This window comes from Podarcis melisellensis (assembly GCF_964234715.1).
Source record: "Podarcis melisellensis genome assembly, chromosome: 9".
Classification (NCBI taxonomy): Eukaryota; Metazoa; Chordata; class Lepidosauria; order Squamata; family Lacertidae; genus Podarcis; species Podarcis melisellensis.
In genome coordinates, this window is record NC_138541.1 from 46,318,373 (window position 1) to 46,390,097 (window position 71,725).

At 41.9% G+C, this 71,725-nt stretch overlaps 2 protein-coding genes and 1 long non-coding RNA gene across 5 annotated transcripts; 1 reads left to right on the forward strand and 2 right to left on the reverse strand.

The window, feature by feature from the left end:
• Positions 1-7,592: 7,592 nt before the first annotated feature.
• Positions 7,593-8,567, reverse strand: LOC309378279. The gene is made up of 2 exons (XR_014171991.1): positions 8,077-8,567; positions 7,593-7,714 (listed from the first exon to the last, which is right to left on the reverse strand). It is a non-coding gene; the product is annotated as an uncharacterized lncRNA (long non-coding RNA).
• A 9,037-nt stretch (positions 8,568-17,604) lies between these two features.
• Positions 17,605-34,695, reverse strand: FBXO8 (F-box protein 8). 2 transcript variants are annotated; one of them, XM_081926466.1, is made up of 6 exons: positions 34,451-34,695; positions 26,919-27,255; positions 25,010-25,136; positions 23,027-23,145; positions 20,567-20,763; positions 17,605-19,778 (listed from the first exon to the last, which is right to left on the reverse strand). In XM_081926466.1, the coding sequence occupies exons 2-6, from the start codon at positions 27,245-27,247 to the stop codon at positions 19,591-19,593; spliced, it is 960 nt and encodes a 319-aa protein (XP_081782592.1). In that variant the 5' UTR covers positions 27,248-27,255; positions 34,451-34,695; the 3' UTR covers positions 17,605-19,590. The 2 variants fall into 2 exon arrangements, with proteins under 2 accessions (XP_081782592.1, XP_081782593.1); XM_081926467.1 differs by lacking the exon at positions 34,451-34,695 and adding an exon at positions 30,570-30,706.
• A 1,064-nt stretch (positions 34,696-35,759) lies between these two features.
• CEP44 (centrosomal protein 44) lies at positions 35,760-45,297 on the forward strand. Of its 2 annotated transcripts, none has more exons than XM_081924227.1 (10): positions 35,760-35,993; positions 36,747-36,894; positions 38,161-38,307; positions 38,901-39,053; positions 40,247-40,393; positions 41,109-41,321; positions 42,327-42,402; positions 43,974-44,098; positions 44,315-44,352; positions 45,095-45,297. In XM_081924227.1, exons 1-10 carry the CDS (start codon positions 35,968-35,970, stop codon positions 45,141-45,143), a joined length of 1,122 nt encoding a protein of 373 aa, XP_081780353.1. In that variant the 5' UTR covers positions 35,760-35,967; the 3' UTR covers positions 45,144-45,297. The 2 variants fall into 2 exon arrangements, with proteins under 2 accessions (XP_081780353.1, XP_081780352.1); XM_081924226.1 differs by having other exon boundaries at positions 35,761-35,983.
• Positions 45,298-71,725: the final 26,428 nt, after the last annotated feature.

The following is a 71,725-nucleotide window of genomic DNA, read 5'->3' on the forward strand; positions in this document are numbered from 1 at the left end:
TTTCCCAAAAGAGGACCCCTCCCCACAGATACCTCACTCAGCCATTGGGAAATCAATCCCGGGCATAACAGTACTGTCTGAACATACCCTCAAATGTCAAAATTTGGAAAAGCGTAAGTCAGCATCGGGATAATTATTCATGGTACCTCAGTCACTGACGGAAATGTTGTTGTGGGTTCTCTCATGACAGTGCTTCAATGTGTGAGGAAAAGCAGGGCTGGTTCCTTCCCTTTGAACAGGCCGAGTCCATCCCAGCTGGCCAAGCCAGCTTTCCAATGCGCCGCCCAGACATCCCATAGCTACACATGTGCCTACGGACCGCCAGTTGTCTCGTGTCATTGGGTTCTGTTTTTCCTCCGTCTGAAGCACTATTTATACAAACAGCTTTCTTCTTCCTTTCAATTAGGTACTGAAGATTTATTTACTTTTGTGGTTCTATCATCCACGCACAGCATTTTAAGCTGCAGCTCATGTCAGTCTGCGGTCATGTTTGTTATTTATTTTTATTTCTGATGAAGCAAGCTTTAAATCAAATGTCAGTGTCAGGACGCAGGGCCGCTCACCCTGCAGCCTAACCAGACAGTGCCAGAAGGGTGTCAGGCTGAACATGGGGGAACTTGGAGGTCCTCTGCAAAGGGGTGAGTCTTTCCTTTTGAACCAAGCAAGCCACCAATGGCTCTGCAGAAAAGTGATATCCTTATAATAGAGTGTCTGGGGAAACCCAGCCAGATGGGCGATGTATAAATAATAAATTATATTATTATTATTATTAGCCATGCTGTTGACTACTAGGGGTTTTTTTTATCAAATGCTTTCAAAGAGTATTACAAGTAAATATCTAAGCAGTCATTATACTGCAGTTGCCTAGCAAATATATAAAGATGTTTTGAAAGAACTCTCTAGATCTCTATACTGTCTATTAAGTATACCCTATTAAGTAAGTAAACCCTATTAAGAGTCACATCAAAATGGATGGTTACAATGGACAGTTCATCAGTGATCCCATTTACAATCTATGGTCCCCTAGCGTATCATAAGGTTTAAGTCTACATTCTACCTTACCTGAGAGTAAACCACAAGAAGCTCAGTGGGACTTTCTCATCATTAAACAGTATTAGATTGCACTATTCATCCAGGAACTGTGAGCAGGACAGTCCCAGGCTGAGTTTTTCTTTTACCGATGAACTTTTCAAGTGGCCTTTACACACTCCTTTCAGCCTCAGCCCCAACCTCCAGCCATCTGCAGCAGGAAAAGATTGATACTGGCCTACTGTACAAGACTGTTGTGTAAGGATCACAGAGAGAGATATATGTGGAGCACTTTCATAATCTGTAAAGGCACTACGCCAAGTATTACTATACTAGGCAACTAATTATGTTTATAATAATAAAATTCCCTGGGTCAGTCACAATACCTCATGAGTCTGTGAGTATAAAGAGGGGTTATCCCATGTTCACACACATGGGTAAAGAGTGAAATGATGATGGTAATACAATGTCAAAGCATGTCATTTGTAAGTATACTGTAGATCTTTAGAGGGAGGTGTTTTATCTTGTAACCCCAACCACTGGTTTTTGTTTTTTTAGAATGGACATCAGAAATTATTATTAATTTTTTTAATAAAAAAAATCAAGGATTCTTTCCAAGTACATATTGCTTACAGCCTCAGCTAGTATCTGTGGGTGATGTTCTGGTATCATTCAGTGGTTGAGTTATTTTTGACTTGAAATAGTACAACATATCTGCTGTTTCCAAAAGGTATTAGAAAGCTTTTCCTGATTCAAGGAATGTGAAGATTGTGGAGGAAGTGACCTGTTACCTAGACTGACCTATCCATTCAAAGGGGTCGCTTGGACTAAGAATCCACATATTGTCTGAAACTGGAAAAAATAATTACCTATCAACTGAAACCCTTGGCCATACAGAAAAGTACTCCATTGCTAAAGCATTTTAATGACCTGTATCTTTTGGGCACAGCCTCCTCCCTTTCAGAAATAGTATTAAATTAAATTAAAGCTCTACCAGTTTAAAATATGTGACCAATCAGCAACTGTATTCCTGATCAGTAACCATACGCTTGATTAGTAACCTTAGCCTAGCATGGAAAGTCTAAAATCTCAATCCTTTGGGCGCAATAGAAAAGCTTAAAAGCACCACTTGTTTTCTTTGTCTATTATGGCATAGAAAAGGGGGCATAACAGATTCAATTTAAGCTAAAGTTACTTGAATTTGTGACTAGATACTATTGAAACAGGCTAACAATCCGTTCTGTAGCCCGGTTCTAGCCTGATGCCTTGGAAAGCAAACGTGGCTTCCATCCTCATTTCCTTGCAGTGCAATCCGAAGGGTGCAAGTCCCATTGAGTTGGATGGGCTGCAATTCTATACCCAGTTAGAATTATTGAACTCAATGGGCTTTACTTCTCAACAGATGTGTATAAGACAGTGCTGTTGGTCACAACTAACTTGAACCAGGTCCTGGCTCGCTCTCTCCCCCCCCCCCCTTCTTTTGAGTGGGAAAAGTAATAACCTTAACTTGGTGCAGTCAAGAATCCTAGAATCTCTCGTTTAATCAGAATCAGTTCTACCCTCGATGAAATGGCTTGCTTGGCGCTTGTTAAAGAGCTGCTTTCGGGCCCATTATTGCCCACAGCTTCAGAGAGTTTTTGTTTTTTGTTTTGCAGGCGGTGGGGGCTTGTTCCGCTTGTCTTTTCCTTCTTTTGCCTGACATGTATATTGGGCTGATCCCTTGCGTGAGGTTGCCCTAATCCAAAGCAGCAAAGAGCCCTCTCTCCCCGCTGCAACACCAGCCTTCACATAAACCCAGCTTTAAGTGACTAACAAGGAAAGCATCCGGGTTCCGCAGCGTTGCAACTGGCATGATGTCATGGAGGCAGCCAGATCCAAACCTGACCGCCGCTTGTTGACGAGCTCGAGTTTTGATCTTCAGAAGGAGGAATGATTGCCAGACTCCGGAGTTGCTTGCGCTGCCGTGTTGATTTTGGCAACACATCCATACCCGCTCTCCCCATCGCTCAATAAAATAAAATAAAACTAAGGAGGGGGTGGTGGTCAGCGTTCTTCTTCCACCCCATCGTTTCCCACTACCAAGCCACAAAACCCCCAAGGTGGCCAGAAGGAAGGCGTAGAAGGAGGAGAGAAGGAGAAGAGAGGCAGTCAAGGAATGGGAGCTGGATTCCCCACCCCTGCAAACATCCTTTTGTTTGATCTTGGAGCTTTTGGCAAGTGGACAGGGAGGAAAGGAATCCATTCGTTCGCCCTGACGTTTACAAGCAGGGCTGTTTCTTGGTGCCACGAAGGAAGGCGAAGCTCTAGCCTTGTTAATATAACCACGAACAGCAACCTGTCCCTCTTGACTGCGCGGCAGGGTCTTGAAAGCCAAGAGAGCTTAGTAAGCCTAGACTCTCCGCGCGCTCCCCGCTGCGTCCTGGAGACCAGGGAAGGCCACGGTAGAAGCTGACACTCTCTTGACCTCCCGCCTCTCTTTTGCCAGCCAACGACCCGTTTGTTTGGATTAAGAACTCCAGGCCGGTCCATTTCCTTCCGCCCCCACCTGCGATGAGAGCTGGATGGCCACCGATTGGCGCAATGCCAGCCATTATAACTCCATCGAGGCGGTGCCTCTCCAGAGGCAACAGCGCAGCAACCGAGGCTTGGGCAGAGGCAGCCTGCAGCTGCGCTGCGCGCTGACAAGTCGCTTCCCAGTTAAAGGAGCTCTCAAAGCGGCTTACAAAAAAGAATCTAAGTATCGTGGTCTAGTGGTTAGAGTATTGGTCTTCGAGGAGAAGACCGCGGTTGGAATTCCTGCCCGGCAACAAAAATGCACGTGGTGACGACTTTCTTTGTAATTCCGGTCTCCCCGCCTAGACTACTGCTTTTGAGTTTTGGCCGTTGCAAAGAGAAAGATGTAGACCGCCCGGAGCGCTTTGGAAAGCGGGGCAGGATAAATGTGTGGGGGGGGGGGATTTGCTCAAGTCAAAAAAAGAACGCTATTGTCCTCGTAGAAAGGCACAGAAACGCTTTTGAGCAGCGATCCTTTCCGCTGAACATGGTGGCACTAAGGTTGCACTTCAGGCGTTTATAATTGGGATGGAGAAAGCGCAGTGCCCAAGGACGGTTTTTGACGTAAGGGGGTCGGTTTGGAGCCTGAGCGAGTGCTTAACTTGCGCACAAATGGTCCACTGGCATGGGCTGCTGAATACACCAAGCTTAGCTTTCTTCCTAAATGTCTCCATGGGATGGATGGATGGATGGATGAGTGTTTATTATTACGGCTAAACAACCAGCATGCAAAACCCAAAATTATTACATAAACATTAAAACGGCCCCTGTGGAATTTAACTATCAATACACCAATTAAATAGACTTAGGATATGTATTCAATGAAATATAAACGCAATTAAAAGTTTTTTTAAATGAAAGAATTTGACTGTGAGCTGTGTATGACTGCCCCCTCCCCCTACACCAATGATAAATTTAGCAGAGCAAAAGATTAGCGACAACCCAGTTAACTGCTGTTGTGAATGGTCACTGGCCATATCTCGTACACTTTTGAGCTGAAATATCACAGCCCTTTTTGCCCCCCTCGTTCCCGATTTTCCCGCTGAAGTTTTGAGTCCAAATTCATCCACCTGCCAACGAAGCTTTACAGCTCATAGAATGGTAGAGGTGGAAGGGATCGCCAGGGTCATCTAGTCCAACCCCTACAATGCGAAAATCATTTTGCCCAACGTGGTGGAGCTCGAACCACGACCCTGAGATTAAGAATCTCATGCTCAACCCACTGAGCAGCAGGCTCAGCTCTGCGGAGGCTGATGCCACAATTAACAGCCCGACCTCAGGAGTACTAACACGGAGCGCAACTCCGTGTCCGCATACTCAGAAGTCAGTCTTGCTGGGTTCAAAGGGAATCCACCCCCAGGGAAGGGTGGCAAACCTTCAATGTCAAATTCCGGTGCGTTCAATGGGATTTGCTCTCAGGTAATTTTGCATAGGTGGTTTACTAGGTAAAGCTTTTGCTACCTCCATCTAAAACAAGACGACCTTTTACTGTGTGCTTGCTGTCGCAGATTGACAGATTTAGCTCTCCAGCACGTACAGTGGTACCTCGGGTTACATACGCTTCGGGTTACAGACTCCGCTAACCCAGAAATATTACCTCGGGTTAAGAACTTTGCTTCAGGATGAGAACAGAAATCGTGCTCCGGGGGCACGGCAGCAGCAGGAGGCCCATTAGCTAAAGTGGTGCTTCAGATTAAGTACAGTTTCAGGTTAAGTACGGACCTCCGGAACGAATTAAGTACTTAACCCGAGGTACCACTGTACAAGGTTGTGAGACAAAAAAGAGCGAAGCTGTTGTTATGTCAGACAATATCGCCCGCGACAAATGGGGCCGTTTTTTTGTTTTCTAATGCTTAAAGGGCATCACTAACAGCGCAATGACATGCATGTCTACTCAGAAAAAAGCCTCACCGAGTTCAACAGAACCGACTCCCAAAAGATTGTAGCCTTACTTCTTTTATGAACTGAGGGACCCGCTAATACTCGAAAGAGCAGAATGAGCTTCTGTTCAATTTCCTAAGATTGGGGGTGGGTGAGAACTTGTCTGCAGGCCGGATTCTACGTATATTTACTCGAGAGTAAATTCAAATTTGTTTTGAGACGTTTACTTCTAAATAAGGAGCCTAAATTCCAAACACACGAATTATTAAAGAATGCCCCCTGCAGAAACAATACAACTGTAGCCTCCTGTTCAGAAATCAGCTCAGATGAAGATGGAATTAAACCTCGGAAGTTACGCCAGGATTTTTTTCGATAGCCTAACGTTACCTTTTCTCTAACTTGCACAACGTTATACCGCTTCTTTCTCAGCTCGGCCCATAAACCATTCATAAGAAATCTTGGAATTAACAGAATCGTGTCAGGGTTTCACTCTTGTCAATTTCCACTCGAATGCTTCACACGGGTGTCAATCACTGCGGGATTTTATCCCGGGAGTGGTAGATTATTCCAGTCACACGAACGACGAAGCACAGAATTTACCAAGCAAACCTAATTCACTCTTCCCTCTGCCTTTTCACCTAAGAGGTATCAAAACAGATGAAAACAAACAAAAACCCTGCGTTTTAACTTTTGGATATACGGGGGATTTATTTTTAGGGGAAGGGGGTTTGATACTGGAAGAGTTTGTTTGTTTGTTTGTTTGTTTGCAAAGCGAGGGTGTAATTTTATTTTGAGACTGCTAAAAGCTCGCACGCACTTTGCACTCTCACGCACAAACTGTCAATCGTTTTCCAGACTTCACATTTATGTGCCCAGACTATTGCCGTAACGTGACCTTTCTGTTTTCAAGGGTGTCTTCCTGTAATCGTTTATTTGTCTCAGAGAACAATGCAGAAAGAGAGGAAAAACTGGAGGGGGGGGGAGATTTCCCCATAGACCGTTTATCATTATTTTTAATCCACTATCCCCACCCCTAACTGGAACAAAAAGAGTATGTTCGCTTTCCAACAACAGTAGCTAGCTCTCCCTGTTACCAATCTCTCGTGCAAAGCAGTCCTTATTGTTTAAAAAATGCCTTTAGATTCGAACCGATTTAAAATCAAATTAAATCGCAGAACCCAGGCCCGTTTACAGCCCGATCCTAATGAAATCTGCAGGCCCAGTTATGTGCCTGTTAACTCCAATTGAACTCTATAGGACTTACTCCCGAGTAACCTGCGTAATCAAGCTGTTTGTTTTATCCGGAGTTTGGCTACGGAGTCAAGCTGTTTCACATATCTTTGAAGTCTGAGTGATGGACTGCAGGTTTTTGTGTGTAAGCAAGGAGCAAGTCTTAACGGGAATGGTGAAGAGTAGTTTACAGTAGGCATGTTTACTCGGAAGTAAGTCCCACTACCGTCTATATGGGTCTAACTCCCAGTCTTAGTAATGTGGGCATATGATTGTAGCCTGAGATACCAGTCCTATGCATGCTTACTTAGGAGTGAGACCCATTGAACCTAGTAGAGTCTGCTTCTGCGTAAAGATACAACAGGGTTGCCCTGCACGGGTAATGGATTTGCCGGACATCATCTGTTTAACCAAAATTGGCAACAAATTGTTCAGAAGACTTGCAGCTATCTTGTTTCTCTAAGACTGTAAATATGTTGCTACTTCCCTACCCTCGTGTGTCTTCAAAGATACCGATACATTTCAGAGAAAGAGAGAGAAAAGGTCTTGACTACGTATTTGAAATATGGCTAGCTGGAAATTAATAGAACCTCTCTCCCCTTCCCCCAACTGGATGTGTAAATATTTATATCCTTATAATCCAAAATAAGTCTTGAAATCCAAACCCATAGTCAACTTCAAAGCAGTTAAGAATGTAGAATTATTCCTGGACAGGATACCCCCTCTGAAATGAGCATTTAATCTTCTGGTGTTTTGTTTTGAAATACTGAAACAGATCCATTTACTCAAGAGGTTGAAATGCTATAAAAGCTAACATGTTCTGCACACATGAGCTGAACTTAAAATCAGAGACAACAGCCTTTGTTTCAGCCACAACAGAATCAGAACTTCCCTCCTAGTGATCATTCTCCATTATTTAATGGGGGTTAATAGGTACAAGAACAGATTCCAATCTACATTACAGTGTTGATTATATTGTGTGTAGGAGCAGAGAAGTATGGGGAGGGTTTTTGATTATTTGCTTTGGACTACCATGACTTAGGGGGATTCGGGTCGGGTCGATCCCCCTAGAACTTGCCGATCGCATGGTCGGCGGTTTGAATCCCTGCAGCGGGGTGCGCTCCCATCATTCGGTCCCAGCGCCTGCCAACCTAGCAGTTCGAAAGCACCCCCGGGTGCAAGTAGATAAATAGGGACTGCTTACCAGTGGGAAGGTAAACGGCGTTCCGTGTGCTGCACTGGCTCACCAGATGCAGCTTGTCACACTGGCCACATGACCCGGAAGTATCTGCGGACAGCGCTGGCCCCCGGCCTCTTAAGTGAGATGAGTGCACAACCCTAGAGTCTGTCAAGACTGGCCCGTACGGGCAGGGGTACCTTTACCTTTACCTTACCATGACTTCAAGTTGACTGCAATGCAACTTGAACACAATTACTTAGGGAGAAAGCACCAGTGAGCAAAATGGGATTTTTATCTGAGTTAATATGGAGGCATCTGTATGGTAAGAGTATGTGGCACAAACCACCTAACAGCACAATCCTATACATGACTTCTTCAGAAGTAAGTTTCATTGAGTTTAGTGAGCTTACTCCCAAACAAGGGTATAGGGCTAAAGCCTAAATTGCACATATAAACAGGGATGGATCAGGTAGGGGAGTGGAAAATATGTTTTTGACTGCTATGAGGACATCATTCTGACAAAACAAAATTCAGAAGGCTTGATAAAGATACGTATGGCATGGATAGAAGATCCACTCTGCCTTCCTCCTGAATTCAACATTAATCAAAGGATTTGATTGGCAGTAGGTTAGTGAAAACAAAAGAAAGTATTCTTCCCTCCCCAAATAAGACATAGAATTTGAACTGGATAGCCTGTTTTGTTGTTGTTGTTGTTTAGTCATTTCCTATTCTTCATGACCCCATGGACCAGAGCACACCAGGCACTCCTCTCTTCCACTGCCTCCCGCAGTTTGGGCAAACTCATGCTGGTAGCTTCGAGAACACTGTCCAACCATCTCATCCTCTGCCACCCCCTTCTCCTTGTGCCCTCCATCTTTCCCAACATCAAGGTCTTTTCCAGGGAGTCGTATCTTCTCATGAGGTGGCCAAAGTATTGGAGCCTCAGCTTCAGAATCTGTCCTTCCAGTGAGCATTCAGGGCTGATTTCCTTAAGAATGGATAGGTTTGATCTTCTTGCAGTCCATGGGACTCTCAAGAGTCTCCTCCAGCACCAGCCTGTTTTAGTAAGAACATAAGAAGAGCCTGATGGATCAAGCCGATGGCTCATCTGGTCCAGCATCCTGTTCTCACAGTGGCAAGTAGTCAGATGCCTATGGGAAAGGCAAGAGCACAATTCAAGCACAAAAGCCCTCTCCCCTCCTATGGTTTCTAGCAACAACTATTCTATAGACCAGAGCAGAAGAAGCAGGGGTGCTAATTTTGGTGTCACAGAGGGCGCTGCTTGAATTGGAGACCCCAAATTCTGCCACTGGAGACAGGGAGGGCCATGGAGAAGATCTTGCCACAAAATGTCATTCTGGGGCATAAAAGAGCTACAACGTAAGATCCGAGTGGCCAGTCATCATGATAATACTGCCTTTCTAGCAATGTTTTGCTAACATAACATAGCTTTAATGAGACCCACGGTTCTGATTAAATCCAAACTGAATAGAATCAAATTTTGGTCAGCAAATCCGGTTCTACTCAACTCGGACTTAACGGGAACCCTAGGATTATTTCTCACTACAGATGCTGAGTAGGGACGCGGGTGGCGCTGTGGGTTAAAGCCTCAGCGCCTAGGGCTTGCCAATCAAAAGGTCGGTGGTTCGAATCCCCGTGACGGGGTGCGCTCCCGTTGCTCGGTCCCAGCGCCTGCCAACCTAGCAGTTCGAAAGCACCGCCAGGTGCAAGTAGATAAATAGGGACTGCTTACTGGCGGGAAGGTAAACGGCGTTTCCGTGTGCTGCGCTGGCTCACCAGATGCAGCTTTGTCACGCTGGCCACGTGACCCGGAAGTGTCTCTGGACAGCGCTGGCCCCTGGCCTCTTAAGTGAGATGGGCGCACAACCCCAGAGTCTGTCAAGACTGGCCCGTACGGGCAGGGGTACCTTTACCTTACAGATGCTGAATTAATATGGCATAGCCAGAAAAACAGCATTATCAGCATGATTCCTGATGGGAATGGGTAATCTTGTTGCATGGAATTTGATATTCCAAGATGGTGATGACCACCTGCTCCAACGAGAACCAGTCTTTAGAGATTAGCTGCCATTACAAATGGAAACCTGATCACTAAATGGAATTCTCAGGATTATGGAGAGTATACCCAAATACCACGCATGAGGATGATTTTATTATTATTATTATTGTGATCTGGCCAGTGATGGAGACAGAATTCTGGACTAGGGAGAACTTGCTCTGAGCCAGTTGGGCAATTCTTAAACAGAACACTGTTTGTCCCAGTTTCTCAGACAATGCAAAAAAAACTACAAGCATTCACTTTTTCACAAGGCCAAGCATAAATGTGCCTGCTGCAGCACTTCACTCTGCACTGTTGTGTGGTTAACACCTTGAGTACCAAAGTACTCTGTTTAGCAAACCCTGCCTGATGCAACAGAACGTGGATGTCAGAGGCAAAGATTTATATGGAATGCTCTGTCAATAGAGATTCAACAGGCGCCTTCTGTTTTAACCTTTAAACGCCTGCTGAAAAACTTTTCTTTGCTGCCAGGCTTATGCAGACAGTTAGGAGGACACCTTTCTGTAACAGTTAAGTTGATGATTTCTAATTTTATGTGGGATTTTCTAAAATAAAAAAAATGTATGTGGAAATCACTGTAAACTGCTTTTTAAAAAATAATATAGCAGCATATATATATTTAAAAATAAATGATTGCTAATCTGTGGAAATCTAAGGGTGTCTTTAAGGCTGTGTTATACCCTTCTCATAACAGGGAGATTATTTTAAATAAATCTTAATCAGATCATTATTGCCTACATCATAATGTTATGCAACGCATAAAATCAGCAACACAAAAGGGCTGAATAACTGGTAATTGTTTCTTTTTCAAAAGTAGTTCTCATAAACTGAGACAATGGATGTGAAGTGCTTTGAAACAGTTCCCACCATCAGAAATGGCAAACTGCCATTCCTCGAAATTGCACGATCAGTGGCAAAACAGCTCTTGTAAGAAGAGGGAATTTCACAAGGTGCAACTTTTCTTATCACAACTATCACTTTACACAAACAACTGAACTTTACACAATGTCATCTTCTACACTAGAAGTGAGGTAGAAGGTAGATCAAGACCTACTGGTAGATATTTGTGTGATTTGCAGTAGATCACCATGGATTTCTAACTTTAACAACTACTCCCCTCTCCCACAAAAAAGCAAGCTTGTTGAAAGAGAATGTTTTGTGGGAAACCAGAAGTGGATTTTTGTATCAATGGGTTTATGACCTTGGTTCAGATCCCAAAATTTATGGACTAAATAGAAATACTTCACTTGTTAATTAGGATAGAAAATGATTCAATGTAAATTCAAGCCAATGTATGCCTCATATCTGAATGACAAGGCAATGGAAATACAAAAACTAATTTAAGGCTGCAGTGTCATCCTTTTAGGAACAAGTCCCACTGAACCCAGTCATGTGACTTCAGGTTCATACCACCTTTTTGCAATTCCTGCACTTGAAAGGAGTAAACGTATTAATGATCTGACTGTGGCATGGAATGAAAAACCCCTCCGATTAGAATACTACACCATTACTTGGGATCCTGGTGATTGCTTGTAATAATTGCATGCATTGGGCTGGTACCTTCTGTAAATATTATTCAGTGAAGCACTATGTACACTGAAGGCACTATAAATAGTGAGCTGAACTTATGCACTTACTACCACTTTCATGTTCTGGAATCTCTTAGCATCTTATGCATTCTTTAAGTGTGGATCCTTATCTAGTCAAGATGGCACTATGCATGGTCCAGAGGGAGAGATATTAGCTGGTCCCATGAGGGGGAAACCCCTAAGGGAAGCATTTGCTCCCCGCTTCTCATTATTTTTCTCTTTGTGCTTCCTGGAACAAGCAAAGTAGCCATGCTACTACCATGGCTCCCTGAAAGTGAACTGAATTTCTCTAAAAAGATATTTTAAAGCCTGTACCTTTCCTAACCCAAATATTGCACAATCCTTTTTGAAAGGAAACCAAGTACTTTTCTTTTTATAAGTCATTTGGAACATTTTTTCATCTTTGTTTTACTGCCAACTGACGGAGACTTGTTTGCTGTAACTTCTGAAAACTCAGTGAGTAAAATATTCACTTATTTGTGAAGCTAAGAGTGTGTGATTTATTCTAGCCTAAGTATTTTTATGGGGAATGTTTGTTTAAAGGTGGATGGGGGCAGATGCAAGTCAAACTCAGTTTTAATGTGCTTGGAGCAATCTCCATTCTGCTAACCCTGCTACTGGAGAGTAGGAATCTTTTTTCTAACCTTCTCTAACACAGCCCTCTATAATGCAACCTTTTGTTTCAGGACCCACTTAATCTACCACCTGTGTGCAGACTGGTTCATGTATGCCACAGTCTGGGAGCCAATGCACCCAGCTCAGATTTCTTGTGGCTACAAAGTATGTGAAGGGTTGTGTGAATAATTCCTAATTGTGCTTAGGATCAGAATCTTAGGATCAAACTGGGCACTTTTAGACTGCAGCTAAAAAATGAAATGGACCTCTTCACCAGTGAGTTGCTTAACTGGAAAGGCCCTTCCCAGGCTCAGAGTCTAAGCAAGGACAGGATGATTAATTTTTCCCAGGGCAGAGTTGCAATCCCTGGAGGCTGCTTTGCTTAACCCTGCTTTATAGCAGCTGCTCATGCCCTTGATGCTACTACAGATAACCAGCAGGCGCTCTGCAAAGGGGAAGCAGACAGACCTCTCCCCTTGATTGGAGACGTCAGGGGGAAAGATTTGCTGTAATATCTCCAAATACCTTGCAAGAAGTCAAATGACAAGAGAAAGCGTAAGACAGAGAAAGAGGGGGCCAGAAAGCCAGAAAAAAACCTAGGACAGATAGTTTAATCACCACCCTCTGGCTAACCTTGGCAGATATAATAAAATGTCACAGAAAACAGATTTAGGTGTGTGTGTCTTTCACAACTGCCTAACATGAATAAATTCAACAAGTAAAGCCCTATGATGCTAGCTCTACACCAGAATCGCTCATTTTCCATTGTGGCAAAGCATTTGGGAGGTGAATAGGTGCATGCACACAAATTCAGGGGAGGGAAGGAACAACACAATTCAAGGAAGAAGGTTCTTTGTTGCCTGTGTAACAAAGAGGATGAAAAGAACGGAGAGTGCAAACCTGAGATGAAACACATAAAAAATACTCTTCTTCATGCATCCAGAAGGACTGCAGTTTAACTAAGGCCAAAGGGGTAATTTCTGTTTGAGCATGGATTTAAGCTTAGGTTTTCTTGTATTAGTTTGACAAACTTATGATATTGTTTCTATAGTTTTGTCTTTCTCGACAGGGTCAGCTGTTGCTAAGTTACTGGGTACAATTGTAGCTGCATAATTAACAGTCAATAAAAGGATTAAAAATGTAATTATTTTTGAAGTGGAAAGCTGGAAATATTCTAGATGGCTAAAGGCTTTGTTTTAATATTCTTTGCCTGTACTGTAATCCTATACCTTGTGATGAAGTCCCACTGTCGTTAGTGCGGCTTACTTTGGAGAAGAATAGAATTGGAAGGGGTTCCGAGGGTCATCTGGTCCAACCCCCTGCTATGCAGGAATCTCAACACATTGTCCCCCATCCAATTTGAAACCATACTGGATCCTGCTTAGCTTTGCAAATGTGCTAGCTGTTCTATAACTGCACCACTAAGAGGACAAACACATACAGATTTGCACTGGTAGTTAAATAAGGCAGTACATACATATGTAGATGCATCTAGCTTAATAAATGTAATCCTCTACAACAGGGGCAAGCAAACTTTTACAGCCATGGGCTGGTCCACTGTCCCTCAGACCATGTGGTGGGCCGGATTATACATATATTTTTTTGGGGGGAGGATGAACAAATTCCTATGCTCCACAAATAACCCAGAGATGCATTTTAAATAAAAACACACATTCTACTCATGTAAAGACACCAGGCAGGCCCCACAAATAACCCAGAGATGCATTTTAAATAAAAGGACATATTTTACTCCTGTAAAAACATGCTAATTCCTGGACCGTCCGCGAGCAGGATTGAGAAGGCGAATGGGCTGCATCCGGCCCCCGGACCTTAGGTTGCCTACCCCTGCTCTACAAGTTTACTCAAGTAAGCCAAATGGAGCTCAGTGGGGCTTTCTCCCAGGAATAACAGAGTGAGATGGCAGCTAAGACTTTAGTTACCTGTTTCCTCAGTCCCTTTGGATTTCCACTCTCTGGACAATGACACAGAAGCAATCATCTGCAGGGTCTCATGCTGATTTATATTATATCTTACAATTGGATCACATTCACAGTTCTGCTGCAAAGGATCTCTATGAGGTTCACCTCAAAATCAGGTTATTTCTGGCTTTCTTGTCCGCTATTCTAATCTGTGAACAGGGAGAGCCTTATCTCTCTCAAAATCCAAAAAGACTGTCATATGTTTGCTTATTGGGTGGGTCGGTGGAAAACAGACATGCAATTTAATTCCAGCATCACACATTATTTTTTGGAAAACAACAGAAACCGAATATTGATCTCTAGCCTAAAAGAGAGAGAGAGAGAGAGAGACCTACTTAAGTAACTAACTAATGTAGGCCCCTCTATCCCAAACAGGTAAATATCTTAACTTGGCATTTAACTGTCAAGCAACCAAAAGACAATACCATTGACAAGTACCTGGTGCTGGCTACTCAGCTTTAATTTTTCCTGGAAAGCTGTTTGGGGCGACAGAGTGGCGTCCGTTTTCCCAGGTTGTTGTTCTGACATACTGCAGTGGCGGTAGAGGGCAGGAGTCTGACAAAATCTCATTAATCATTTTAAATTAAATACAACATTCCTCCTCGTTGCCAAGAAGGAGGCTAACTTTTACAAATGAAAATGCCTTCGGAAAAAGACCCAATATCCCAGCCTTGTAGCTCTCCAAATAAACAGATTTTGAAGGACACATACAGAGAGGAAATAACAGTTTCTAACCTGACTTAGTGATGGGCTGAATTTTCCGGCCCAGCTAGAACTCTTTTCCATTTCCTCACGAATTTTATTAGATTTTCAATCTGCTTCACCGCCTCAAGCACACAACAATATAAAATATGAAAACATGACAAACTGTAAAGTATTATTTCTGAAAGGGACTCATTGCTGCTGGATTCAAGCATTGTATCTAGTTAAGTTTACCAAACTAGACCCAATGAATTTGGATACTGAGATTTGTTTTCTGAAAAATGGCCTCATAATGACAGGGCTGGACTTTGGTCTGTTATGGTACCTGCAATGCAGGGCAAAATGGTACTCCTTGCCTCCTCTGGTCCACATACAGAAACTGACTAGATATGCTGGCCGCAAATGTTGCTCTCCATTGCATCCAAGGACAGCAAGCTATGTAGTTGTGGGAGGTGCAGGATGGCCATGTTGCACACAAAGAAACATTTGCCACCTGAGGTAATTGCCTCACTCCACCTAATAGTAGGGACAGCCGTGCATTCAGATTTTGCTGAGCCTCCCATGGAAAGAGGTTTCACAGTCAGAACACACTCCATATTCTCTCATTCTATATAAACATGGTGAAGAGGAAGTGTTGGTTTCTTTAAAAAAAATACCGTGGTTGAACTTGCCAGCAGTTACTTGGTTGGCTGTCTCTGGTAAAAAAATGGAGCTATAGCCAACTGAAAGAGAGCTGGTTCATCTTGTTTTGGAAACCAAAAATGGCTAGCAGAAGCCAGAGGGATTGCAGAGGATTAGGGGGGTTAAAATCACTGTTACAGCCTTTTTCATTTCTCTTCTTCCAACAGAATAGGGCTTATTTATGAAGAGACTCCTTAGCTTCAGAGGAGGAAGAAATCTACAGCTGAAATCAATCTCATCATTGTGTCTCCATTCTATGAAAAGCTGAGGGCAAAGTGAACACCATGGACAGACACTAGAATGCCAGTTTCTGTCCCACTTGTGTGCACCCTGTTCCAGCATGACCCAAACAATAAGTGGGTTGGCGGTGTCATTGAACACAGCAGAAAGAGGCAAGACAACATTCCAGCATGCAAACAAAGGTAGCAGCTTTAAACAAGCTGGCATGGCATAAGCTAAACCAGCCTTGCTACTTGCTGACATTCTTTGGACATTCTCATACCCACCCTTAAGGCGGCAGTATAGGTCAGGTTGATTGTTTCATGGCCAACTAAGTTTTTCCAAGCAAGCAACCTGGGGAGGTGCCACACTGTGGGAAACAGGTTTGGTTCTTTCTCTCTCTTTAACTTACTCTAAGAGCAGATGAGTTATGCCCCAAGTCACCTTTATGATGATAGATTACAGGCAACTCCCCATTTATGTGTTTCAATATGTGTGCACACATGCATCAACCCAAACCCGGAAGTGGCCCATTAATGTCCCAAAAAGGGGTGGGATGGAGTGTTTGCAGGCTTTTCCAATGCTGTTTCAAATAGATGTGATTTCACAGATGTGATGCCTCAGAACGTAACCCCCATGTAAAATGGGAGTTGCCTGTATTCCAAGATTTGCCCATGAGGGCTTTGAACCCCATGCGGCAGGGTAGGCAACCCTCTGGAAGCTTGTGTGGAACATACAGCTAAAGCTGCCATACTGATTAATTAAGGTGTGGCCAATGGGTTCCTTCCTTTTCATAGATATTGGAAGGATCTGCAGATTTCAGTTCTGCACAGCTAGAGCACCACTGCCAATCACTTGTTTTATATGTCAATGAAGTTGCAGCTCTTTGTTAACCCTATTGTCTGTCTTCTGACTGAGGGTGCAAATGATTTTAATCTCATTGTAAAATTAAAAGTCCAATTTCACAACCAAACTGTGTTGAAAATGTGGCTCACAGAGCCACAGAATAGTCGGGTGACTATTTGATCACAAACGTGCATTGCAGACAAACCCTTAACAAGAGTTCCTAAAAAAAACAGCACCGTCAAAATTAACTATTAAGTGCAAGCTTAGATTTATACCTAAACATGCATGCTATTTGAAGGACTCTTATTCATCAGTTTAATAATAATCTAGTTAAGGCTAACATCCCATTGAACTTTATACTTACATCTGCATAGCCATCCTTAGGACTGCACTATAGTAATATTAAAAGCCTTTTAGCACAGTGGGACAGATTTGCATGCAGATTGTGAAGTTTGTATCTTATTACACTTTAAATGAAAATGAAGCCAAAACATGCATGGCGAGGGAAACAGGAAATCCTTCAAGTCTGTCCTTTGTTCATTTTAATAATGCTTTGGAGATTAGAGGAGACGATTTTCTAAAAGCAGTAAAAAAAAATAAAAAAATCTGGTAATCAACTCTAAGCTTATTGAGTGAGATATTTATTTAAAATAACCATAAAAGGGGGCAACATATTCCTCAATCTGCATTTCATGTCTTCATTTGCAATTCACTAGGAAGCATGCCTGCCTTTCCCTTTTTTCTTTTTAAAGTAATCTGTAGTGTAATTTGGAGTTTCTTCTAAATGGTGTAGCTATGCACTTATATTGGCTGAAAAGTAATACCAGTTTGTCAAGCTAAGAAACTACAAATGAGTAGTTCGCATAAATCATGAATCCTAGTAATTGGGAAAAATCAATTATAATGAATTAATAGCATTATCAAGCACTGTCAACACCACATTACTTCAAGTGGTGTTTTAAATCTTTTCAAAACAGACACACGCAGCCTTTGTCAGTCGAGGACCTTTTAGTCAGTAGATTCTTCTTCAAATTTGTCCTTTATTTGAAGCTTTGAGAAATGTTTTAACTTATTGCATGTTTAAAGATATATTAAATGTATCCTTCCAAATGTAGGATGGGTTTAACTTGCTTCCCAAAAGATACAGAGTAGCCCTGAAAACAAGGAATAGTAGCTTTACAAGATTTTTTTTCGTATCTAAAATAAAACTGAATGAAACTGATATATTGAACATCTACAAAACATGGAACTGAAATTTACACATTGAACACATCTCTTTCCTTTTGGATGTCTGGGTTTTCTATGGAAATTTTGAGGCCCCGGGTAAGTTTTTATATTGGGACTCAAACTTTTCCTGTGGCTAATGTTTGTCTACATTATAGCATGAGTTATACTCCATATCAAAGCTGGCTTTAGTTTTGCCTATATTAAGGGATGGAGAGGGTTTAACTACTGTCCCTACAAGATTTTAATAAAAACCTTATCCTCCCTCACCCAAAAAAGAAAAAAGCCTATTTCCACACACTGGGATTGGTCAAAGGAAGAAAAAAAGCAGGTTCAGTTATTTGTGCAGAAATGAGAGGAACCCAAGCTGCTTAATTTCCATAGCTTTTAAATATCTTCTTTAACATTTCATTATCATAATCAGGACCCCGAGTTTTCATACTGTGAAACTCCATGAGCATATATAGTTCTTGGGTGGGCTTTTCTACGGAAAAATGGACACCAGCTATAACTGAGGGGTTTTCCCGCTTGTGAGTTATGATTATTGTGTTTCACCTGTGCCAGCTCAAGTACTGCTTGTGCTGCTGTTGGTGAACAATACCGCTCAGATAATTCTCACAACCTATTCACAGGCACTTTAGTAGGTAGCAGCAGAAAGTAACTGAGAAAGGAGAATTTTCCATATGCAAGGCACACTTGGGATACTCCAGGCAGGAAAGATTTATTTGTTAACATTGCATAAGTGGAACTTCACACATACAACGCACTTTTCTCATTTCTCCCACCTCAAGAATTCCTGAGCATCGATCTCTCTGAATAGTTGGGTCAGGACTTGAACAGGAGAAATTGGTGGAAATTGGGTAAGAGGGAGCGTATGCAAACAGAAATGCCTTAGGCTTGTACAAAGGATCCCAGCCACTAATTCTAGGTCAAATTCACCATGAATGTCTCTTGCTTAAGTGGAAGTGAAATGAATCAGCTGTAATGCAACTGTTCTTGCATAACCTCCATGATTTTCAGTGTTAATTTTTTTATTATTACTATTTCTGGGCAGCCGCTATGAAGGCACCCAACCCTGAGGAGCCATAGCTACAAAAAATGTCCCATGTTTTAAGGCACCAAACACTGAGGCACAAAGACAGCCAGCTACTACCCAATTATGCTAGGTTGGTAGCTGTAAATGGCAATTTAGAATCTAAAATGCTTTGTGTCTTTAAATTAGCTTTTGAAGAGTGTGCCCACCAAATGCTATTAAACAAAGGCAACAGCAAAATGAACCAGAGCAGTCTCACAAAGTAAAGAAATAAATACGAAAAGACATAGTCTAGTCTAGAGAGAGACAGGAAATTTTTTAGTTAAAATATTTTACAATAAAATAATTATGGTTATAAATCTCTTTAAATATGTACACATTACATGGTATTTAAAAAAAACAAAAGAACTGGTTAAAGTGTTCAAGCAAATCTACTGCATAAGTCCACCATCTTGTCAGTTTAAAATCATAATGTCAGTTTAACATTCAGAAATTGTAACATGTCAAACTAATGGTAATTTTTGTGCAAACTGTAAGCAAAATTTTTAAAAAATCCAAAATTCTTCAGTTCTCATGGTAAATTGCTAAAAAAATGTTGTTCTTGTACATTTTTGATTGCAGACGGAGGTTAGAATGACCAGCACTAATATAACCCCCATATCTACCAACAAAACAAACAAAACCCAAATCTCATTGGAGATCCAATTCCTTTTAAACTATAAATTCTAAGTCCTAGCAAATTGTGCTTTTCAGGCAGCCACATGGCCTATAAGGTAGATATTGTCATAAAGGTGCCCAACGAAATCTTCACTAATGTTCTGAGCAGCGCGGCGTGTATTTCGGATAAATTCTCTCTTTGACATTTTATTTTTCACATGAGGACTAGTAAGATCAATGGAAAGCAGAATCAAAGAGTAGCATAGTACATAGACAGCATCTAAGGGGAAAGGGAAGAAAAAGTCATGACTTTGAACAGATAACATTTTAAGAAAACACAACAACTTTTTACAACAACAATTTTTTAAACAAATATTTTTTAGGGCATGGCCCTGCCAATGTTTTTCTTGGTTTTTTTTTTTTAAACAGTCAACATAATTAAATTTTATGAAATAAAATCAATAAATCTACTCTAAGCATGACTGTCTGGATCAACTAAGAGTACTTAAAATGTTTTTTATTATCATAAGTGTTTTTAAAGGGCTGGGTGGGGGAAAAAAGAGGGCTTTGTCTGGTGAGTTGGTGGTGTTTTTTGCTACATGTATCTTCCTGGACAAGGTGTTCTATAATTGGGCTTCCAATTCCAAAATAGTCCTATCTCTTGCTCTAACAAGCTTCACCTATGATGCATCAATATTCTTGAGTTAAAGAACAATCACAGGTAAAGGAATGGAGCACAGAGAATATGACTATACCTGGAATGCTGTACACAATGCTTACTAGAGGTATCCATCTAACCTGAACAATCCACTGTGTAGTTACTGGTGCTCCAATCACTTTAAAAGCAATCTGACCTTAAAAGGAATATAAGCCTGTGTTGGGTTACAGTAAATATATTTACTGGGAAATAAACTCCATTAACGCACTACTAAGCCATAAGGATATGCAGATTCAGAGCTCTTAAATCATGCAAGACCTAAAAAGAAACATTTGCATATTTGTCAGGACTTGATTAATACTACAAAACAACACTCCACACCATCTAAACTGCAAGCCATTTCTTCTTACCTGGGCTAAGGCCAAGTTCTCTCATCAAATCAGGGTTACAAGCACAAAATCTGTGTGAGAACTTTGTAATAAGAGTCTCAAGATATTCACCACGCTCCTCAGGGGCATGAATGTGCTTGAAAAACTCTCTTAGTGCATTTGGCAAGAACTGATTTCTGAAGTTGTGTAGTGTCACAAGGTCATCTAAAACATCTCGCCTAATTAAACAAAAAGGAAAAGGAAAAGTCTTTTAAGACAAGTGACAATTATGCAAAACACATTTTTTAAACTTATCAGTGAAACCTATGCAAATCTACTCAAATGCAAGCCCCAGTGAATTCAATGGAACCTACCCCCAGGTGTGTATAGAACTGTAACCATAAGGACTTTGGGGGGAGGGTTACTTTTCCTTTCTAAATCCTTCATTTCATCAAGAGAAGATCTACAGGGATCTATAAGGGAAGATCTACAAACCAGAACAAACAGTATACAGTTCAACCTAACATATATTTAGCACGATAGGTGTGATTTGTATTATAAAGAACACCAAAGTATTATGATTCCTGTCCATTGGTATAGCATGTTAAAGGGTGTTGCAATACGTATAGTTATTTATTTTCTGTGGATATAGAATGGCAAAAATATATTGCATTGCAAGTCTGAATGTATCAACAACATACTGTAAAAAAAACCCCAGACATCATAATTTATCAAGATTTGCAAATAATGGAAAACAAAACCTCCCTCTGCTAGAAAAAGATATGGCAATAAGACTAACAGTTCTTTTAAAATATTGAAACAATGCATCGCAATGTAATCAGATATGCCACAGAAACATCTGATGAAGGTCATATATCATATATGCATGTAGTACAGTAGTCTGTAAGACTGGTTCATTGATAGCTACTAGAGCTGGAAAAATAAGTAACAGTTCTGAGGCTGCTGTTTTCAATCACAAGATGGCTCTTTGAGTGGATCATACACAGGTGTTCAGCTCTTAATGCACCCAACCTTAAGAATCTGCATGGTATTGTCAATGAGACTATATTTCCTGGACACTTCCTCAAGCTTTTCAGGTTGCAACAACTCTCAGTAAGTGCCAAACAAGATTACATGAACATTTTCAAAATATTTCCAATACAATTTACAACCTAATCCTACGTAGGCAATTTCCAAGGAGCTTACTTCCCAGGTACGTATGTACAGAACTGAAACCTTAATATTTCAAACACCTGAGCCATCAACTGACAAATAAACAAAGCCAACTACAGATAATATTAAACAATAATACATTTCATATGAACACAATTACAATGGAAAATGTCAGATAACAGGAAGAGAACACATGATGGAAGAGGTATACAGGAAGCAGGTCACAACAGGCTATACGTTAGTTACAGCCTCCAATTACGGTCCAGGTTTTTACCAAAATGAGATGTCTCTAAAACTCTAAAATTCATTTCATCCTCAGATCACTTTGATATCCTTTCTGACATTTGTGTATGGGTTTGTGTATATGGAACATTTTTGGGAGTTTTCTGTTGTACACTTCACTTTTTCTCTTCTTACATGTTCCATTTTTCTACTCCTACATCTGCTTGGCTCTTTTTAGCCTTTCATTACTTTACCCTTTGCTTCAGTTCAAAAGAAAACTCCCTGGTTAGATCAATAGTGTTGTGGTACCTTAACAGGAATAGATTTATTATGGCGTAAACATTTTGTAGAATACATGGACTTTCATGGACTGGATAAAAATGAGGGGCTCTCACTTTTCCTCCCAAGATAGGTTATAAATGGAATCACAACTTTGTTGTTGTTGTTGATCATCATCATCATCATTGGAGACAATTCCAGACATACAGTAAGTACATAGTGAGCTGATAAAAACCAAAGTTAGCAGTCAAGAAAACAGCTCTGGGATTCCTTCTGCAAGCTAGATAGCTGTCCCAGGGCAGCAACCCAGAGATAGTCTTGAGCATGTAAACAAGTAATTATTCCTAGGAAATCCTCAATACCATATATGGATAGTATATTTTTTAAATAGTATCAAGAACATCTGAATTTGCTCAAGCACTATAGCAAGTAGTGCTTACTAGTTTGAACCTAACATGGTTAAAGAAATGATTCTATAACTGGGGCAAGTGGGTGTCAGATGCAACCTGAATAAGATTTTAACTGAGGAATTACTTTCCTTTCCAGAATTTGAAGTGTTTGATGAAGAGCAGAGGAGCATCATTCCAAATAATGCTAGATTTCTATTGCAAGAAACTTGCTATCAACACATTTTTCCACTACTGGGTAAAAGTAAAGCTCATTGGTAAAGTGCCAAAAAAAGAATAAAAAAAGATCCTCAGCTTTGCCGTCACTAAATTGATGTATTTTATTATTAACTAATGCCCCATTCTTCCAGTGTTTCAAATTAAAATACAACTCTACTAAATAAAAGGGAATACAATGCTTCCCAGTTTATAATAAAGTTACCTTTCATCAAGATAGATTCTCAGTTTCTTCCAATTTAGTGTTCTCGTACAGAAGATAAACTTAGCTATTTCCTTTGGTGAATCATCCAGTATTCCATTGGACATGAAGTAGTTGACTCCCTGGGACAAAGAGATGTTTTATATATGCAATATTAGGTTTTTGTGCTCAACAGGGGAATTTGGAATGGAACAAATCCTAATAATGATGAAGAAATTCTATCTTCAGAACTACATTTCAATATATGCCATCCAATTCATATGCAAATAAAACATGCATTAGTGTAGTTATGAATGAGATTTTATATGTATTAAAGCAGCAGGAAGCATACTTCCTTCAACATGAACCGTCTCTCTTTTTTGATTGTGTGTGTCATACTAGGTTGAAATTTAAGGCTGCTGTGGAACCGTACTTCATTTCCTAACTGGGTATCATGCTGAAAATTTAGTCAGCCTTTATTATTTAGCATTCATTTTACTTTAAAACAGTCATTTTCATGTCCTGCTGTGTACAAGATCACATTCAAATGAATGCATGGTTTTGAACTTATAAGATGTTAAAATGGAGGCATGTTTAGCTTGCACATGTCTTGAAACCACATAACATATTCTAAATGTTAAAAAATATATTTCAGGAAACTCACAGACCAGCATGTGCCGTAAAATATGTTATTTGTCTAGTTCTTATAATCAAATTACAGAAATATTGATTACATTTTCTAAACTATTCTTGCTCCAAACCAGGCATAGGCAAACTCAGCCCTCCAGATGTTTTGGGAGTACAACTCCCATCATTCCTAGCTAATAGGACCAGTGGCCAGGGATGGGAGTTGTAGTCCCAAAACATCTGGAGGGCCAAGTTTGCCTATGCCTGCAGGCTAAATACTATCCACATGAGGAAAAGAAGAGGAAAACCGTTCACACACGTTTAATGAAAATTATAAAATATATGATGAAACATAACACTTGCACAAGGCACTTCTGGTATCCTCCCACTGGAAACAGCACCTACTCTCAACAGCAGCTTGTGCTCCTTCATCAGTGTTTCTCCTTGCTAAAAGGAGCAAGGAAGCCATAACTAGTTTGCTACTGACAAGAACAGATTAGCTGATGGTCCTATACTGCAAGTCTTTTGGGCCCAGCAGGCCAGATCTTTATCACCCCCAAGCCCATAGGTCAGCTTTGACAAGTGGATGGGAAACCCTCATTTGTCAATCACCTGATGTCATAATGAGGACTGACAGGTGGGTGGTTCACCCACCTAAGTTGGCTCAAGGGGGTGATTACCTAACATTTCTTTATTTCAACAAAATAGTTTTACAAGACAGAAAAAGCAAACAGAAAATTAGAAAATGAACATGATCAAAAAATTAAGGGCTCTAAACACACACAGGATGCATAAATGTAACACATAACAGTATTTAATTTATTTGGAGTATTTCTAACCCACCTGCTAACCAAAGCTCTCAGTTATCAAACCCGCTACTTTAGATTTAAGGTTTGTTTCAGCATTACAAAGTGATCAGAGACAACTCCGTCCTTTGTTAAAGTAAGACAATCATTATGAGTCAAGCTTTCTTTGTTTCTTAATTCCATAACAAAGCTGAAGTTCCAATTAATGAACAGCTTTACTACACTGGATTGTGTTAGCGTTTTGTGCCACAACTGCATATATTTATTTTCTCATTTTTTTCTACAAATAAGACATTTATTCATAAACCTGAAGTCAAAGGTGAAGTTAAAAATAATGTACTTCCTGTTAAACCTTAATCCTAAAACATTTGCTTTAAGCAAGTACAAATGGATTTCAACAAAATGTACATCCAAAAAGTATGCTTTTAATTAATTAATTATTATTATTTTTCAATTGTACATCTAGTGGGCACTTCTATGCTCCACTAACTTTAGATCTGCCCGGCAGTTTAGAAACCAACAAGAGCACCAGAACTATCACTAACACTTACTATTGTCATCAACATCAACTCACCTCTTCTGGATTGGCATTAAAGGTGAGGCTGCCTTCATCCAACTGCATATACAATTTTCTAAATGAAAATCCCAGAGGCGGACGTTTATTGTATATGGAACAGTGACCCCAAGTGGATTTGCACAATCTACAAAAATGGAAGAAGCATGTTCAATATGGAAATAGGTTATGCTCTAATTCATTTTCAGGTCCAAGATTTCAGGATTCTAAGAGCCCACCAGATATTACAGTAGTACTTGAAAAGTACCACTTAATGTTTCAGTTATATAACTTAGTACACAGACTTTAATAGGAGTTTTCTAAATAGTCTAAAACATACTTTTCATTATGTTTTATGAACATGAGTGAACCAATTAAATACCTAGGATTTGCACAACTACCAAAAAAATGACTTTTTTTTTGTACTGCATCATTGCCAACACAAGTAGTATCAGTACAAAAATCTTCCAAACATATACATGTCTAAATTTCCACACAGAAATAGTCAAAACAGATAACTGTAAGTACATGTAAGCCTCTGTAGCGTGAGGGGCTTAATGAATGGTGCTATCCAGTACTTGCCTTCTCATCCTAAAAGTCTCATTAATTAATATTTCAGAGACTAACCGGGTAAGTAAATGTAAACATCAGTTGACCCAAGCTTGAATCTTAAAAAAATAATAAACCTACCAGGCATTAGGAGAGAGAAGCTTTACTTTCAGATAATTTATCAATTCACAGAGAAGGAATGTCATCCAGTGTGTGGTTGTGTGCTTCATGCAGGATTACAACCCGGTATTGCCTATCCTTTAGACAGTATATAATAAGTAAAGAACATCTAACTATATCTAGAACTTGGTGCTTTAGGGTGCAATTGAACTATTAAATTTATTTTTATGAAAAAAATAAATCTCATGAAGAAATTCAAGACGTATTTCCAACTGCATGGGTCAACACATTCCCTTTACCCTTCCAAAGGCTTTTTAACTTTGCCCGGTACAAAATCTTATTAATGCACAGCCACATGTTGGGAAGTGGCACACACAAAGCTCATTTTCTCCACTGTCCATTTTTTGTGATCAGTTAGTCAAGCTGTAGCCAAACAAGAAATTGTTTTGAGCATTATGAAGAGAAGGCTAACTTTCTGCTTCCAGAAACATTACTGACTGGCGCCATTACACAAAAACAGGCCCTTTCCATTTAAGACAACCTTGTAGCCCAAAGTGCTGATCTCGAAAATATTTGCACTATCAAATTCAGCAAGCCATATGTAGACCAGGATAGGAACTGAATTTTCATGAGCAACTGAATGATACTTGCAATATCTATGCTGAAGAATAGTTCTAGAAGCAGCCACAATGAGTTCAGTGTTATGTTTCATGCTCTCGCCAAACATGTAGTTCCACTTTAGAGTCTTTAGACCAGGCACAGGCAAACTTGGCCCTCCAGAAGTTTTGAGACTACAGTTCCCATCATCCCTGACCACTGGTCGTGTTAGCTAGGGATTATGGGAGATGTAGTCCCAAAACATCTGGAGGGCCAAGTTTGCCTATGCCTGCTTTAGACCACCATGTACCTAGTTTTTTATTAGAGCCATTACGGTTTCCACAAGAGTAAGAAGCACGTGCAAGAACGCTTACCATTTCTGAAATGCCTCTGCATGACCTGAGAGCACACTCTTTTTCTGAAGTACCATCACCTTTGAAAACTTAAGTTAATTGCTCCTGAAGTTCTATCACTCTGTACTCTCCTTATCGGATTTAAGTTGCAATTTGGAGGCTCAAAAAGCCTAGTTAATTAGCTACAATTACAATTACACAGTAGTTTTTCATTTCTGATGTTTTGTTTAAAGAAGCAAGTGGTTTGGACAAGAAATCCAGGATCTAAATTGACTGTTGTAACCTGTGCTCATGACCTCTCATTAACTTACCCTTGCCAAAGAAGCTCATCATTAGCAAGATCCTGCCAAACACATGAAGCCAGACAGAGGTCTGTTGCATTCAGGTATGACAAAATGGTAAAGCTAAGTTCAGGAGGCAACATTTCCAGGTTGATGAACCCTTCTTGTTCTTTTGATTTCCGAGTTTTCAACAGATGGTAAATGTCAATGCCTCCCTGGGCATGTTTCCGATGGTTTGCATTTGAAACGTTATTAGCGGCTATCCTTCTACCATGCTCTCTGGACAGATAGCTTTGTCCCGCGTATCCCTGGTGTTGCAGCTGCTGGTTCCTGGCCACTCTCCACAGCCCCTGACCCATCTGCAAGCCTGAAGGTTGTAAAGGGAGGAGGAACACAAGGATACACCCAGATTAGTTCATTAACCAACAGAAGCAACAGTTTCATAGTCATATTTTTAAAAACAAACAAATAAAGTCTATGGTTCTACATGCAATTATGCTTAAACAGTGCACAGCATTCAAGTGATTTTCACCCAAAGGATTACAAAATGAATGAAAGGCATGACAAACATAACCCATAACAGCCTTCTCCAACCTGGTGCCCTCCAAATGTTTTGGACTACAACTTTCATTCATCCTAACTACTGGCTTTTAAAAAATCAAACTGGTATCTTTACTTTGACACTTCAGAAAACCATTAAAATTTCAGTGCAAACAACCACCACTAACAGAAGTCTTATAACTGCACTAGAAAGCATTCAGGTGAGTCTGCAGACACCAGGAACATTTTCACTGTGGTTTTGCAGGAAATCTCTCTTTTCCAAGTATCTTATGAGATTGTGGTGTTTTAAAACTTTGAGTCCCTAGTATATAAATATAACAACTAGATTTTATTTTATTTTATTGTGTTAAAACAAAAGCACACATGCTTTTAAGCAGCTTATCAAGTGTTTGAGAAAACTGGAAAGGCATGACTGAAGCTATTTGATGGAAGGTTTTACACTCCAAGAGCTATTTTTTTCTGCTCAGGCTTAATGAAGTCCACTTTATTATGACTATATCTCCAAATTTATACCCTTTGCCACTTCCTTTTATGGGCGAGATGAAAAATACAACATTTTTGGGAAGTAGGTCAGGTAGAGCAGCACCTCTTAAAAGCTGCAAGAGACAGCTCATCGAAAGATCAGCCCTTTCCCTATGTATGTGTGTGAAAGGAATTTCTACTTTGGGAAGGGGGGGCTGAATTCTAGCAATTGTTCTCCACAATTATTTGCCAAATAATATTTTACAAGTTCTAGCTTTGAAGGCAACTTCAGGACAGCTGTTTAGGACTTGGAAATTCTTTCACTTCTCTCTAGCATTAAGGGAGCAATGACATTGCCTAGATAAACAAACTGAACTGGGAAAGGAGTCATGGCAATACATGTGAGGCTGCATTGTGTATACAGATGGAATACTTAAATCCTGTTGATTTCAATAGAATATAACAGCAGCTTAGAGTTGTGCAAAGGACTGTATCCTAAATATGTCCAACATATGTTTTAGACTGCAATTAAAAACATCCTCCCTGAAGTCTAGTTCAGTCACCTTGTAAATTAGGCACCTACATTACGTTTTTCAGTATTAGCTGTATTTACTAAAAAACTGAAGGTAAGCTGTATAAGCTCATAGTTTCTCATCATAAAACCTGCTAATTTTAGTGGGGCTTGTGCAGGCAGAACAGGCTTTTCAAGGTCAATCCCCAAACTCAAAAGTAGTTATCCGTTCTTGACTTGCACATAGGTGCATGAACAGAATAAAAGCAACTTTTAGAGAAAGAATGCATGTTTTGACAATATAGAACTTGTCAAATCACTTAATGTAGAACAATTATATAAACTTTATTTACATGTTTTAAAAGAGATCAACAAAGAAAAGGTAAGAATCCCAACAACTTATCACAGGAGTAATCAGAAGATGGTTCACAAGCTACTAATCTGGACCAATCCCCACACCAAACAATTCAGTAACAGTAGTGTAGGCTGCTGAGTGAGGAGACTGTGAAGGCTTGATAAGGCTGAGAGCCTTATCTTGCCCATACATGATCATACATACAAATGAGCAAAGCCAGATTAAAACAACAACAACCATGAGTCTTGCACAATTCTTAGAAGGTCAACAAATCAAAGGTCTCCTGAATTAGGCCATAAATGCGAACTCATGATGGAAGAAACACAGCCCAGAATCTCAACACTGCTCTAGTAATTTGCATAAACATGTCCAATCTGCAGCAGCAAAGACATTTAAAGGTACACAGATCCTAAATCATTTGGGCTTTATAGATGAAATGTTCATTGCAGCTCATTGCCAACAGCAGAGCACGGTATACATCATTTAACCCTGAATATAAAAATTCAAAATTAGGCAAAACTTAATTCAGGGAGGGCTTTCAGGGATATGGCACTTGGGGTGGGGGTGTCGTCTCCTATTCCCTATGCAACGTTGTTACATCCAAAACAGTTTTCTATCACTTCAGTATAATGCAGAGCACGTGACTGGCATTAAATAAGCACTGAATGGTATTGAAGAATTAAACTGTATTTCAGCTGATGGTAATATTAATTACTATTAATCTTGCTTTTTACAACTGATAACTCAAATAAGCATTTTAACTTATTTTTGTAACACAGTGTTCTGCTCTGCAGCAGATCACAAGCTGTGTACTGTAGTCTAGGAACAACAGATACACTTGTAATAACTATGAGCGGAACAAAAGCTTCCGCTTTTCAGAACAAATAATTATGCCAGTTGTTTTGCATTCCAACAATCAGTAGTATTCAGTACAATTTTATAACATGCTTCTCATCTTTGAAGAATACAGTAAAAATTCATTTTTATTTATAAATTAACCTGTTCTTAGATGGACAATAAGAACATAGGCAATAAGAAGCAAAAACATACAAAACTTAAACACTTCCCCTATTAATACAAGCCTGCTTAAATAAAGATGTTGCATTGCTGTGGTGAAGTGTTTAGAGGTTAGGCTTTGGTGAAATCCAAACTGTAAAGCAGCTATCCAAACTGAAAACAGCCTATATTGCCATATATACTGTTTGCAAGGGCAACTAATGGTATAAGACTGCAAACTGTGCATACTTATCTAGGAGACACACTCAGTGAAAATGCATTAGAACCAGACTGTAAAATGGGTAACAGATTAAAAATTAACTGAAAATTAAGATTTCATACACAACATGGGAGTATTTCACAAGAGAGGCTCTAATAAAACTTTATTTGTAACTACTGAAACCTGTCAACAATATTTATAAAAAATAGGTTGTGCTTTCCTTTATACTAAGTACTAACTGAACAGGCTGAAGAGATAAACCAGATTGACATATATAACTACTAGCCAACCAATGATTTCTGTGAAACCAAGAGCTTAAGGCTCTCTGTGGCTTTTCCAAGGATTTATCTCTGCTTTTTTCCTACAAAGCAATTATTTTTAGCAATAATCCTGAGATGGACATTCCAGAAGCTGACTACTGGAACATCTAGGATAAAACCTCATATCCTGTAATGAACAATGCCCATTGGAAGAAACATAGCAAAAAAGAGCTTGATGTAAATAACGAAAAGCACATGCTTTTGTGCAATTTGTCTTTCAGCACTCCCCCACACACATTACTAAAGCCAGTATCACCTTTCCCCTTTAGCTGCCAGGGTGGGCAGCCAATGGGCTATAGAATGCCATAGCCTTCCCCTCCATGGCTGGAGAGAGTCAGAGAAGGATGTTTTCCACTGCCAGAGGCTTCTTTACCACTACACCCTTCCTATCAGTGGGGGATGAAAAGGAGAAATATGAGGGTGGGGGCTTGGATCCATAAGATCTAAAGTCCTTCCATTCCCCCAAACTGGCCACAAAATTATGCCTACCCTTGAACTACCGTAGTTTTTTCCTTTTCCCAAACAGGCAATTGCAGCAAAAGAAAAGAAAACTATTGATCACGGCAGAATTTCTTTTAATTGCCCTGCCCCACCAACTTTCACTCTAGTCAGCAGGGCATAAGAAGCAGCAGTTACTCTGCCATGGACTCTCTGCCTCATCTCCACATGATTCCTCTGCCCATCTCTAATAACAACATTATGGATTATTCTGAAGTTTGCATAGGGAAAGCAGGAACACCTTTCAGACACAACCTGTACACAGTAGGTAACTTCAGCAGAAGACATTTCAAAATTTGCTTCACCAGCACTGCAATCCTATGTATGTCTGCTCTATAGGACACACTTTTTCCCCTCCAAAAATTAAGGGGAAATGTGTGTGCGTCCTATGGAGCGAATGCAGGCTCCTTGGCTTCAGCGATAGCAACGCGAAGCCTCCGAAGTGCAGAGGGAGTGCTCCCTCCGCGCTCTGGAGGTTTCACGTTGCTTTCGCTGAAGCCTGGAGAGCAAGAGGGGTCAGTGCCACCTGAAGGGGTCGGGATAGCTGCCTGAAGCCTGCGGAGTGCAGTGCAAGTTCCCGCTCTGCTCCGCAGGCTTCAGGTTCCTTTCGCTGAAGCCAGGAGAGCAGGACTCTCCTGGCTTCAGCAGAGAGGGAGAGCTACGCAGCGCCCCTTCAGCCAAGCAGGAGGAGAAATGGAAGGGGCTCAGTTTCTCCTGCCGCTTCACTGAAGGGGTGCTGAGCAGGGAAGGGGAGATTTTTTTTTCTTGTTCTCCCCCTCTAAAACAAGGTGCGTCCTATAGAGCGAAAAATACGGTAATCCCCACTGAGCACATTAAGAGTTTACTCCTAGGTTAGCATTGAAAAGCTTCAGAGAGCCTGAAGCTCTTTGTTTCACAGCAGTCATTGGTTGGCTAGTAGTTATATATGTCAATCTGTTTTATCTCTTCAGCCTGAAATGCAAGAATACATACCACAATAAATTCAGTTTCGCTAAGGAAGATTCTAATCCTTATCTATAACATACATTTTTATGCTGCTACTCTATTTCTATGCATTAAAACATATCTACTGTATTTGTAATTTCTTAATGGTGTATCTCATTCTTGATTTTATTGATGTTTAGCTTAGCTAATTTTTAAAATGCTTAATTTCGGTATCTCACCCTGAGTAAATCTGAGAAGCAGCTAAATAAATGCTAAAACTATATAACTAACTAAACAATATCCGACCAAAGCCCAAATGACATTTCTCTAGGTAAAAACATCAAATCACCACACTTCAGACTGATGACAGCTACCACAGAAGGTGAAATCCACAAAGCATAAATAATGAACACCCTAATTTTATGCAAAACTATGCATATTAAGCAGGCTATAGATCTAAATTACAACAAAGCACATAAAGTGCCACATTCTATCCACTGTCAAATTCTGTGGAAGCTGGAAAGGAAAGTGTCTTAGATTCTCCTGTCAAGTGCAACTCATTAGCTGCCAGCTTGAACTGATGGAACTGCACAGTTCCAGGACCACACATACACAGGAGACATTGACCGGACATCAGTTCAACTGCACCGCAGATGTCACAGATGTGAGCAGAGAAAGTGATGAAAGATCAGGACCGAAAGTTACTCCCCCCTTCCATGGACAAATGTGACTATAATCCTATGTGATGAAAGATTAACGCTGCATACAGAAAGTATGGATGTTAGAATATTATAATTAATCCACGCCCAAACAGGGCAGGTAGTTCACATTCTCCACACCAAACAAGTGCCGGTGACATGCCATGCTCACCCTCCACAAAAGTGTAAGGAAAGAAAACCAACATTCAAGTAATGTGTGTAATGTAGGGTTCTATCTATAAAATCCAGAAGTAACAACAGAATCATTGCCTTTGCAATGAAACAAAACTTTGCTTCAAGACATTGGTATCTCTGACCATTCTGACTGGCAAAATAGCAATCCAGGATCTCATCTTCAACACCTAAAAAGTTAAATACAGCAATGCCAGGACTTAAATTGAGGACTTTAGGCACACAAAGCATGTGCTGTACCACTGAGTTGCATCCTCTCTAAACCCTCACCATAGCAGGGCACCACAGCAAAACCTGCCCAAGACGTATTGCTGTCTAAGGCAAAGGTCAAGATGGTGCTGTCCATACCACACTCAGAAGTTGGCTCAACTGGCAGTTAAACCATACTTCAACATTGGCAACAGGCAAAGTTTAGGGGGTGTATGAAAGCCTTTGTGGCACCAGCAGCAGTGATCTCTGACAGGGAAGTGTCAAAGGGCTGATGACTAGACAGGCACACCACCACACCAATAATGGTATCTGCTGCCTCAAGCAATTGTCTCATCCAGCCTAAGCACACGGTCAGTCCTGAAGCCAAAGAGGTAGAGGCAATAAATAAATAAATAAATGGCATGTCATAGGCCAAGCCAACAATTCATTATACAGTGGTACCTCGCAAGACGAATGCCTCGTAAGACGAAAAACTCGCAAGACGAAAGAGTTTTTCGTTTTTTGAGTTGCTTCACAAGACGAATTTCCCTATGGGCTTGCTTCGCAAGACAAAAACGTCTTGCAAGTTTGTTTCCTTTTTCTTAAAACCGTTAATACCCAGGGAATCCGTGCTTTGCAAGACGAAAAATTCGCAAGACGAAAAAACTCGCAGAACGAATTAATTTCGTCTTGCGAGGTACCACTGTACTGGTGATTTAGAGACCTAGATTTAAAGCAGAAATGGCAAACATCTCTCCAATTAGGATTTTGCTTGTTTTGGCATGCACAAGCTTGTATGGAGAGAAACAGTAGTCAGACCATCTATAAACTTCCCTTTATTGATAATTTCAAGGTGAACTGCAAAAATTTAAAATAAGTAGAACTGCAGGAAGGAAGACAGCTTTCAACCTTCCCTTTTTTTGTGGGAAATTCCCTTATTCCAGTGCCATTTCCTGCTGCTATCCCAGATTGTTAGATATACTGTAGAGTGTAGACTGTCCCTGGGACAGGTGAGACTGCTGATCCCTTATTTTCGAAGCTACTGATCCCTTATTTTCAAATCTGAAGGTTGACAGCTATGCTAGAGGCACATATCCAATGGCAAAATTGCATTAACGTCTATTGGGAAACTGCTACTGAATCCAGCGCCACTTTTTCCCACCTAAGTATGCAATAGGACCGTAGCTCAAGTTAACCTAACCAGAAGTTACCTGTTATGCAATCACTTTTCTCGGTTCCTAAATACTCAAATTATTAAACAGGTTTGGTGGCTTTAAAAAAAAATATTATTAATTTCCTCCATGCACATGCACCGGAAGGGCTGCCGGCTGGGGGGTGGGGAGAGATTACACCACATCTGAACTATTCCCATGGCGATTTCAGGCGTGTGACACTCTGATGTGAAGAGCCAGACTGTGCAAGGAAGGGATGCGTGGAGGAACTTAACCCTATGAAGGACACAGGCAGCTGGGGCAACTTCCCAGCCATGAAAACCCGCTCAAAGAGAGATGCTGCCCAACCGCATCCCAACCCGGGGGTGGATGAGAGACTGCAAAGTCCGCTCCCCACTCCCCGATTAGCCTCAGATGGCAGCGCCACTCCCCCCCCCCGGTGTCGCGCTCAAGGCTCCCCTTACCTGTGCTAGCTCCAGTCCCAACCGCCGCCGCGACGAGCCGTGTTCAAATCGGGTGCGCGAGCCTTATAAGCAGCGGGGGGGAGGGACCGTCGTCAGGCGGCCTCGTGCAGCCGGCGGAGGAAACGGGCTTCCGGGTCCCTACGCAAAAACATGAGTCGTCACCTCTTCCACACACCCCCCAGAGCGTCTAAAGGGTTGTTGTTGTTGCTGCTGCTGCAGCTGCCGCCGCCGCATATGTTGTTACCGGAAGTGACGTCGGCCCCTTCTGCCCCAGAGAGACCGACGCGGGGTTCGCAGCGGTAGATTCGGTTCCACGGGGAAATAAAACATACATCTATTTTATTTTATTTTTGCGAAAGATTGGCGCTTTCCCTCCCCCTTGCAGGACACAGCGCTGTCTGAGAAGAAATTCTCGGGGCCGGCCAATAGGGCTAGCAGCCACACAGGGGGGAAAGTGTGAGGAATCTGCCGGAGCGGAGCGAAAGGCTGCCTTGAGTTTCCCGCGGGAGCGCTCAAACTGCCGCCAACAGGGGGAGTGAAGGAAGAAAGAAAGGGCGGGGGCGGCGCGAGGAGCGCGAGGAGGTGGGCGGGGCTCCGACATCCTTCAGTCCAAAGGTGGGCCGGGGCCGGTAAGCTGACTCTGCGACCTTATGCACGCGTAACCGAAATAACCGCCTATACTTCTCCCCTGTCCCTGGGCTTCTCTTTCCCTCTTCCTTTTTCTTGTTGTACCGAGTCTGTTTTTGACTATGAGGAACCTGTCATACCTGTTCGTTATAAGGCGCCGTTGACATTGCTGTTTATTAATGACAATAGTCATGTGTCAGCTGCAGAAATAAGCCTTGCCGGGTTCAGTAGATGCTTGCTAAACAGCAAGTAAATTAATTGTGTGTAGGATTGCAGTCTGATCCTACACCTGATTTTTGTGGAAATAAGCTCAGTGGGAAGCAGACTCCTAACCATGTCTGCTCGGAAGTAGTCCTGTAGAATTTAACGAGGCTTACTTCCAGGTAAGGGCGGTTGGATTGCAAGCAGAATAAGTGTGCACAGAGCTGTAACCTTCCCAGTGCAATCCTATTTTATGCTCCGGAAGCTAGTCCTACTGGGTTTAATGGGTGTACAGTTGTAGCCTGGGTTTCCAGAGTGAAAGTGTGGTATTTGCAAAACAATTCTTCTTTGTTTTGTTTTTGCGACCCTAAAAATGCCACTTAAGATGAAATGTGTCCTTCCCATGCGCAAGGTTGAAAGTGGATAGTTGTTTTCATACAGTGAAGCTTGAGTCCAATTTGGCTTTGAGTCCAATTTGGCTTTGAGCTAGTTCTATAATGTGAGCATATAATATGACTAACCAAAACATTTGAATTCTAAAATGCAACTATTCTGTGTTATAGTCTACTGAGCACTTCCTATGATCTGAACGAAATAAGAATTGTAACGTGATAACATGGCCACAGGAGATTTAAAAGGAAACTTGCGTAAAATAGAGCAAGGACTTCGACTTTTAAATTATCCCAGAGATGTCGATTATGCTGGGTAAGTGCAGGTATATCTTTATTTTTTATAATATTCATTGGTTCTATCAAACACGATTTGCTGGGAAAGGTATCTACAGTTCTCATATCAGAATCATGTTATTTTAATGTTGCTTCTGCTTGGACTGTGGACCAGTTAAAAAAAATATACAGCATAATAAACTGACTTGTTAAAGAAGAGGCAAGAATTTTGCATGTACTGTATTCCTGTTTGGATAATAGATGAACACTGGTAGGCAGCTAAAACCAACTATCTGCAGCTTATTAATCCATATAGTCTGATCTTGGATGGGGAAAGGGTCATTCCAGGCATTCTTTTAATTGTGCATTCATGATGCTTTGGGCTCATAATTGTATCAGGGTATTGTATCATCACTGCAGAAAATCTAATAAAGTTGAATGATGTGTGGATGCTGCAGTTTAAATTCACCACAAATGCAGAATAGACATGCAGAAAACAGTGGTCTGAAGGGACCCTTTTTAATATGTTACCCTGCCTCCCCTTCCTGTGTCTTTAAATGGAAAGCAAAGATGCTTATAAAGTAGAAACTTTCTTACAAAATGTTGGTTACAGTTAACAAGAAAAAGGACTTGAGATATGCTTGGAAATTTGAAAGCACCCAAAATGTGAGTACACTGTAAAATAGTTACAACTCTGATTTTAATATAGTGTTTCTAGAGGAACAGAAATAGAACAGCTGCACTTCTACTGGTGCAGTGGAATACAATATTATCTTACTGTCTAGCTTTTCTCTCTATTACAGGTTGGCAAAGGGGGATCCATCTGCATTTTTGCCCATCATCAGCTATTGCTTCACATCCTTCTCAACGTATATTGCAGAACTTCTAGTGGAATCGGATGTGAAACTCATGGCAAAGAATGACTTGCGTTTTATTGATGCCGTTTATAAGGTATTTATATAGTTCAAGAGTCCTTTGTGACACTACCACTTGTTGAGAATAACGGAAAAGTAAAAGTTTGTTTTAAACTTTACTTTCACCACATGTCTCAAAGCCCCTTACAAAAATAAAAAAAGGAAAATCTACTTTAAAACGTATGTTAAAACCTCCAAGAGTAGAACATTAAAGCAACATTCATGGGGTAAAGGTCTTATGAAAAAGTTGTGTGCCATTATGGAGGCTACAAACAGGTTTAAATTGTTATAGCACTCACATGATCGTGTGCTCTCAGCATGTATTATGTTGTGATGTTTTATAGACAGTGTTCTAGCTTGTATGATATATTAAGTGAGAGATAAGATGGGGTTTGTTCACACGTGAGTTCAAGGATCTATGGTTTTAGGGCTGATCTTACTAGCTAAGCTAAAACCTGTTACCAGGACCTTGTCCATACTATTTTCACTGATCTCACACTATGCAGGAACAATCCCCCAACCCTGGCTTAACTCTACTAAAGAAGCTTCTTCTAGCATCAGACATTGAGAGTTTGGTGGAAGTCCTGCAGCAACACACTTCACAATGCAGTAGCAAATGACTTCTTGGCCTTAGTCTCAGCCTTTGAGCTGGGGAGCAGGCAGGAATCTGCCCTCCTCTGTATGTCCAAGAGTTGAAGGAAGGCTGGTGCTCATTACACTTGCCAGATAATGTAACAAGTGATCTGTACATAAGCTGATGCATAATAGAGCATGACTCACTGTATTTTTAAAATTACTTACTCCTGCTTATCATAAATTAACTAGGTGTCTCACTACCATTAAATGCAATATCGCAACAGTAAAAGCTATCCACAGACCTGTGTATTACAAGCCAAACTGGCATAGGGAAATTGGGATAAATTATATCTCTAAACTCTTGTCCAGATAAAAAGTATAGACTTAAGTACACTTAGGTATCTAATAGGAATCCTAATGAACAGAAGTTTTTTCCCTCTCTCTTACTTTTTTGATATGGTTTCAACTGCTGGACAGGGCTAGAAATTACAGGAATGCAAAAAAGCACTTCCTGGGTTTTCATGCACTAGTTGTAACCCGTATCTGAAGAAGTGTGCATGCACACAAAAGCTCATACCAATAACAAACTTAGTTGGTCTCTAAGGTGCTACTGGAAGGATTTTTTTTATTGTTTTGTTTCAACTACGGCAGACCAACACAGCTGCCTACCTGTAACCACAGTTATAGTGACTGTGAAAGCAATTTCTTTTTTCTCTGTTCCTTGCAGGTTCTCCGAGATCAATTTCAGTATAAGCCAGTCCTATCAAAACAGCAGTTCCTCCAATATGGCTTTGCAGAGAGAAAAATACAGATTGTTTGTGACATTATTAATTCAGTCTATAAAAGGCATAAAGAATTAAGTAATATGAATAAGGTATTGATCAAATTATTAATTAGTTCATACTTCTGAGAAATAAAAATGTTAATAAATTTTAAGGTCTAAGTAAAATAACCAGCACATTTTTGTTTTTACATTTCTTGGATGTGTGAAAACTTTGTGTTTGCTCCATTTATCAGTTTATTATTTTAATTAACAAAATTTATGAATGGCTCTCAGGGTGTCTTGCTGAACTGGCTCTGGTTTGGGTGTGGACCAGACTCCCCTTTTCTGTTGTCTATGGGTATTGGGGAAGTCAGATAATTCTCATTTCCCCCCTAATTTTTCTTCTTCTTCCTGCACATCAGTGTTAGGCAGTTAAAATGACATAGTGCCATACTTTGACTTAATTTCAGTTATAACTTCTTGCAAAGTTGTTTAATATTATGTTTGGATTTGATTGCTACAATTTGCTCTTCAAAATCACTCTTGAGAGGATACAGTGTATGTGTTTCTATCTTTCCCTTAGGGCTCATATACTTGCATAATTACATCAACAAATGTTTTCTTACAACATACTTCATATTGTAAAAACAGGAAAATATATGTATCATTACCTTTTTGGATGGGACTCCTGTGTGTTTTTATAGGTCAAATCCCAAACAAGAAAGAGAACCCATCCAGTTAGACCTCAGCTACAAGCAAACAGTCCTAGTGTGCCCGATTCTACAACGTTCTGTGCTACAAATCTTTTTCCTATTCTTCCGGAATCCGCAACAATCTCTGCTATGGATTTTCAGCAGGCAAGAGCACTCAAAATTATTTTAGAAGAAGAATTAAAATACACAATTATTTTAGACAAAAAACTGAAAGACTGTAGATATGTTTCCAGCAACAGTAGCTTTTTTACTGAGCAAGTTGTCTGAAAAATGCTCACCAGAAACTGAACTGTGTTCAGATATCTGGCTGATTCTTTGTGCCACTGCCTTCTAGGCTTGTCATCCTGGCACTGTAAAATTACCTTTCAGGTAATCGGAATATGGACTATGGAGTTATGAATCCTGACCCTCTGCTCCTGAAGCAGTTTGACTGGGGAGGATTCCCCAGTAATTTGGTGTGTCTGTAGGAACATAGTTTTAAAAAAGAAATTTATGAAACAAAATTCAAACAACATAAAGAAATATCATTGCAGCAGGTTGAAAGCAGCATAAACTTGGATATTATCACTGAACTTGTTTCAAAACATTACGAAAAAACCCAATTTTTCCATAAACCTCTTAGGCTGGTTTGTATGTAGTCTTTTATCATAAGTTAGCATAATCATAGCTACTATGGACCACAGCTTTTCAGCCCATTCAGATATTTTTAGCTGTTATAATCTTAGCAGCAGTAATAAAGTTGAACATTATTTCTTGATCATTTTCTAGAATAAACTCTTTTAGATAACCAAGCCGAAATTCTTTAGGTTCCAAGGGTATACTAACATATCACAGATATCAGTCGAATGGATTTCCAGAATATTTCTGTTTGAGAACAATTCGAGAAAATGTGTATGTGATCTGTTTTGTTTAATCCACATTTACAACATTTATCATACTCTATTTGTATATTAATAAGACATCAAATACCATTGATAGAGGGTTACTAAAACAGTCCTCTTTAAAACAGTCCTTTAGAACAGTTCGTAGAAGTTATATTAGAAACTCAGTTCCTGGTTCTCACAACTTATTAAAAATAGGGCTAATGCTGAACCAATATGAGGATGGGGCCTTTAGAGGTTCCTTGCCTATACAATACTGGGAGTGGTTTTTTATTTTGTTCTTATCTTTTCAAAATCACTTCTGAGTTTTTGTATTTTATGCCTCAAGTATTTTATCCGCCACATACATGTGTTTTATAGCCAGGTTCAATTAAAAAGTGTTCTGCTGTTGACTTATACGGCCTTTATTAATACTCTCTACATCACTTTGTGTGGGGGGTCTTTTACATGGCAAAGAATCCTCAAATAGAACATCATAAAAGTATGCTGAGTGCAAGACTCCCACAAGACATAATCAATGAAGCACTGGAGGAAGAAGAGGAGCAGGAGGAGCGGGAAGAAGTTGTCTGTATTGCTGATGATCCAGTCAGTGTACGTGAACAGGTAGGACCATTCAAATTTTCTTTACTCACCTGCCTGTTGAAATAATCATAATTTTTCAGCTAATATGTCTTGTGCATTGTTATGGGCTGGATTCGGCTAAAGAGGTGTGCTAGTGGGAGCCAGCAAGAGTCCCGCTAGCACATCAGGGCTTTCCTCCCCCTGTGCACCCCCAAATCTGCTCTGGTGGGGGGTTGAAAGAACCCCTAGAACAGAGGGGGGGGGGGAGAAGAGGAAAGATTTTTTCCAATACAGGAAATAGTAATAAATTTGACACATGATTAAATAGCAAAAGCAGCTAGTGGGAAAACAATCTACATAATGCTGCCAGTAACCCCTTGAGGCATTCATCATAACAGTAGGGCCCAAAGTGTGGCTGTACCCACCCTTTAAGAACATAAGAGCCTGTGAATAAGGCCAAAAGCCTGTCTAGTCTTAGCACTCCAGTGCCCAGAAAGATACCTGTGGTAAGCTTGCAAGCAGAACCTGTCAAGTGGTATCAGACGCATAAAGCCTCTTGCAGTGGAGGTGGAACATAAAGGCTATCCATGGCCACTAGCCATGATGGCTATCTTCCATTCATTTCTTTAACCCTCAATCCTCTTTAAAGCAGTTCAGGTTGGCCGTCACTGCCTCTTGTCAGAGAGAATTAAGGCACAAAGGGGGCTAAAGAGTAAAGATTATCTAAAACTTTGGATGAATAAAATATTATTTACAGGTCTTGGAGGAAACTACTAATGAAATGCAAGAATTAAAGAGCCAACTTGATGAACTGCAGGAGAAGCTTAATAAACTGGACTGGGTAGAAGAAAAGTTACAGGCGTTAGAAGATAAACTACAGGGAAAGGTTATTATAGATGAAAAGGAGTGGAATAATTTACTGAGCCGGGTGTTACTACTTGAAACACAACTGTTACTGCAGTCCAAAAAGGTATGCTTTTACCACCTACAGCTATATTGATGTATTCGCCACTTTGAGCTCCTGAATAATAATAATAATGATGATGATGATGATGATGATGATAGTAATAATGTTTTGTTTTAGCTTACCAACTGTGTATCCTTTGGGTTGCTTCTAGTAAAGATGTTGCTCAACTGTGGCCTTTTTTCTTATGAGCTAACTTAACTTATTTTACTCTATTTATTTTTTATTTATTCTTACCTCCAGCACCTTGAATTTTATTCAGTTGAATGTCAATTGTGTAGGGCATAAATTTCCAGTTGTGAGGTATAATTAGAGAATAACAGTTGATTACTTTAGCAAGAAATAAACTTGCTTCATTCAATGTATACTGTGTGTATAGAATCATAGAGTCACAGAATTGTAGAGTTGGAAGGGAGCACATGGATCATCTAGTCCAACCACCTGCAATGCAGGAATATTTTGCCTAATATGGGGCTAGAACCCATGATGCTTAGATGAAGAGTCTCATGCTCTACCAATTGAGCTAGTTCCACTGACGCAATGGGACTTCTGTTTCCTCTCTCATCTTCCTCCTGAATGGTCCCCAGTCATTTAGAGCTGATTTTGAAGCTGCAAGGGAGTGCTGGAAGGGACAGGAGAGGGAGAGGGAACTCTGTTGGTAGACATGAAAGGCCGTTGCATCATCATAATTTCAGCATTGGATTGAGCCCAAGGTGATGTGCAAGAAACATTGGTGGCTTGGTTTAGACCATAGTTTGCCAAATTTGGATGATTGTGATTGGAGGAAACAAAGGATAGAACTGGCATACATGAACCCATGGTATCTTCCTGATTAAAAGGTAGTGTCTGAAAAGGGATGTTGTCTCTATGCTGCTGATACTGTTGTTTTAGGGAGTGTATTATAATCCATTCACTGAAAGGTACTGAAGGAGATCATTAACCAGATCTAGGAAATGCTAGCTATTTTGCTGAAGAGCACTGTTGTAAAGGCGAAATGTTTTATAATTTCAGGCTGATTTATCTGCAGATTTTAATAACATGAGCGAAGAAAATACCTCTAGCAGAAATATGACTCCAGTTTCTCCTGGTGAGTATTTGATGTAGCTTTCTCCAGTCCACTTTTAAAACTACGCAGTGATATTGTCAGTTTAAATGTGTTGTCGCAAACTGAAATGCAGTCTCTTTAAATTTCATTTTCTGTTGAATAGGGGTTGGAAACCTCTGGCCTGCTAGTCAAATTAAGGCCACCAGTTTGGCCCATGCAGCCATTTGTTGGCCAACCACACTCACATGTCACCTGCTGTCTGGAACAAATCCTGATTGTTCCATTGCAGCAGGGCTTGCATTCTACGCTATTTAAATTTGGGCCCAATTCCAAAACCTAACCTAACTAGAAGATTCCAAATGGAACCAATCCCAGTGGGGCTTATATTCTGCACCAAATTTAAATAACACCAAATGCAAGCCCTGGTGCTTTTTGGTGGATGTAGAGCCACCTGATGTCCTATGATATCAGGTGATTGACAGGTAGGCAGATCTTCCCACTGTCAAAAGTAGCCCTCAGACAGATGCCCAGTTTGGAATCCAGACCAAAGTGGATAGTCACTTTGCCTTGTCTTCTCTTTGTACATGTACAGCATTGGCCCCCCCAACTAAGAAACTAAATCCTGCTTGAAGTTAGGCAGGCTCCATCCCTCAGGACCTTTAAATGAGCCTTCAAGGCCTGTCTTTTTACTGATCCTTTTAAATGGCTAGTTTTGGGTTGTGATTGTTTTATGTTTTGTTTTGTATGGTCATGTTCATGTTAGTTTTAATAATATTTTGTAGTGTTTTGAAATGTACATTTTTAGACTTGTCTTAAAATTGTATTATAGTTTATTTGTATGTTTATGTTTCTGCAAACTGTTTTGGAAAACATCTTGTTTTGAAAAATTATAGACCATAATTGCAAGAGACACATTTAAAACTTCACCATGCCTTAGAACTGCAGAACAGACAGAAAATTTTCCACATCCGTTCTCATTTTATCTAAAATGTATATTAACTATATGGTTGGTTTGCTGTATGAATACTTGTCAATCAACTCATTGTCGTCTCTGTAAGTTGGAACTGATTTATTGTATGATAAAGTACAGCTGCTCTCTGTTGGCTCTGAGATCTGCCAACAGGATATTTTATACAATGTGATGTTTTCTCACTGCAGAGAGGTTTTGGTTGGCCTATAAAAACACTTTAGGGTAATGCCAAGATCCTACTGACATGAACAGTGTGGCATTTAAGAAGGGCTTGGAAGAACCCTAATGCCATTTGTGTTGCTTGTAGAGTTGTTAAACTTTTGCCCCCCCCCCCCCCGATAAGCATTAGCTCTCAGGAAAGAGTTTATTCTCAAGTAATGACCTTTTTGAGTAATGGCATCTGCAACAGCTTACATTGCTAGGAATCATAGCATACCTGGTTAATCGTCGCAGGTAGTTTCTAAGTTATAATTGCAATATATGGTTGTGAAATAACGTGAGAGAAAGACCTTGGAGCTTTGCAAATTCATCTCCCTCAATTTCCTTTGTCAATATATTCTGTAAATCAAACTGTGTGATGGCTGACCTGATGTGAGAGAGCAAAAAGGCAAAGGTGATGTTTAAAATGAATATTTCTTTGCAGATAGGGAGAAGGCGGAGCTGCCAGAGACTCTTCATCAGTCGTCTGGATACAGTTCACAGTTATCTGCAGACCCATCTCCCAAAGCCACGGCCGTTAATAATCATGGTCTGTCAGAGGTTTCAAAGGTATTTTAAAAACCAGCAAATGCTAGCTGATTTGCTTTGGAAGAGCTTGTAGATGTTGGTTGATTTTTATTATTATTTAGGGGGTGGGTAACAGCAAACTTTTTCAAAGCACTTTTGATAAAATTAAGTGCTTGTATAAAGTTACTCTGTTCATGCCTTTAAACTTAGAAAAATGCAGACTTCAAAGAATTAATTTAGCCTGTTTTGAAATTGCAGGAGACAACAGTACAAAGAATGGAGAGAATAAGCAAAATGTAAGTAATGGGGGGGGGGGGAGACAAATTTATTTCTCTACAGGGAATTGTTTTGGCTTAAAACATATCTAGAAAGTACATGTGTTTTCCAAACCTCAAAGGCCTTTGCATCAGGTGTGGCATTTCCTTAAGGCTGTACTGGATAATAAATCGAGCTACAGTTCCATGTTTGTGGGATGAGTCACTATTTTTGTTTCTGAAATATAACGTTAAGTGAATTTACTGGTGGCTGCTAGAGATTAGAGTGCTAAATATGTTTATTAGTGATTAGATTTCTCCCCCGGTAATGTTTTATTGAAGGAGTTTCTCTTTTTTAAAAACAAAATGAAAGCCATGATCATTTTCGCACCCAAGAGCATTGTACTTTGATGTAGTAATGCCTGATTGTGAAACTTTACATTATCATTGTTTGTTTGTTTGTTTTCCTTCGGTATAATTCTATTTCAACAGGTTTCATTTTTAACACTCACCCCAACTTGTATTGTTCTAAAATAATTTCCTACTGAGAAATAAGATGTGCAAAATTTTGAGTTAAGTTGGAAAATTAAGAATATGTGTTTGATATTTTGGAATGTGTGTTTTCTATAATCCATATTTCCATATTGTCATTTAGTCTGATTCCCTCCCCCACCCCTCGCTTCAAGATAGTTGGGAAAATGCAGTTGGTACTTATTCAATGTTACCATTCTGCAAGTAGACAATTTTGTTTGGCATATCTAACCTCTTTGTATAATATCTTCAGGATTGAAGAAACTTCAGAGTTGTTGAAGACCTCAAGAAACACCTCTTGAGAGCATTCTGTCCTACACAGCCAGATATCTGCAAGCAATTATGTATGCCTTTAAATTTTTAGAGCTATCTGAATCTCTTTGTGATATTTTGTAACTCAAATTATTTAAAGCTATTTATTTTTATGAAAATAAATATTTTGTAATATCTTTGTCACTGATGCAATTTTCACCTAACTGCACTTAATTACTTTCTGCACAAAAAACCCTCTGTGCATGTGGCAGAGTTGTTTCAGTACTTGCACTCTGTTTTCGTATTGACATTTGCTAGCACTGGTCTAAGTAATATGTTTTTGAAAGGGCAGCTAAAGGACCATGGTTTACATCCTGTTGGAAATGCTCCAGCTGGGACTTTCATATTGCACCCAAGAGAATTGCATGCCTTCCATCTGTGAAGCTGTAGAAGCCTTAACGAAAACTCCAAGTACACCATATTGTAAACGTGTACTTTCTAAAGCCTTTTCGAAAAAATATACATTTTCATGCTTGGCCAGAAAACACCAACACTCTGTAGCATCCATTAAGACTGACAAAGTGAAGGCCATTTGGATCTGAAACACTAAAATATGTAAGTAGGTCTACAGGCTTGGACTGGGAAATGTGTTGAGCGTTTGAGTGCTGTATTACCTGACACATTTTAAGACTTGGCACAGCTGGAGGCCATCCAGTCAGTATTCAGAGATACACAACAGTTTTATGATTTTGAAGCCATATAAAATGTCTCTTTGAAGAGGAAAGTTCATGTAAAGCAGACATAAATATGATGTACTTGGGTGAAAAGTAGATGGTGGGGGACAGGAAGGAACTGGAGATATTTGGATCTCAGAATTGCCACATACTTTTCTGTCCCGCACAGGGACCTATTTAATCAGAAAGTATTAACCTTAATTCCACCACTTCCTATGATAAGATCTTGCAGTGATATCGCAACAGCATTCGACATCACAGGTTTTTAAGGGGGTGGCTAGCGGATGATGAGAAAACAGTTTTTCTCTTTTGTTGTAAAGCATGGCTAATTTCATAAGCTTTCTTGTCTTTCTCCAAAGCATATGTGAGCTACACCAAATTAGCTGGGAAAGGAATTTAAAAAGCAGATTTGAATTAAATTTAAATGAAAATGTCTCAACTGGTGTAGCAGATTTCCATTCCATAAACTTAAAAAAATCCTAATATAAAAATTACTAAACTATGCTAGGGAGGTAATCTTTTTACCTCCAGTTATTCATTCTCTATTGGGCCAATATTGCCCCAGCACCTTGCATTTTTAAGCTTTTAGATGTTTCAGTGTTTTTCATGAGGAAGATGTCAATAACTAAAGCTGGATTGTCTTCAGTACCTTTTCTATCTGTACTACACACCTTTTCCATTTGCCACCTTTGCCTATTGTGTGGGATTAGAACTGTACACAACATGAAGTGGCATGAAGACAGTTGCATCTTTTAACATTTCACCCCTTTTTTAAAAAAATGAATATTTGGTTTGCCTGGACCTGTATTTCATGGAATGTGAGTTTGGGATGAACTACCTTTGAAAAGCATAAGCCCAAATGATTCTCTTATTTAGTTAAAGGGAAGCTGCTTTGGGTCCCAGGAATTTGGACTGGAGAAAGAGTGGAGCATTGCTTGGAGGAGAAAAAGGTAGGGGATGTTTACTGGAAATTAACTAGCCAGGTATCTGAATTGCTCCTATTTTAGCTAAATCATTTCCTCTCTAGCCTTTGCAAAAAAGTAACTAAGTGGGCTGTCACCCCACCATTAGGGAAGTGTTGCTTAACACTATCTGTCCAAAGGTGTCTTTGCTCTGGATTTCTGTCTTACATGCACACACTCCTACGCAGTTCAAAATGTGTGTTTTGAAGGGCAGACATTTGTGGGTAATCTGGAGCAGAAAGGTTGCAGGCAGGGAAACTGCAAGAAGCTTAGGCCTTGAGGCTATTTTATGTTCATTTGCATAAGCAATGTGGTTAGCTTCTCTTCTCATTTTTAAATAGGCTTCTTAGTGCTCAAGGAAACTGCATCCTGGTGAATTTTCATTTTAAAAAGTCTCTAGTTTGGTTCTCATTGTGCTATATGGGACAACCATGCACTTTATAAACAGTTGTCATGAACTGAGTTGACATCCACTCAAGTGACTGACAGTAAAAGTCACCTGTTCATATTGTTATTAATATTAATATATTAAAATGGTATTCTTTAGTTCTGAGTCCTTTTGCCTCTAAAAATATATTTGGAAACTTGTTGCATTAAGGACACTTACTTTTTTCTTCCACCCCCCCACCCCCCACAGCATTTTCACTAATAAGAATCCTATGAGTAAACATTTTGTGCTTATTTAAAGTAGAACTTTTGATTTCTTTCAAATATTTCTGTGCCCCTGTATCATGGAAATGTGTGACAGTTATTTTCCAGCAATATGAAAACATAAAGCCAAAGAATAACAACTTAAAATTTGAAAACAAGTTAAAAGCAAAAAAAGAAATTAAAAACAAATTTATACATGTAAATAATTCCTAAAATTGTACATGTTTGTATAGAATACCCTTTTTGCAACAGCTGCTGTATGGCCTTGGATACAAAGAACCCTAAGCAATATTCATGCATGGGTATCTGACAGATAATTGCTTCCCACACAAGCCTACCTAATAGGTTTATTTGGAAACCCCCATTGAGTCCCCCTGTTGAGGTTAGGCAGAGTACCTGGAGAGAGGTACTTTCTCAATTGTGTTAACAATTATGGCTTGCCTGCTGATAAGTATGTTATGCCATGTACTCACAGTAAAGACCTTTTCATACCAGCATGCCACTAAACTGGTTTTAATCTGGTGGTGATTTGCTGTTTGTTTGTTTTTTGAATGAACCTGTGGGCTACTCTCTTTTAAAAAAATGAATGGTGTGCAAGCAGAAAGTGCTTCTGGACTGCACAGGATGCAGGGTGGGACTTAAGGAAGACAGTTATTTTTTCTACTCCCAGCTGCATCTTCTCAATAATACCAGGTTAAATCTCACTCTGCAGAGTCCCATATTTTTCAGGTATCTTGAGGAGGGAATGTGATAGGCTGCAATGAAAGGGGGGGGTTCTTGAAAAGTAAATGATCTTTTAGCTATAACTAATTTCTTCTGGAAAAGAGCATCTTATTGAAAACCTGTGAGATCTAGTAGATTTTTGGCACCACCTTGTGGTACAAGAAAAATTCCTATAATTTTTGTTGTGGAATAGCAGTAGTTCCCAAACCTTTTAAATGTGGTGTCTGAAAATAATTTTTGTCTCTCATCCAAATGCAATTTTAGTAATGTTGGGTCACCAAATCTGCCAGCAACTCTTTCAGTTCTTTCTCATAACTTGCCTGTCTCACATAGCACAGCCCAGGCATAGGCAAACTCGGCCCTCCAGATGTTTTGAGACTACAATTCCCATCATCCCTGATACCACTGGTCCTGTTAGCTAGGGATGATGTGAGTTGTAGTCCCAAAACATTGGGAGGACCGAGTTTGGGGATGCCTGGCACAGCCCTTTGACCTCTTCAGCTCTGAACTGACATGCATAGGATTGTATTGCATTTAAACTTTCTAAGCAAAAGTGTTCTTAGGCTCTAGGGCAGAGATAGGGAACTTGTGGCTCTTCAGAAGTTGTTGGACTCCCAACAGCCTCAGCCATCATGGCATATAGTTGGGAATAATAATAATAATAATAATAATAATAATAATAATAATAATAATAGTATGCCAACCATCTGACCGGGGTATCCCAGCCGCTATGTGTGGCTTCCAACAAATTAAAACACCAAACATTAAAAGCTTCCCTGATCTAAGGAGTTCCTAAGGGAAAAAATAACTCAGGAAATTCTAGTATTTGACTGAGAAAAATAGATTCTTGATAAACCACATTGGAGGGCGTACTGTCAATGAGCTGATTTAGCACAGTGCGTAAGAATGAACTGCATATGAGGAAATCAATGGGTCATATCTCTTTTTTTGTTTTTTTCATGGCAGTAAGCCACAGTTCCTATTACAGTTTGAGTAATAGAAGCCTATTTTGGCCTTCATTGGTATATCAATAAATAATAGTAATCGATGATGCAGCTGCATACAGAACTCTACCTGTACTGTCCTGCCAAGCTCAGAGTAAACAACTGAAGGGAATGTTGTGAATTCAATAAGGATACAATGAAAAAGGTCTTTCATCAGTCCAGTTTCATCTGTATTGATCTCATTTTGATCTGGATTGATTTCCCACGCAATGGCCTTGATGCTGCTCCAGAGTGTACCTAACATCCCTGAGTGAGTTTGAATTCAAATCATCCGAACCCCTGAAATAAAATAAATAAAATAAAATAGGAATTTAGATAATTAAATAAAATTGGAATTCATTCACCAATATTTAACATTATTTTAGTACCTTGCATAGCTATGGTATAAAATACTGGAAAGAATGTTGACACTCTAGTGATCATTTTATAGCACTCACAGTGGGGTGGGAATAAATGTCAAGTAACTGGTATCACTTAAGTGAGTTTACTGAAATACAGTTCTGCAGAAAATACAAGACCGGTGAGAGAATTTTCTCAATAAACATGGAGGCACCAAAAGTTTCCCTTTAGACTTTCAGCACTTGGAGTTGAAATATTCTGATCGTACTTTATGACTAAAGTGACAATCTGGAAAATGTATTCCTGAAGAAGAATACCAGCATAGCTGTAAGGCAGTATGTTAACATCAAATTAACTACAGAACCTTATAAATCAGGCTGGGGAGAGGGAGAGGAAGTGCCAAGGAATAAATACTCTCGCGGTGAAGTGCTCATGCCTTGAAAATAATGTAGCTTTACACAATAAGTATATTCATGTCAGTCAGTTTTTAAATGTGTGTTTATATACTTGTGGTGAGTCTGAAAGCATTAATAAATTAGTCAGTGCAGTTAGTTGATTTAAGTAATTTATCAAAGGGAAAACGTGGCCTTTTTCTTTTTCTTTATAAAAAGGAAGCTGTTCCTAATGAAAATGCATGGCCACATGAATCTATGCTCTAACCAGATTCTGAAGCACTAGAATCAACATAAAGGTGCTGTGTTAGCAAGGCTTTCCCTTCATTATTGGTCAAACCTGGGAGGGTGTGACAGCACTATATGCAAACAGCTGTCTTTGTGCATTGAACAGGGTAAGAAGGCTCTTGTGAACTGGAGCTCCCAGGAAAGCAAAAGTAGGATTGTGTTGCAGCATTTGTGTGATGCCTGATGTCAGATAAGACAAGATGCATGGTGCCCTTAAGCATTCAGTGGGCTGGGCTACACAAATGCTATCCATGTTGCAGACACACGTTTCCCCACGCTGGATGTGTAATTTACTGAATGTTCCTGAGTAAACTACTAGAGCCAAAGTTCTAATATGTCATCTCATCGGTTCACATTAAAACCTGTTGATTCACTTACAACAGTTGTTTACAAATATTCTTTCTTTTTTGATGACCCTTTTGGGTCAAACAGCTCCTGGCCTTGCAGGAGTGCCAAGTAACTGCTGGAAACTGCAAATGATTATGGGGGACATTCTAGAACAGATGCTTGTTGGCCTTTTTGGTTGCCCCTCCCCATAAATTGAACCGTGTAGGCAAGATGCTGCTTTGTGGCAGACCCTGGGTGCTTCCAGACTCCCTGTTTTCAGGTGAAGTTCAATCAAGTTGCACAGTTATGATTGATGTGGAGCTCTTGTGTAACAACCCTGCTTCCCTGAAAGATTTGCGACAAGGAAAATGTGAAATGGAAACTGGAAAGTGTGAGAGAACTCTTTTTTTAATGCAGCACCACCAAACGTATCCAAACAACTGCTCAAGAAACAGGATGTCAGGAAGCTCCATTTGTGTCCTGTGTTTTGAAAGTGAACTTTTAACTGAATTTTCTAGTAACTTGCTATGGTACCAAATTTCAGCTTCTATTTTACATAAACACCCCAGCAATTTTGGGAGTCCTAGCCAATGAATAGAAGGGACCTGGGATTTTAATATAACCATTCTCAAATCAATAGTTCTCCCCAGATTTTGAAATGGATTCTTCCAGATTTTATTTTTATTTTTAAAAACTCTGTCCTCCCATATTTTAGTTATTTAATGCTGTTCAACCTGTTCATCCAAGTGTATTCAAGGTGGCATACACGGTGCTACATTTTAGTCTCATTACAACCTTGTGAGGTTGGTTAGGCTGACTCATGACTAGCCCAAGTTAATCCACAGAGCTTCATGGCTGGATAGGATTTGAACCAGGATCTCCTCGACCCTAGTCCAGTATTCCAACTACTACACCACATTGGTTTGTCTTATTTTGAGTACAAGTGACTCTCAACTTACATGGGGGTTACGTTCTGGGGATAGCACATGAAGCCAAAATCATGAATGACCAAAACACATTGGGTTCAATAGCAGGTGGGATTGCCAGATTCTTTTTTCTTGAATGCCCACCTCCCCTCCTTTTTTTGCCAAGTATGTAAAGCTGAATGTGCATAAGTTGTGAGTTGCCTGTATAATGTAGTTGCTCCAAAGTAACTGGTACAAATATTGGCTCCGCTGTGACTCCATCAAGCCTCCTCTTCCTCAGCTGTCTCCAGGGAGCAGCTGTTCCATGAGATGGCCTCAGTGGGAGAGAGAGGAAGCAGGGCTTATTCCATCAGCTTTGCTGTTTAGAAATGGGTATCTGAATGTAGATTTTTATTTTTATCTTCCCTCCCTGTCCTTTCCCCCCTTTTAAAGACAGTAAGGTAAGCCTAAAGGCAAGGAGTGTCTTGTTCTAATTGATCATATGCAAGATGCTCTGGAGGCACTTTGTCTGAAGCGTGGCCTACAAATGCTCTAAATCAAGTAATAATACCAGACAATAAAATCAATAATGAGGACAACAAATTGCTCCTCTGTGTAGCATAGAGCGTGCTGTCCAACTTACGCCAACACAGACTTCTAATCTTTGCAACCCTGTCACAGTAAAATACTTTTTAGCTAATTATTTCAACAGAATTCTTTGTGCTGGGAAAGTTAAGCCTGTGTATAAATCGTAGTGGCCTTAGTGTGCTAATTGTAATGTTTCTTCTCATTTCTGTCCCAGTCGTTGGCCTATTGCCATCCACACAACTTAAATTCTTCACCCTTTCCAGTGGAAAGCTCCATTAATCATCAGCACTTATTCTGGAATAAATATACAAAGTAAACAAAGCTATAGTCATTGAAAACATAGAGGTGTGCAGATAGTATGTGGAGATTATTCGGCCAAATACTTACAAGCTGGCCCTGCACGTGTGTTCTTGGAGCATTTAGCGTTAATTTCCCTCCTAATTGGATGGATCTGAAGCATATCATTGAACCTTTTGCATTCCTGGGAATGAAGCCTAGAACATTAGGCCTTGCTCAGTTGGTAATTGAAGTAATCAGTCAGAGTAATGAGGGAAGGTTTTCCTATGGCAGCAGAGAAATGCGTGGAACCATATGAAAACTGAATACAGGGCTTGCAGGAGGAATGAATGAGTTTTGGCCTCTTGGCAGCTTTTTGCAGTTTCCCTGCTGGCTTTTCAGAAGCAGTTCTTTTTTAAAAACAAAAACAACCCTCACAGTTTACATTCACAATGTGAGAGGTGGCTTGAAACTTAAAAAGCAACCCAACCCAGCTCAAACCATCGTCAATGCTGACATAACTTGGAAGACGTTTGGTAGGTCATAAATTAAGAGGAATGCTACTTGAAGTAGGCAATCAGGTCCCTACTGTATTTTGTCCAGCTTAGTTTGTGGTGTTTTACCTTTCATTTATCACTCTTGCATACCTTTCCACGGCTGGCTTTTCAAATCTGATTTTCAAGGGCATTTGACATTCTTTCCCCAAAGGTGAAATCTGTCAGTGTGCCTTTTGTTTTGCTTTACATATTCATTCTTAAGCGGGTTACGTTTAATACTAACATGTGCAACAGTCATATTTGGCTTGAGCTGAGAAAGTCTAGTATCATTTGCAGATTACAGAAAATGATATAGAAACACCTGGCTTTAAGATTTATAACTGTGCTTAAATCCTGAAAGCTCTGAGTTTTATAGCTCTTTAGAGAGAAGGCAGGATCTACATTAGCACTTGTTAGTGTAAGAGTTAATGTATTGCTGAACAAAACTTCAACAAAAAAGGCTTAAAATAAAATGTCAGAAATGCCTTAATGATTCATTAACATTTTTAAAATAGAAAAAAATAGTGATTACATTAGGCTTGCACTCACTTTTGGAGAAAAATAAACATGAAGTCATCCTTTGGTATGCTTTATTCATTTTTAGTATGCTATTTACATTTATTTCAATAATGGTTCCAACTAAAAATAATCAAATTTATTTTTCATTCTTTCATTGTGTGTATTTCACTCTGAATAATGGAAAGATTTTCTTCTAAGCCTGCTGCCATCAACAGGTATCCTACTATGCACACATTTCTTGATTTCTTCTGTTGTAAAACCAGATTTAATGTCTGACTTTTGGCCTGTGACAACCAAGAAAACCTGTAAACTGAAGCACTACTGTTATGTTCAAGCCGTCCAAGCATGTGCATTCTTCTTTGTAACATAAGTGCTCATTGATTGATTTCCATGGTATCCCTCCCATTTGTTTGCAGTGTTGGGGTCAATTCTGAAATAAATGTTTAGGTAAAGGTAAAAGGTAAATTACTTCTGGATGGTTAAGTTCAGTCAAAGGTGGCTATGGGGTTGCAGCACTCATCTCACTTTCAGGCCAAGGGAGCTGGCATTTGTCCACAGACAGCTTTCCAGGTCATGTGGCCAGCATGACTAAACTGCTTCTGGTGCAATGGAACACTGTGATGGAAACCAGAGTGCACGGAAATGCCATTTACCTTCCTGCTACAGTGGTACCTATTTATCTACTTGCACTGCTGTGCTTTTGAACTGCTAGGTTGGCAGGAGCTGGGACAGAGCAATGGGAGCTCACCCCATCGCAGAGATTCGAACTGCCAACCTTCTGATCGGCAAATCCAAGGGCTCAGTGCTTTAGACCATAGCACCACCCGCGTGTTTGCAGTGTTGGGGTCAATTCTGAAATTAAAGCTTAAGCAAATGCTTAAATAAGCATTACAAATATGGTTATATTTCCATGACAGTGGTGGTCTAAACATTCATTGCATGACAAAGTCATGTGGTAGATTAAATGCAACTATGAGTGACATTTTGGAAAGGGCATACATGTCCAGGAAGGCACTTCAGTTGTATTCAACAAGCCCTACTCAGAGTAAACACACTGAAATTAACAAACCTAAATTGGTCATGCCCATCAACTTCAATGGATCTACTCTGGATAGGATTAGCATTTAATGCCGCCCAGATTCTGTATATTGCAGTCTTTCGGGCTGGCTCTCAAAGAGGCAATGCAATTTGCCTTGACCAGGTGATACTAAACTAAAGTTGGGCAGGATGTGGGTCAGCAAAGACATTTTTCCTTACTGTTACAGGTCTTCTTTACACCTTGGTGTTATGAATTTTGGCCTGTCATTCTTCTATTAGGCAGACTGCTGGTTAACAGTAGTCTAGAGTGGTTAGTTGATGACATTTCTGCCTTGGGAGCTCTTGGTTAGGAGATAGTCAGGAATTAGATACCTATCAGAACTTGAGGATGGTAACACTCCCTTCTTCCCCACACACAGCTAAAGCAACTGGACTGATAAGTCAGAGAGAGAGAGAAAGAGAGAGAGGCAGCAATAGAGCTAGAAGCCTGGGAATCTAGAATGCAGTATTGCATCAGTGTGTGTTTTTTTGTCTTCAAAGCTGGACAAATAGTCTGACCCAGATCAAGGTGTCTGTCTATGCATCCTTTGCACATAAGAGTTTCATGCCTTTGCCCTTTGCAGCATATCAAATAGCAGGGCCAATTTGGGTCTAAGGTACCACCCATCCAAAGGTTATTAGACACAGGACAAGGAACTCCAGAGGAAAAGAGAAGACCTGTAACTGGGGCACCAACTTCAACAAAGTATTGAGGGAGCAGGTATGCTTAATTGATCACAAGACGCGGCACACACACATCATTTGAATGGCAATGCCCATTAATTTGGGTGAGCAGCTTCTGTTCTCACCCATCCAAATGCTGTCTAAATATGCACAGCTGAATCTCCAGTATTATGTTGCATTATTCTTACGTTGCGAACAAGCTGAGAGTCAATTTAGACAGGAAGGGTAAAATATTTTGAAAACTTTGAAGATTAATAACTCTTCCTTTAAACTCTGACTGATCTAAATCAATCCAGTGTGATTTGTCTATGAAGTACTAAGTGTTTTCTCCTGTTTGTTCTGCTACAGAAGTTAAATCCAGGGGGAACCAAAATTGTGCATATAATACTGAAAGCTGCTTATAGTTTATATGCAAATGACTCACAGCTCCGGGTAATGTGACAGCACTGATACTCTCCATTTATAAAGTGAAAAATTATCTGAGCTCTGGCAAAGAACATACAGTGCAGACAGAATGACAATTATTAATGAATCTGTATCGCAGAAAGATTTCTCAGCTTCTCTTTACAAATTAGGATAAATTATATATATATATAAAAGACCTACAATGCATTTGCAATTGAAAGAGGTTGAGCCCTGTCCTGCCGCCTCCTCTGGGGCTTATTCCTCTCCTTCATCCACCCCACCCCCAAACTGCCATAGGAAATAGGAAGGAGAATGTCTGCATTTTAACTGAAAATGTGTTTTAGTTCTTGGAGGACCAGGTGTAAAGAGACAGGGAGTTGGCAAACAGCGGGTATGTGGGGTTGGTGGAAGAAGTGAGGAGGGTAGTTGCCCCTACTAATATAAAATATTTATAATATTACAGCAGGTGAAACTTTCTCCATCATCACATCCTTATTCTGGGCAGTGGGGGGGGGCGGCTTTTGCGATATACAATATCTTTATTGTCATTGTTCCATGCAGAACAATGAAATTTGGTCAATCATATTGTTACAGATCTCAGGTAACAATGTTTGGGGGTGTAAGGGCTGGTAGAGTTAGAGGATATTAGAAATTAATAAATGGTAGCATTTAGACAACATTTGAAGTATTAAAGCGAAGATTCTTAGATGTAAAATGCAGGCTAAACCAGGAAATCCCTGCGGAGAAGGGCTATCAAGGTGTACTTACATACGGTCACCAGACGTCCCCATTTCCTGGGGACAGTCCGTGGATTTACAAATCTGTCCTCAGACAAAATCCATCACCGGAATGTCCCCACATTTCATTTAATGTCCCTGGATTTCATTTAACGTCCCCGGATTTATATTTGAAGAAGAAGAAGAAGAAGAAGAAGAAGAAGAAGAAGAAGAAGAAGAAGAAGAAGAAGAAGAAGAAGAATAGTAGTAGTAGTAGTAGTAGTAGTAGTTTGGATTTGATATCCCGCCTTTCACTCCCTTTAAGGAGTCTCAAAGCGGCTAACATTCTCCTTTCCCTTTCTCCCCCACAACTAAGTGTTGTAGATTTATTAGTAGGAAATCAATGTTGCGTGATTGGCTCAACAGCACAAGACACATCATATTGGGACTTCCAGTGAGGCAAAATGGTGGGCGCTATAAAAGTGAGCAGCTCCTGAAGCCAGCCAGAGCCCACTGTGCTACCAGGCTGGCTCCAGGCTCCTGAGACTGCCGCTGCCACTGCTTAGGGGGAACCGGGGATGCCCGGTGCATCAACTGGGGGAACCGCTGACCCCCCCGACCCAAATCAAGCTGGGAGTGAGAGCGCCCAGCCACCCGGCTGACTGCCCAGTGGCACTCCGGGGCCAGTAAAAACCCTGGAGCTGATGCAGGAAGTAGGAGGAGAGGAGAAGGAGAAGGAAGAGAGAGAAAGAGGAAGGAGAAAAAATAGGGTAGCCCCTATTTTTTTTTAAGTGTCCCTGGATTTTTTGAAAAAAATCTGGTAACCTGACCTTACCAGGCAATGGCCAGTCATTGACCCTCTGCCTGAGCTCTAGGTGAATAGCTGAATTGGGGGAAGAAGGTTCCAGGAGGGGTGATGTCACATAGGAAAAATGTATCCTGTTGAAATTTAGAGGTTGGGGAACAATGGAGAGAACTCAATGAGCTGCTGTGCAAGGCCAGGACCATACTGGCAGGCTGGCTGAAGCTGGCAGGCTGGGAGAGAAGGACAGAGATGTATGGGAATCCAATGCCGGGCTGCTGTGGAGGACAGGCTGCTTCTGAGATGTGAATGCTGTGAAATCTCTCTCCTTTGAAAGTTTCTGGTGTAAATAAATCATATTCCAAAGACACTGTATACCACACTGAGCCTCATTTTCCCCAAAGGATCATAGACCCATGTTACTTTGCCTCTCTGCTTATCAGATAGTACTGGGAATTTCACATCTGCATTAAGAACTGAAACGCAAAATATGAGTTCTTGTATGATAAGAAACTCTTTAATAAAAAGTTTGGGAACTACTAACTGCATCCAGTTTGGATTTCAATATTCTACAAGGAGACTTAACTTCTCGATTAGATGGCCAAGTTTAGAATCTGATGTTTGCCCTAGTAGATAATCCATTACCTGAGGACCATCTTGTGGGAGCTTCAAGATATGTATTATTTATAGGGTGCCATCAACACACATAGTGCAGGATTAATGATTAACCTTTTCTTAATGTATTCCAGAGTCGCTTGCTCTTTCAAACTGCATCTTCAAAGCCTCCTGTTGTGTGTGAATCTTGCCTGAGCACATTTGCCAATTTGCTTTCTCTGTTATTTCCACAGCGTGCTCACACCTTCTCCCAACTGTAGCTCCGAAAGGGGAATAGAGGTCTCCTATCACTCTTAGCACCCTTAGCAAACTGCAGCTCCCATAATTCTTTGGGAGAAGCCATCACTGTTTTAAGTGGCATCATAGTTCTTTAAATGAATGGGGTGACTGTGACCCTAGTGAATGAAAAACCATGACACCGTTAAATCATTTGTGAGCCTTTTAATAGAGAAATCCATGGCCAGCTATAAAAAGTCTCCTATTTTATTAATTACTACACTTTATAACAACAGTAGAGGGACACGGGTGGCGCTGTGGGTTAAACCACAGAGCCTAGGACTTGCCGATCAAAAGGTCGGCGGTTCGAATCCCTGCAACAGGGTGAGCTCCCGTTGCTCAGTCCCAGCTCCTGCCAACCTAGCAGTTTGAAAGCACATCAAAGTGCAAGTAGATAAACAGGGACTGCTCTGGCAGGAAGGTAAACGGCATTTCCGTGCGCTGCTCTGGTTTGCAAGAAGCGGCTTTGTCATGCTGGCCACATGACCCGGAAGCTGTACGCCGGCTCTCTCAGCCAATAAAGTGAGATGAACAACGCAACCCAAGTTGGCCATGACTGGACGTAATGGTCAGGGGTCCCTTTACCTTTATAACAACAGTGTTTAAAAAATAATAATGCTGAATTTTTTTATAAAATAAACATATCTTGTTTTCTAAAAGACCAGGTTCTTTCTCTGAATCAGATAGCCATAAATGTAGCGAAATAAACTCTTATTAATCCAGGTCTAGCACTTCTATAAATCACCTTTGTTTTTGCATGTATGATTCTGATCAGTACACCTGTTTTAGCATTTGGGATGTGGTTCTGCTCCTTCATGGCGAAGGGTTAAACTACGTGTGTGGGGGATACTTAGGAGCTTTTCGACAATGTTTACCAATCTTAGAATGTCTGCTTTTCACATTCATGTGTGTGTATACATATATATATGCACACAACCTTACTAAAGTCCATAAAGCTTTCCTGCTATTAACATGTGTGTGTATTGTAATATACCATTTTAATTTTATTTTATGACCTCAGTCGCATCTTTATCATTCTCTGGAAAACAGTGCAACCTGGGTTCTGTTTCCTCTACTGATGATAAGCAGACTTTGCCATGCAGCAGGGAAAACAATGTTCAATTTTATGTTTTCTCCCCTTTTAGTCATCACCTCCTTGGCAAGAGCGTCTCTAAACAGCCATCACTGTCATCTCTCTCAAGTAAATCAAGCTTTGCCTCAATGTTAATATCTCTCCCCCAGTCCCCCCCTCCCAATAATCTCTATGGTCTCATATTTGACCGAGATGCTTACAAAATTGGAACAATTCCAAAATGGCTCCCTCACAGCATTCTAATGTCTGTGAGAGTTGAGTACTTTTTCTGCTGTGGGCAATAATGTGATAATGTCGCAATAAAAATCTCCATACATTTCATCACCAGAGGCTTTGCTTATGCTCCCTGAAGACTATTTCACAGGATGGGTGTACTTAAACCCAAACTGATTTGTTTTAATGGGGGGATAGGGTAAACTTACGCTAGAGCAAACCCAGGTGAATGTGAAAGCAGCTGAAAAAGCCATTTTAAGCATATCCAGTCAAATGGACATAGAAATATTTTACAGAGTTAAAGGGGTAGAGATGTCGCTCAGTGACAGAACATTCTCCTTGCACACAGAAGGTCCCATTTCCCCCCATCTCCAGGTAGGGCTGTAAGAGATTCCTATCTGAAATCTTAAAGAGCTGCTGTCAAACATTGCAGACATTACTGAGCTTGGTGGATGAATTTGTCTGACCTGGTGTGAGGCAGTTTCCTATGGTTACAAAGTTCATCCTCGTCGTTTTCTACTCTATCATTTACCATTAACAGTTCATTCACAAGGCAGATGATAGAAACATCAGCCCATAGCTGTCAACTTTCAGATTTGAAAATAAGGGAACAGCAGCCTCACCTGTCCCGGGGACAGTCTACAGGATATCTAACAATCCAGGATAGCAGCGGGAAACGGCACTGGAATAAGGGAATTTCCTGCAAAAAAAGGGAAGGTTGACAGCTATGCATCAGCCTGCCTGCTCTCCTGAGGGAGGATTCCTTCACACCCACAACAATGAATTCTCCAGAGCAGCCTTTTTCAACCCTGAATCCTCAGATGTTGTTGGACTACAGCTCCCATCATCCTGGACCACTGGTCCTGCTAGCTAGGGATGATGGGAGTTGTAGTCCAACAACATCTGGGGACCCAAGGTTGAGGAATGCTACTTCAGAGGGTCATCTAACTAAAGTGCTTGCCTGAAAACCTTCCTTGACTCAATTGATTACTGTCCTGATGGACAAAGAGAAAAAGATTAAATATTAACCACCTCTGTATGAGCAGGATGAAGATGCCACTTGACATGCCTCCATTCTCTTATGTCTATCGGAGAGCTGAGACCCCAAATCCCAAATGGACAGGTAGTGCAAATCACAGTTACTTCTTCATACTTCTGTACAATATCAAAAGTGGCATAATATTGTTGCACACCACCCCAGTCTCTGAGCAGTGTGAGATTCCAGGTGTTTTAGGTGCTTAGCTGGGGTTCTGTTTCCTCGGTATGAGGGAGACTGTGGTGTCTTTATGATAGATGGTTTATTTACACATATATACAACCTGAGCCTATGATGGAGGGGTTCACAGCATTAACACCTGACAAAGGTCTTGCCTTTTCATAGGCACAGCCTTGGATCTCAGCAGAAATCAATCATGGTTCTGTCTCTCAACTTCCTAGCCTGCTTCCAGCTTCCAGCTCATACACCTTGACTCTGGCCTTTGTCTTTCTAAAAGCCAGGTGAGGGAGGGGGCCCCATCCTTTTGCTTTCTGGCAAACTTTCTGGTAACTTCTTTTGTTACCTTTAGGACCCAAGCTTAGGGCGAGGGGCATTACCAAGAAACTTGCCTGGCTATTCCAGCAATTGATTCCCTGTTGGATCCAGGAATTGGAAGGAACTCAGGCATACAGCCTGCCCCTGCCCCCAAACTCACAAGATCTTGTGGCAAGATGCATGACCTTTTCTACTGTAGGAACGCATTCTTCTCATGACAAGAGAATGTGGTACTCACCTAAATTCATGACAGGAGAACGTTGCGTTGCTGTGTAATATATATATATTTTTTAATGTATTATATCTTATGGTGAGATGTGTGACCTTTTCTACTGTAGGAGCATGTTTCTCCTCGTGATGTGAGAACTGCCATTTTCAGCATTCCATTTTTCCTCTTTCTTCTCTCTCTCTCTCTCCCTTCCGCTTTCAATTTCAGAAGGTGCTTCTGTTTCTGGGAAGCTCTGTCACCCACACTGTCCAATGGCAGAAGAAGACACCCTGAGAACAGTAATACAGTGAGCAGTATTAGCTTTGCTTCACAGCCCGAGAGAGAACGGAACCCACATGAAGAAGTATGGTGGGCTTTCACAAACAGTTGACCTCCAGGTTTTGGACTACAACTCCCATTAGCCCCAGTCAGCACAACCAATGGCCAGGGATGATGGGAATTGTAGCCCATTACATCTGGAAGGCATCGAGTTAGGCAAGGTTTTCCTGTGGTATCAGAGCAGACGTATGCTGCAAAAGAAGGACATGTTTCCTAAAGGCATAACTACAAGCCATGGCTGGTTGGTTGGCTTTTATGAGATTCTTCCACGGGGAACCTTGAACTTGTGTCCTTCCCCTTCACTCTGTTTTGCATGCAGATGTACAATATCAGAAACGTCTGATCATAACCGACAAGGAAACACAGTTTCCCATTTCATCCAAATACTGGAAATTTCTCCAAGGGCTAGAGAAATGAAAGCTCAGATTCTGGGGCTCTGGCTCAGGATACCAGTGAAAGTCCTTGCAGGTACCATGGCACCCACAGGTGCTGGATTGTGACCCCTGACAATACCATCTGCATTAGGATGGCAGTGTAGCCTACTATACAGAGGGCAGTTCTCTGTTTGAAGGGCTGTCTGTTTCACACCCAGTGTAAAAATGAAGAACCATATTGTCAGGGTTTCTGGGAGAGAGGAGGAGATGACAGAGGAGACGGAGAGCGAGTGGGAGGAGGGGCAGAAGGATGAGGAAGAAGATGATGGAATTCTGAGGGAATCCACGAGTCTGAGCAGCGAGTCAGAGGATTCTCAAAAGGGGGTTACCTTAATCAAGCAAAGGGGAGGAGAAGGGAGAAGCGGAGAGGAGCCCAGTGGAAGACAGAGGAAGCAAGAGACGTCTCAGCCGGAACGGAGTAAAGGGGGTGGAGTCGTCAGTCTCTCGGAGGGAGCAGGATTAGGAGAGAACAGAGAGAGGGGGTTGGAGCAGGGTGTTCAGCCGGAAAGGGTGGAGAGCAGAGCAGGGGGTGGTGTAGCGGTCGAAAGAAAGGTCAGCAGCAACGTACGCGCGCCAAGTTCAAACGTAGAGGCGCGCGGAAGTGGAGAGAGCTCAGGGGAGGAGCCCGGCCCTAAAGCCAGAAAGAGGGGGGAAGAGGCGGCAGAGGATTCAGCCTCAGGCGAGTCACGGAGAGAGGGAACCCAGGGGGGCAGGAAGACCCTGCGGAAAAGAAAGGAGAGGAAGAGGTGGTCTAGAGCCAGGCTATTAAGTTGGTGCGGAAGAGGGGAGGAGTCAGAGGGGACTTCAGCGGTCTAACGTGGCAGACGTACGGCCACAATGCTGAACTGTATGAGAAGCAGAAATCTTCAATAAACTTTTCCTGTAAATAAGCTGCAACGGAGTGAGGTCTCTTGTGAGCTGGGACCAGTCCTGGGTGGCCGTGACAGTAAGTCCCCTCTCAGAAAGCAAAAATTTTTTTTTGCGAAGCTCACGAACGGGAGCAGCCATGAGCGCTGAGGAGCAGCTGGTTGCATTGCGGAATCAGGTTACCGCTCTCACATCGGCAGTCATTGCTTCGCAGAAGAAGAATGACGACTTGGAGAAGACGTGCCAGGATTTGCAGGCAAGGTGGGAGCGCGCGGACAAGGCGGGGGCCCCAGGATCCAGAGCGGAGGGCATTGCGCTTGGACGGAGGGGGGGTGCCCTAGTTCCGCATTTTAATGGCAACTTGCAAGACTATCCCAATTTCAGAGCGGACGTTGTATATGCACTGCACTTACTCCGTCACGATTTTAAAGATGAGGAGGAGAGAGTGGGGTTCATTGTTTCGCACCTGCATGGGGAGGCCAGGGCTTGGCTACGCAATTTGTGGCGCGAAGATGGACCGGCCCGTCGCGATTCAACTGCGTTCATCAAAGCGATGGATTCTTGTTTTCAATCCTCTGTGGATGTGGACATTGCGCGCCGTCAAATGCACGGGCTGAGGCAGGGGAAAGCGACTGTGCGCCAATACCACTCTAAATTTTTTGCATTGCTCACCGCCTTAGATTGGCCAAAGGACAGTAAACCGGTCAGAGATCTTTTTTGGGAGGGATTGAGCCCCCCCATCAAGGATGAGATCGCTAGGGGGGACAGACCCCAGACCCTAGAAGACGTGGTGCAACGGGCTTTAGCTCTTGGAATTCGACATGAGGGGCGTCCGTGGCACGAGGAGGACGGGCCCCAAGCGCGTGCGCAAGCAAGGACTCTCCCTTTTGTGCACAGGGACTTCAGCCGTGCGCACCCCTCGCCAATGGGGAAGGACAGAGAGGAGCCAATGGAGATTGGTGGTGCTAGGGCTCAGAAGCCATCCCAGAGCCCTGTCCCTGGTGCAGCCAAAGCGAAGCCTCCTAGAGGAACCAGGAAGTGTTACATCTGTGACAGTGCGCACCATATGGCGAAAGAGTGCCCCCAGAGGCTCCAGAAGCACACTGCAGCGCTGGCAACTGTAACAGCACAGGTGCAACCAGGGGAGCAGCTTCAGGGAAACGACAGTGCCTGGCTGGAAGCAGAGCTACTGGGGCTCAGCCAGGCGGATCTGTAGACAAGCCCCCAGCATCACTGCAGAGCGTGGACCCTTTGCCTCCCAAACCGGCAGTTCTGCTCACAGCAACACTCCAGTTGCCTGATGGGAGACTCCTCGAGGTTCCAATAACGATCGATTCGGGAAGCAACGCCGACTTCATGGGACTGCAGTTCGTTAAGCAGCACAACATGGCGCTCCTGCCTGCAACGACGCCTCTGAACGTGGTCACGGTGGACGGCAGGAAGTTGCTGGGGGGGCAAGTGGTGCAGCAAACCCCTCCCATGATGATGCAGATTGGCAACCATCGAGAGCTTATTAGTTTCAATGTCACCCACTTATCGGACACACCCATCGTGTTAGGCATGAGTTGGCTGGAGAGGCACAGTCCCGCGGTTGCGTGGTACCAGAGGCAGATCAACTTTTGTTCATCGTATTGTGCTCAGCATTGCTTTCAGACCGATCAGGGAGGAGAAGCCGAGCAGCAGTTGCATCTGGGTATGGTGCAAACAGTGCCTCACAAGTACCAGGAATTCTTGGAGGTTTTCTGTGAGAAGGAAGCTGACAAGTTGCCGCCTCATAGACCTTACGACTGCGCGATTGATTTAGTGCCAGGGGCGCAATTGCCTGCTGCCAAGCTGTACTCCATGTCGGAGGACGAAATGCAAGAGCTTCGGGAGTTCATAGACCATAACCTCAAGCGAGGTTTCATCCAGGAATCTAAAGCAGCGGGAGGCAGCCCTGTTTTCTTTGTGAAGAAGAAGGACACGCCCCAAAAAAGGCTTATAGTGGATTACAGGTTCATCAACAGCTTGACTAAGCCCAAAGCTTTCCCCATGCCCAAGATTGACGACCTTTTAGCGACCGTCAGGAGGGGCAAGATTTTCACCAAGCTGGACCTACGTGGAGCTTACAATCTCATCCGCATCCGGAAAGGAGATGAGTGGAAGACCGCCATGTTCACCCCTCTGGGCACATACGAATACAGAGTCATGCCTTTCGGCCTCCAAAATGGCAGCCACGTTTTTCAAGCATTTATGCACCACGTGCTAGCAGGTCTCCTCTACAAAAAGTGTGTCTGCTTTCTCGACGATATCCTGATTTTCTCGGAATCGCCGGAGGATCACGATAAGGACGTGAGGGAGGTCCTGCAGAGGCTGAAGGAACACAGGCTGTACGCCAAGTTGGAAAAATGCCAGTTTGATGTCAGAGAGGTTGATTTCCTTGGCTACAAGTTGTCCGACGAGGGACTGGCCATGGACAGGGCTAAGGTTCAAGCGCTGTTGGACTGGAAAAGCCCTCGAAATCGGAAAGAGGTCCAGAGGTTCATCGGCTTTGCCAATTTTTACCGCAAGTTTATTAAAGGTTTTGCGAACGCGACGGCGGCGATCACTGACACCCTCAGTTCCAAGAAGAAGAAGTTCGTCTGGACCGAACAAGCGGAGCGGTCCTTCCGGACGCTTAAAGGTCTTTTCGCCTCCGAAGAGCAGCTGCTCCACGTGAATCCCGGCAGACCCATGCGGGTAGAGACCGATGCGTCAGATAGAGCGGTTGGGGCCGTTCTTTTGCAAGAGGATTCACAAGGCAACTGGCGACCGGGTGCGTTCTACTCCCGGAAGCTCAGCAAGGCGGAGCGCAATTATACCATATGGGACAGGGAGTTGTTGGCCATTCATGCAGCTTTCAAAGCGTGGCGACACTTCTTAATAGGAGCCAAGCACACGGTGCAGGTCCGCACGGATCACAAGAACTTAGAGTATTGGCGGACGGCTAAGTTGCAGACCCAGCGACACATGCGCTGGGCGGAGTTCTTTGCGGACTTCGACTTCAAAATAGAATACATCCCAGGAGACTCCAATGTTATTGCAGACGCGCTGTCCCGAAAGCCGCAATACTTGGAGGAAGCAGCTCCAATCGCAGCAAAGCACATTTTCGCACCGCAGGCGTGGACGTGCGCTACCATCGCAGTCGACCTGGACGCGGTGCGACGCGCGTTGCAAAGGGATCAGTTTGCACAGTCTAAGATGGAGGAGCTACGCGGAGGGTCGCGACACAGCGATGAGTTTCAATTACAAGATGGACTTTTGACTCGTAAGGGTGCCCTTTACGTGCCCACCGACGATCTTCGAGCCAAGGTTCTGCAACAGTTGCATGACGCCCCTAGTGCAGGCCATTTCGGCAAAGAGAAGACGATGGAGTTGGTGGCTAGAGACTTTTGGTGGCCCCAGATGAGAGGAGAGGTGGCGGACTACGTCGCCAGGTGTGATATCTGCCAGAGGTCCAAACCAGTGCACCAGAAGCAGGCGGGATTGCTAGAACCGCTGGAGACACCGCAGCAACCATGGGAGAGGGTAGCGTTGGACTTTGTTACAGACCTGCCCAGCTCCAGAGGTAAGACGGCGGTGTTAGTGGTGGTGGACTTGTTCACCAAGATGGCGCACTTCATCCCTTGTGCCAAGGTGGCGACGGCAGAACAGACCGCAAAGCTCTTCATCGATCACGTCTTCAGAGTGCATGGACTTCCGCAGTCCGTCTTGTCCGACAGGGGGCGCCAGTTTGTTTCCACTTTCTGGCGAAAGCTTCTGGGCATCTTGCACGTCAAAATCAACCTGACATCGGCGAGGCATCCACAAACCAACGGTCAAGCGGAGAGGGTCAACGCGATCATGCAGCAGTACCTGCGGTGCTACGCCAACCAGCGACCTGCGGCGTGGGTGGACTATCTGCCGATGGCTGAATTCGCCTACAACAACACGAAACACGCTTCCACCGGGGTGACGCCTTTCTTCGCGAACAATGGCCGTCATCCCAGAACCTTCCCGAGATTTGCGGCACCAGGAGGGGGGGGGCCTCAAGATGCCGACCAGTTTGCAGCGGAGTTGCAAGAGGTGCACGAGGAGCTGCGGAGACATTTGGAGCTGGCAAAACAGGCGTATAAGGTGCAGGCCGATAAGCACAGGAGGGCGGGAGAGGACATCCAGGTTGGGGACTGGGTGTGGTTAGCAGCCCACGCGATGCCGGCCAGGTCATTGGCCAAGAAGAAGTTAGGACACAGGCAGCTAGGGCCATATCAAGTTGAGGCTAAGATCAATCCGGTGGCTTTTCGTCTAGCCCTTCCGGAAGGTTCCAGGGTGCACCCGGTCTTTCATAGGTCGGTGCTCACTCCCTACAAAACCCCACACAGGTTTCAAGAGTCAGGAGCACCCCCAGAGCCACGTAGGAGGGCGCCTGAGAGGGGGGAATCGCCAAGACCAGGACCTCTTAACGAGGTCACAGAGATACTGGACTCGAGATGGGGGGAGGAGGGAGTTGAATATTTTCTCGCCAGGGAGGGCACACCAGCCGCTGCTAATAGTTGGGTGCCAGGCTACGAGTTAGACGAACCCCTTTTGAAAGAAGAGTTCCATGCACTTTTCCCACATAGACCCATGCCAGCTGAGTACTTTGATGACTGGCTTTTCACACCCACATTGTCAGATAGCACGTTCAGGGGTTTCTCTTCCCCCGAGGAAAGAACACCAGAATCAAGCCCGCCCAGGGGATCGTGCTCGGGGGTGGACACGGAAACCCCTTATTGGTGGGAGGAGCAGCCAGAGGAGGAATGGCGTAAGAGGTGGCTGATAGGTCCTTGGCGGGCAGCACCGGAGGAAGTAGCGATGGAAGCAGAGACTGAGAAGCATTTGGGGGAAGAACCCGACTTCGAATACACTTACACAGAACTGCCAGCAGAGAACATTGACGTAGACGACCTGTATCCTGAGCCTACCCCCGAAGAGCCGCAGTTTCCACAACCGGTCCCCGGCGAGCGGGAGGGGGGAAGGGGGGGCTTCGAGGGGGGGATGGATGTCAGGGTTTCTGGGAGAGAGGAGGAGATGACAGAGGAGACGGAGAGCGAGTGGGAGGAGGGGCAGAAGGATGAGGAAGAAGATGATGGAATTCTGAGGGAATCCACGAGTCTGAGCAGCGAGTCAGAGGATTCTCAAAAGGGGGTTACCTTAATCAAGCAAAGGGGAGGAGAAGGGAGAAGCGGAGAGGAGCCCAGTGGAAGACAGAGGAAGCAAGAGACGTCTCAGCCGGAACGGAGTAAAGGGGGTGGAGTCGTCAGTCTCTCGGAGGGAGCAGGATTAGGAGAGAACAGAGAGAGGGGGTTGGAGCAGGGTGTTCAGCCGGAAAGGGTGGAGAGCAGAGCAGGGGGTGGTGTAGCGGTCGAAAGAAAGGTCAGCAGCAACGTACGCGCGCCAAGTTCAAACGTAGAGGCGCGCGGAAGTGGAGAGAGCTCAGGGGAGGAGCCCGGCCCTAAAGCCAGAAAGAGGGGGGAAGAGGCGGCAGAGGATTCAGCCTCAGGCGAGTCACGGAGAGAGGGAACCCAGGGGGGCAGGAAGACCCTGCGGAAAAGAAAGGAGAGGAAGAGGTGGTCTAGAGCCAGGCTATTAAGTTGGTGCGGAAGAGGGGAGGAGTCAGAGGGGACTTCAGCGGTCTAACGTGGCAGACGTACGGCCACAATGCTGAACTGTATGAGAAGCAGAAATCTTCAATAAACTTTTCCTGTAAATAAGCTGCAACGGAGTGAGGTCTCTTGTGAGCTGGGACCAGTCCTGGGTGGCCGTGACACATATGATGGGAGATCAGCAGGGGTCTTGAAGTTGCCCATCAGCATTAAACAGATGGACAGGAGACTGAGCAGGCACACAGCTGACTTGGTCAAAGTCTTCTTCACTATGATGAGACATTTCCATCAGGGCAAATTTTATGCAAATCTGTGCCCTCTTCTTGTGTGATGCATTTTCTTCTTGTTTTTCCCCATGATGCATTAAGTAGCCACTCTGATCTGCATACATATTTGCTTGTGCAAATAAGCAACAACAACGCACCGTAATTTGTTCACGTCCAGGAGGAAACTTTGAATAGATTTGATATATCCTGCATCATGGAGTAGATGGGAGCAGGAGGCACGATTGTAAAAGATACAGCTCTTTTGCATTTTTGTCTTGAGCATGATCAAAAACTGTAGGTGTGGGTATTCCTACAATCTAGTGTAGGAATGGGTGAATTTGTCAATTTCAGTTTATCATTTCCTAGTGCTATTTTTCTTTAAAAAAAGAGGTGCCAGAACTCTCCCTGAACACCTCCCTTGTTCTCTTATAATGGCAATGGAGCCCACCTGAGAGGTGCCAGAACTGAGTTCTGGATGAAGAAAAGCCCTGCATTTTCCCAACTTTTAAATTCACTCAACTATTTCCACATCCATTTGCAATTTAACTTTTTTTTTGGGTTGCATGGAAATTCATATGCATTTTCATGTGTATTCCTGCTAATATATGCATTTCATATGCAATTTTGCTTAATATAAACACAGGCTATTTCCCCTAATATAACATAGTTTTTTATATTATTGTCATGGATATATGCATTTTAATGCACACTTGCCCCTAATAAAAACATTGCAAGGGGGGCGGCGGCATGCTGTTTGGCTGAAGGCCTGCATCACAAAAATTCAGAGAAGTGTGAATTTCCAAAAGATAGCTATGTTCCAAGAAGTGAAACTTGATTCAGGAAGTGCACTTAGTTCAGGCAAATCGGCAGACCAAAATGGAAACCAGATGAATTACTTCCCCATTCCTCAGCTGCTCAGACATGACATAAGAAAAGGGGGCTTCATCTCTGCTTCTGGATGGATGTTTGCATCCAGCACACAAGGCAGTGTGTGTGGCTCCCAACACAAGACCAGAAAAACCACATTCAGTGAAACACCAGTCTTCTCAAAAAGTGTCAATCTCTGGTGAGAGTTGTGCACTGGAAGGATTTTGGACCTGATAACATTATTTGTGCAGATTTGTTAATTGGTCAAAGCAGTCAAGAGTAATATGTGTTTCAACAACATTTAACTGTGACTAATGACAGACCCACCAAGTGCCCCTATTTTCCAGGGACAGTCCCAGACTTCCAGAAACAATCCCAGTTTCTGATTCGATCCCAGAATGTCCTGCTTTTCCTCAGGACACCCCTATTTTCACTGGAGAAATGTTGGAGAGTATGGAGTTATGTGACCCCGGAGGTAAGGAGATAAGTAACCATAAAACCTTTAGAAGACATCTGAAGGCAGCCCTGTATAGGGAAGTTTTTAAATGTTTAATGTTTTATTAAAAAGGTAAAGGTAAAGGTACCCCTGCCCGTACGGGCCAGTCTTGACAGACTCTGGGGTTGTGCGCCCATCTCACTTAAGAGGCCAGGGGCCAGCGCTGTCCGGAGACACTTCCGGGTCACATGGCCAGCATGACATCGCTGCTCTGGCGAGCCAGAGCTGCACACGGAAACGCCATTTACCTTCCCGCTGGTAAGCGGTCCCTATTTATCTACTTGCACCCGGAGGTGCTTTCGAACTGCTAGGTTGGCAGGCGCTGGGACCGAGCAGCGGGAGCGCACCCCGCCGCAGGGATTTGAACCGCCGACCTTTCGATCGGCAAGTCCTAGGCGCTGAGGCTTTAACCCACAGCGCCACCTGCGACCCCAATGTTTTATTATGTTTCTATATATGTTGAAAGCCACCCAGAGTGGCTGTGGCAACCCAGTCAGATGGGTGGGGTATAAATAAAATGATGATGATGATGATACTGGATCCTTTTCACATGTACTGCGAGTAAGCCAGGTGTCCCCCATCCTATGCACACCATGAGACAGAACTCTGGGCCTTCCCCTTAAACTCCCCTGCTAAACATCCTCACAAACGCCCCTGGCTTTAACTCAGAAACCCATTGTAGAAAAGCAACAGAGAGAGTCTGCTAAAATAAATATTTTAATTAGTTGGGAACTGCACACTGTCTAAACCTTAAAGGAGAGAAAGGCATTAGAAGAAAACTTTGGAGAAAAACAAAGAATTCCTTTTGGGTGGTTTAATAACAGTTGGCAAGGGGAATATCTTGGCTACATATATGAAGAGTGCCACTAGATGGCAATAGAGGAATCTTCATAACTAAGGAAGAGACCTACATAGCAGCTAAATTTCTGAAGGCCAAGTCAGTATCAAAGTCTGATAAACATTTAAATAGCCTTCTGCGCCTCTTTCTTGGCAGCCAGCAATCATTTTTTCTTTCTGCTATGAGGTTTTTTTTACTGGTTTGGGATTTTCTTTTCTTTTAAATGTCAAAGCAGTTTGTTCCTCTTTATGTGTGGGCAATTTCTTATTCAGGGTCAAGTTATGAAGCATGTCATGTGTTTGTGCATGCAAATACTGCTCGCCCCCTCAATTTTTCCTATCTTTATTTTCCAACTGATAGTAAGCATTCTGTGGGTAATAAGCACCCTCAGTCTTCAGGGGGCTGGTTTGGGTTATTTTATTTCTTGCTTTTCTCTCCCTCTCCCTTCTCTACCCTTTTCCTTTCTTTATTTCCTTTTCTTCTACAGAAAAATTCAGTAGAAATACCTTCTTCTGGATTCTCTCTTTGGATTCTGTCAGCACTTGTCATCTGAGTTTGCTATTAGATGGCACAATATATATGTATATGGGCTGATCCCGAGTTTTAAAAAGTGAATGCACTTTAAAAACAATAACCTTGAGGTCGTGTTAGGTTTCTCAGGCCTGTTGCTTATCTGAGCATCTTTGTAGAATGAAGTCAGGAGTTTCAAAATAAGTGGCTGAGATGCCAAGCCAAACAAGAAAACCAAACCCTTTAAGAGGCTAGAGTGAGTGACTGAGTGAGTAAGTAAGTAAGTAAGTAAATAAATAAATAAATAAATAAATACTGAACATTCTACCCTTCAAGATATTTATTATTATTTATTGCATTTATTGCCTTCATTCCTTTACAGTGTGCTTGTCAAGGGCTGGACTGTGGTGGAATGGTGGGGACTGCTCCCCCTTCTCCTGACCCTTCCTGAGAACAGGAAGACAGTATAGATTTAGAACAGTGGTTTGCAGAAGGGCATAGTTCAGAGG

Bases quoted from the DNA above. Each gene is read 5' to 3' on its own strand.
- FBXO8 (XM_081926466.1), bottom strand. From the start codon at position 27,247: ATGGGTCAGGGGCTGTGGAGAGTGGCCAGGAACCAGCAGCTGCAACAC. The intron at 23,146-25,009 runs GTGAGTTGATGT...TCTTTGTCCCAG, and splicing joins TTAATGCCAATCCAGAAGAG to GGAGTCAACTACTTCATGTC. The intron at 19,779-20,566 runs GTAAGAAGAAAT...CTTTCCCCTTAG, and splicing joins AGAACTTGGCCTTAGCCCAG to ATGCTGTCTATGTACTATGC.
- CEP44 (XM_081924226.1), top strand. From the start codon at position 35,895: ATGGCCACAGGAGATTTAAAAGGAAACTTGCGTAAAATAGAGCAAGGA. The intron at 38,308-38,900 runs GTATTGATCAAA...GTGTTTTTATAG, and splicing joins AATTAAGTAATATGAATAAG to GTCAAATCCCAAACAAGAAA. The intron at 44,353-45,094 runs GTAAGTAATGGG...TAATATCTTCAG, and splicing joins ATGGAGAGAATAAGCAAAAT to GATTGAAGAAACTTCAGAGT.